General features: G+C 52.6%; 1 protein-coding gene across 1 annotated transcript; it reads left to right on the top strand.

The window, feature by feature from the left end:
- Positions 1-49,253: 49,253 nt before the first annotated feature.
- LOC119970777 (C-C motif chemokine 19-like) lies at positions 49,254-54,982 on the top strand. Its single transcript, XM_038805937.1, has 4 exons — positions 49,254-49,444; positions 51,152-51,278; positions 52,342-52,437; positions 53,645-54,982. Exons 1-4 carry the CDS (start codon positions 49,384-49,386, stop codon positions 53,649-53,651), a joined length of 291 nt encoding a protein of 96 aa, XP_038661865.1. The 5' UTR covers positions 49,254-49,383; the 3' UTR covers positions 53,652-54,982.
- Positions 54,983-71,579: the final 16,597 nt, after the last annotated feature.

A 71,579-nucleotide genomic window follows, 5' to 3' on the forward strand; every position in this document is an offset into this window, starting at 1 on the left:
TCCCGCGGATGGAGATGGCTAGCACGAGGGGACATAGCCTTAAATTGAGGGGTAATAGATATAGGACAGAGGTCAGAGGTGGGTTTTTTACGCAAAGAGTGGTGAGGCCGTGGAATGCCCTACCTGCAACAGTAGTGAACATGCCAACATTGAGGGCATTTAAAAATTTATTGGATAAGCATATGGATGATAAGGGCATAGTGTAGGTTAGATGGCCTTTAGATTTTTTCCATGTCGGTGCAACATCGAGGGCCGAAGGGCCTGTACTGCGCTGTATCGTTCTATGTTCTATGTTCTATAATCTCTCTGCTCTTAAACTCTATGCCTCGGCCAATAAAGACAAGTAAACCATCTGCCTTCTTAACCACTGTATCCACCTGCTCTGCTACTTTAAGGGACGGGTGTACATGCACACCAAGGTCCCTCTGATTCCCAGTGCTTCCCAGGGTCCTGCCGTTTATCATGTATTCCCTTGCCTTGTTTGTCCTGCCCAAGTGCATCACCTCACACTTATCCGGATTGAAGTCCATTTGCCACTGATCAGCCCATCTGACCAGCCCGACGATACCCTCCTGTAATCGAAGGCCATCCTCCTCACTGTTTACCACACCACCAATTTCCGTATAATCCGCGCACACAGTGGTTAGCACTGCTGCCTCACCGTGCCAGGGACCCGGGTTCAATTCCTGCCTTGGGTGGCTGTCTATGTGGAGTTTTCAAATTCTCCCCGTGTGTGCGTGGGTTTCCTCCGGGTGCTCCGGTTTCCTCCCACAGTCCAAAGAAGAGCAGGTTAGGTGGATTGGCCATGATAAATTGCCCTTCGTGTCCAAAAGGTTAGGTGGGGTTACTGGGTTACGGGGATAGGGTGGGGGCGTGGGCCTAGGTAAGGTGTTCTTTCAGGGGGTCGGTGCAGACTCAATGGGCCGAATGGCCTCCTTCTGCACTGTAGGATTCTGTGATTCTATGAACTTACTGATCAATCCTCCGACATTTATATTTAAAACATTGATATAAACCACAAACAGCAAGGGTCCCAACACTGACCCCTGTGGGACCCCACTGGACACAGGGCAGGGCAGTGGGATGGGGAGATGAGGAGGGGGCAGAGCGTCGATCAACTATGAGAGGCATCATAACAGAGTTTGATTGTTGCCTCACCCCCACCCTCTTCCACCAAACAGCTGGATTCAGAACCAGGTCTGGGAACCTCAGCGCTGATCTCAAATCCTTCGCTAACCCTCCCCCCCCCCCCCCCCCCCCCCCCCTCCCACCACCACCACCCCGGGATGTGGAGGCTGTCATGCCCCTCCCCCTACCCCTACTCCCCTCCACCCAGGCTGAAATCAGCCCACTTGGCACACTGTGTTCCTCCTTCAGCCACCTGGGCAAGCGGTCAATGTTGTTTGCGGAATCTTTCCATGCACAAAATGGCTACCGCGTCCAACTGCATGAAGCTAAAAACTGTTACAATGAACCAAGGACAGCATAGCACAGGAACAGGCCCTTCTGTCCTCCAAGCCAGCGCCGATCATGCTGCCTGTCTAAACTAATACTTTCTGCACTTCCAGGGTCCATATCTCTCTATTCCCATCCTATTCCTGTATCTTTCAAGATGCCTCATAAAGATTGCTTTCGTGCCACTGCTTCCACCACCTTCTCCGGCAGCGAGTTCCAGTCACCCACTACCCTCTGTGTAAAAACCTTCCCTCGCACATTTCGAAACGTTGCCCCTCGCACCTTAAACCTATGTCCCCAAATAACTTGCGGCACGGTAGCACAGTGGTTAGCACTGTTGCTTTACAGCGCCAGGGTTCGATTCCCGGTTTGGGTCACTATCTGTGCGGAGTCTGCACGTTCTCCCCGTGTCTGCGTGGGTTTCCTCCGGGTGCTCCGGTTTCCTCCCACAAGTCCCAAAAGACGTGCTGTTAGGTGAATTGGACATTCTGAATTCTCCCTCTGTGTACCCGAACAGGCGCCGGAGTGTGGTGACTAGGGGCTTTTCACAGTAACCTCATTGCAGTGTTAATGTCAGCCTACTTGTGACAATAAAAGATTATTATTGTCTGTCTCGTCTCACGGTGAAAGGTTAAACAGGGCACGGAGTTCAATCACTATTTGCTACGGGGATTGACTTTCTAAATGCCTACTTCATGCAGGTGAATAATGATCTGCTTGCGGACAGGTTGGCATGTCGCCATGACTGGCTCATCATCACCCATGTAAATGTCAGACATAAAACAACTCCACTGTCACCTCAATCATCGTACAAAGCACAGGAGGAATCGGGTGGCGGCAGCGATATACACGAGTGACATAATCTACCTTTTAGACATCTTTACCAATGTTTAAGAGATAGAGAAATACAGCACTAAACAGGCCCTTCGGCCCACGATGTTGTGCCGAACTTTTGTCCTAGGTTAATCATAGAATTTTGGATTCTAAGGGCAATTTATCATGGCCAATCCACCCAACCTGCACATCTTTGGACTGTGGGAGGAAACCGGAGCACCCGGAGGAAACCCACGCACACACGGGGAGGATGTGCAGACGCCACACAGAAAGTGACCCAAGTCGAAATCGAACTTGGGACCCTGGAGCTGTGAAGCAATTGTGCTATCCACAATGCTACTGTGCTGCTCTTAAGAAGAAATTAATCTACACTCCATTATTCTACCCTAATCCATGTACCTATCCAATAGCCGCTTGAAGGTCCCTAATGTTTCCGACTCAACTACTTCCACAGGCAGTGCATTCCATGCCCCCACTACTCTCTGGGTAAAGAACCTACCTCTGACATCCCCCCCATATCTTCCACCATTTATCTTAAATTTATGTCCCCTTGTAATGGTTTGTTCCACCAGGGGAAAAAGTATCTGACTGTCTACTCTATCTATTCCCCTAATCATCTTATAAACCTCTATCAAGTCACCCCTCATCCTTCTCCGTTCTAATGAGAAAAGGCCTAGCACCCTCAACCTTTCCTCGTAAGACCTACTCTCCATTCCAGGCAACATCCTGGTAACCCAGCTGCCAATTCCCCACCACAACAGCTGAATGAATCACACCACCCTGTCCGGCAAGTCCTCCTTACCCCCCACCCCCCACCCCGGGAAAGGGGCAAAGTCCAGCCCAGCCCCCCAGAATGCGGGAAAATAGTCAGAAACGAGACCACAAGATTCGGGCACCTCGGCGAATACTTACATTTGCGTAGCGCCTGAAATGCTTTGCCGGCAATGAATTACCTTTGAAAGGTCATCACTGCTGTAAACGCAGAGAGGGCAGCAGCCGCTGTGCGCACAGCCGGACCCCACTGGACCTAGTGTTATAATAACCAGGTGAATCTGTTTTAACAAAGTGGGTTGAGGGGTAAAGATTGCTCCAGGACACAGGGGAGGACTCTTCATGAAGATAATGCCACGGGATCCTTCACATCCACCCGGGGGCTGAGCGGGAGCCTCACCCAAAATACAGCATGGCACCTCTGACAACGCGGCACTCTCACAGCACTGCGCTGGTGTTTGCGTTTAACTCGCTGGAGCGGGTCTTCAACTCATATTGATTCAGACGGGTGGAGTGGGGAACAGGGTGACCAATCTTTCCCCCAACCCCTTTTCAGGGCAACCCCACCCTGACAGTGCCCAATGGCACCCTGGAATGCAAGATATGCATAGGCAATCATGTATATAATGATATACAAGACCTCCAACCAGCAGGTGACAGTAGAGATCAACTACCTGGCACTGTTACCTCGGGGAGTTGGTAGAGAGTCTTCTCAATGGATAGTCACAATTTGTAGTGGCTCTTAGATGGTTTATAACAATAGTTTTGTATAATATTCTTATGATCATCTAACCCCAGGGATGTGCTTCTGAGGCTGAATAAGGCTCTGGTCAGACCCCATTTGGAGTATTGTGAGCAGTTTTGGGCTCCGTATCTAAGGAAGGATGTGTTGGCCTTGGAAAGGGTCCAGAGGAGGTTCACAAGATTTATCCCTGGAGGAACATTTGAGGACTCTGGGTCTGTACTCGTTGGAGTTTAGAAGGATGAGGGGGGGGATCTTATTGAAACTTACAGGGTACTGCGAGGCCTGGATAGAGTGGACGTGGAGAGGATGTTTCCACTTGTAGGAAAAACTAGAACCAGAGGGCACAATCTCAGACTAAAGGGACGATCCTTTCAAACAGAGATGAGGAGGAATTTCTTCAGCCAGAGGGTGGTGAATCTGTGGAACTCTTTGCCGCAGAAGGCTGTGGAGGCCAATTCACTGAGTGTCTTTAAGACAGAGGTAGATAGGTTCTTGATTAATAAGGGGATCAGGGGTTATGGGGAAAAGGCAGGAGAATAGGGATGAGAAAAATATCAGCCATGATTGAATGGCGGAGCAGACTCGATGGGCCAAGTGGCCTAATTCTGCTCCTATGTCTTATGGATTTATGGTCCAACCCACGTAATTGTTCAACAATAAAACTTTACCTGGTCAAGAACTAGATGTTCTCAGTACACTTATTCCGACTGGCCAAGCACCAGGTGTGTTTGGGTGCCATCCGGGCACAGTGCCAGTTCCAGGTGACACTGCCAGAAACGTGGGTGCATACTGGTGCCAGTGACAGTACCGACACACCCGTAACAAAACCAGGCACCCAGACAGACAAAACCCCCACGCAATTTCCAGTTCACCTCAAAAATGGCTGGACCTTTAAACTTACCGATTTATGGCAGCCACTGCTGTAAAGAGGGGGCGTGGCTTCACTTCCCCCGACGCTACTCTCCTGCACAGGAAGGACCCCAGGAGCAGCTACCCTCGCCATGCCTGTGTCGGATCGCTGTCTGAGGCTTTTCAACCACAGGGCACTGAGGGAAGGAGAATGGTACAGAACCATTCGGGCCGTATGACTCACATTGAACGTACGCGGTGAATATTACTCCGATCACATGGGTGTTGAAGCACCTCAGAGTGAAACCTGATGGATGTTGAAACTTATTGCCCTCTCTGTGGTGGCCATTTTGAAATGTTTGGAATGTTCTTTCAGATCTTTTATGAATAAAGTGCATTTTTGCAATAAAATAGCCTGGTTCAGAAGTCCAGGCGGGAAACGTGTAGCCCGGCCTGGTTATGTAAAGTGAATTGGAGTAAAGTGAATTGGAGTGTTAATATAGCGCCCACTGAGATGGGGAACAGAGGATGGTAGCTGGCATGGAGGCTGGGGACTGGCAAGGGTGGATGGTAGCATTCCGTAGATGGCATGGATGAATGGGAGGGAAGACAAAGGGTTAGGTTTCTCAGGCTTGACCTCGATGCGCCTGGGTCACTCAGCTTGAATCCTCCTGGACTGCCGGAACTGGCTCCACTGTGGGGGCCTCTGGAGAGGCCTGGGTGAACGAGATTCACACGGTATTATAATCTGTATATATCTGTATCAATATTGTAAGTGCAGTTGCACTACCTGACCACCAGGGGGAGTAGCTCTGGGAGTACTCGAGAGTTTGTACTGGGCTCCTCCCTTGGCTCCGCCCAGGACTCCTCCCCCTGGAGCTGCTGTATAAAGATCCGTGCTACAGGGTCAGCCAGCCAGTTCACCGAAAGTTCAACGGCTAACAGGTTGGCTCTGTTGTAAGTATATTAAAACCGCTATTCTAATCCTACAAGCACGTGTCCGTAGAATTGTTGGTTCCAACAAGGCCATGCTTGAAGTCAGTCTCAGGCTACTGTTTACACGTTCCTGTCTCTTGGGGTGTGATCCGCACACAGGCTGCTGTCACGGCCATTTAAAAAAACATTTTTTTCCCCATTCTGTAACTGTTCCACAGTGCAAACTCATAAACCATGACATGGGGGGGGACTTTTGAACATTCTACAACAGGTTAGGCCATTTAGGACAGAGATGAGGAGAAATATCTTCACCCCGAGAGTGGTCGGCCTGTGGAATCCGTCGCCACGGGAAGTAGTTGAGTCCAAAACATTGTATGTTTCCAAGAAGCAGATAGATATCCCACTGAGGGCGAAGGGGATCAAAGGATATGAGGGAAAGTGGGATTGGGCTATTGAGTTGGATGACCAGCCATGATCATAATGAATGGCGGAGCGGGCTAGAAGGGCCGAATGGTCTCCTCCTGCTCCTATTTTTCTACGTTTTTTAATGGGGTTCGAGGAAAATCGCACTGCTCAGCTGCTGAATGGACAAAAGGGTTCTCATCCGACTGTCTGCCTTCTTCACACAGCTCACCTGGTGGAATGGCTGTGGGTTCTCACACGCACAGCCTTCCTATAACCTCGGGAACAGGGGGAAAGGGTAAAACTAAGGCGGGCTCTTGGCAGTGAACAGCTGAGAGGCAAGGCCGGCAGCAGGCAGCACCAGAGGGAGTGGGTGGGTGGTCCAGGAGGCTTCCCCCTGGAGAAGGCATGGGGGAAGGTCACTGACGTGGCAGTGGGGCTTCAGACTGTGGTAAAACCATCTCCAGAGCCGGTGACAATCTGCAGGATTGCACAGCGATGCCGGCAGGAACATAGATCTGGGCATGCCAGAGGCTCTCAGTGACTGTACTGGTCACCGTTTCCCTCTTCAGCTATCCATCCAACAAGCCCTCACACACGAATCCATCACCAAGGGGACCGATTCTAGTTATAGTGTTCAATTCTGGTCGCCACACTACCAGAAGGATGCGGAGGCTTTGGAGAGGGCGCAGAAGAGATTTACCAGGATGTTGCCTGGTATGGAGGGCACTAGCTATGAGGAGCGGTTGAATAAACTCGGTTTGTTCTCACTGGAACGACGGAGGTTGAGGGGCGACCTGATAGAGTTCTACAAAATTATAAGGGGCATAGACAGAGTGGATAGTCAGAGGCTTTTCCCCAGGGTAGAGGGGGCAATTACTAGGGGGCATAGGTTTAAGGTGCGAGGGGCAAGGTTTAGAGTAGATGTTCGAGGCAAGTTTTTTACACAGAGGGTAGTGGGTGCCTGGAACTCGCTGCCGGAGGAGGTGGTGGAAGCAGGGGCGATAGTGACATTTAAGGGGCACCTTGACAAATACATGAATAGGATGGGAATAGAGGGATACGGACCCCGGAAGTGTTGAAGATTTTAGTTTAGGTGGGCAGCATGGTCGGCGCAGGCTTGGAGGGCCGAAGGGCCTGTTCCTGTGCTGGACTTTTCTTTGTTCTTTGTTCTTTGGATGCTGGGACAGTGATTCCTTCTTCCCTCATCCCAGTCAGTTTACCCGGGTCGCCACAGATGGCGACAGAGGGGCAGTTTGTTCAAATGAAATATCGAATGAGGCTCCACCTGAATTGAAAGATTGTTGAGCAGCATTCTGCGATCCCGACCAATGTTTATCCCCTTGATTAGCATCACAAAACAAAATGATTATCTTGGCCTTTATCGGGCTGTTGTTGTTCGGGGAAGTTTGTTCCTGAATTTCCTTCATTCCTTCGGTGACAACGCTCAGAGTGGACTTCATTGACTGCAAAGCACTGTGGGATAGGGTGGAAATAATAATAATTACAGTAATCTTTTTATTGTCACAAGTATGAAGTTACTGTGAAAAGCCACATTCCAGCGCCTGTTCGGGGAGGCTGGTACGGGAATTGAACCCACGCTGCTAGTCTTGTTCTGCATCACAAACCAGCTGTCGAGCCCACTGAGCTGAAAGGCTCCACGTAAATGCAAGTCTTCCTTTTCCTTTTCGTCTTCCAGATAAAAAGGTCAATATTCCATCTGGGAAAAGGAAAAGGCCATTCAGCTTCTCAAATCTGTTCAGCAATTAACAGAGAAACATAGCAAACAGGAGTCGGCCCTTCGAGCCTGCTCCTCCATTCAAGATGGTCATGGCTGCTCCTCTATCCCAACATCACACTCCCGCGCTCCCCCCCCCCCCCCCCCCCCCCCCCCCCAATACATCTCGACACCTTTAGGGTCCAGAAATCAATCGATTTCCTTTGTAAATATATTAAGTGACGTGACTTCCACAGCTTTCCTTAGTTGAGGCTTCCACAGGTTCTCCATGTCTGAGTGAAGACATTACTCCTCATCTCAGTCCTGAATGGCCTCCCCCGTATCCTGATGCGATGACCGCCTGTCATAGACACACACACACACCACCAACACCCCTCCCACCCCCACCCCCCTCAGTCAGAATTACCAAACACAAATTGGTTATCACGTTGCTGTTGCAGGATCTTGCTGTGCCCAGTGCTTTGTCCTGTTTCCTAGGTTACAACAGCGATTGCAAAGCTGGACTCGTGTGATCGTGAAACACACAACATTCGTGCAATATGCTTCCTTCAGTAAAAAAGGCTAAAGAGTTTCAAAACTGCTTGCTCCTCAGCACTGATTACTGCTCGAGACACAATGTTTATTGGCATTGTCAGGCTCAAGGGCAACTTGTATTCCAGCTTTCCGCAGGAAAGGCCGCTTTGTGTTCAGTGACCTCACTAATGTCTGGCTCCACACAGTAAAGCAGCAGATTGTGGCATGAAATGGGACCTACTGTGTGTGAGTATGTGAGTGATTGTGAGTGTAAGTGTGTGTAGGTATGTGAGTGTGTGTGTGTGTAAGTGTGTGTGTGGGTATGAGTGTGTGTGTGTGTGAGTGCATGCGTGTGTGATTGTGTGAGCGTGTGTGTGAGTGTGTGTGTATGTGTGCACGGTTGTGTGTGCGTATGAGTTTGTGTGAGTTGCTTGTGTGAATGTGAGTGATTAGATGAGATTTTGTGTGTGCTTGAATGTGTGAATGCGTATGTGAGTGTGGGCATGGATGTGCGCGTGGGTGTGCGTGCATGTGAGTGTGTGTGAGCGTGTGTTTGAGTGTGTTAATGCGTGTGTGAGTATGTGTGCATGTGTGTATGTGAGTATGATGATATGATCTGCATACTCGTCTGCCATTGGGCCAGAACGTCGGCTTACCATTGGCCCTGGTCGGTCATGTGCCTCTCGACCAATTGGCCGAAAGGCTGAGTTAACCACGCCTCTATTAACGAGGTATAAATGCTCAAACGCCTGACGATCGTCCCTTTCCACTGTAGACAATCGCAGAGCTGTGTTCTAGTTAATTAAAGCCAGACTTTGGTAAATCACTCGCCTCGCGTGCAATTGATGGTACATCAGTGAGTGTGTGAAGTATGTGTGTGTGTGTGTGCACCTGTGTGTGTGTGTGAGAGATCTGATGTGTGTGTGTGAGTGAATGCATGAGAGTATGAGAGTGTGTATGTGTGTGTGAATATGTTTGTGGGTGTGTGTGAGTGTGGATGTGAATGTGTGCATGCATGAGAGTGTGTGTCTGAGTGTGTACCTTGTGAGTGAGGGTGTGTATGTGGGTGTGCGTGCATGTGAGCGGGTATGTGTTTGAGTGTACGAATGCATGTGTGTGTGTGAATGACACAGTCCCCAGTGTTCCTTCCAGAAGAGACTGATGCAGACTAACCACTCTCTGAAAGAAAACATTCTCTTGATCTCTGTCATCCCCCTTATTTCTAAACTCTGCCCCTGGCTCTAGATTTCCCCCTTCTTGAAGGTTAAGAAGAGATTTAATTGAGGTTTTCAAAATCGCAAAGAGTTTAGGTGATGTAAACAAAGTGACATTTTTACCAATAGCTGAAGCACTGATAAAAAGACGACAAGGACTGAAGGTGATTGACAGAATAAAGGAACATTCCATTGGTCAGATTTGGAATGCGTCACCTGATTGGGTGGGGATGCAAATTCAATAGTATCCTTCAAAGAGGAACTGGATAAGTATTTGAAAAGGAACAATTTACAGGGCTATGGGGAGGGAGCAGGGAGGTTGGGACAAATATTGGATCGTGCTTTCAAAGGGCTAACACAGACCTGATGGGCTGAATAGGCTCCAGTTTTGCCGTCTCATTCAATAATTGACTTTAAATCCCAATTGAACCATGACATTTGGGTGAGGAACACGAGATTACAGATTTAGGACCACATATTCTTCACAAAGAGTGCTCGATGGAATGGAGTCTGAGGAGCTCAGGGAGATGAAAACCGTGGACTCCTTCGCGACGCCATTTATTCTGTCCATCGCGTTGGGCAGCACAGTAGCACAGTGGTTAGCACTGTGGCTTCATAGCACCAGGGTCCCAGCTGGGTCACTGTCTGTGCGGAGTCTGCACGTTCTCCCCATGTCTGCGTGGGTTTCCTCCTGGTGCTCCGGTTTCCTCCCACAGTCCAAAGACATGCTGTTAGGTGGATTACCCTTAGTGAGCAAAAAGGTTAGGACGGGTTATTGGGTTACGGGGATAGGGTGGAAGTGAGGGCTTAAGTGGGTCGGTGCAGACTCGGGCCGAATGGCCTCCTTCTACACTGTATGGTCTATGTTCTACGAAGCAGTCAACCGCTGTCACGATGGTGCTGTGGAGTCTTCAGACGATGGAGAAGCTAAGATGGGATAATTGACATTGGTTCTCCCAACTTACTTTTTAAGCTGAAAGAAAGATTTGTATTTATACCCGGACTTGAGGTTTGCAGCCAAGTAAGCATTTTTGAAGTGTTTGCTTCGTGGCGATCGTTCGCTAACGAGTTTGATTGTCCACCATAGAAACTCCATGTCAATGCTCACGGCTTCTGTGGGTCTTTGGGTGTCTGATGAGGCCAATCCTGGAGCCACACCTTCGCCCGCACGCTCGGCAGGTAATTTCCGGGTGGTGGGATCGGTCCTTGGACTCGAGATTGCTGGTACTCCTTTCTCAGGCTCCTTTTCCGGGCCACCTCTCGCCCGTGGGGTGTCCTCGAAGAATTGTGTCCCTTCAGTCATGAGGTTCCTCCAAGTAGGTCTCCTCTGAGCAAAGGTCTCCCAGGCGTTGGCGTCCATGTTGAGTTTCCTGGAGTGAGCCTTCAGGGTGTCTTTGAAGAGCTTCCTTTGGCCTCCCTCTTGAGCTGGCCAAGGAAGATTTACTTTTGCAGTCGTGACTCTGACACCCTAAGCACGTGGCCGGCCCAGCGGACTTGGATTTGGATGATTACCGCCCTGCTGCCGGTTAAACAGCACCAGCAAGGGTCACGCAGGCAGAGTGGGGGCTGGGGGGGGGGGGGGGGGGGGGGGGGGGGGGGGTCAGCGGCCGTGGGGGGGGGGGGTAGTGCTACACACCCCAGCAAAGCCGGGGTTCTGAAATCAGGGTGCCCTTTGATCTCAAAGTTACATTTAGCATCCCTCCCCATAGAGATGAAAACTGCCCCCGGCATTAGGGACCACCCCCCACCCCCCCCCCCCCCCCTCCCCCCCTCAACGACAACGCCAACATCGGGGCACCCACTCCCTTCACAGACATCTGGGCTCTCCCCCCCCCCACTCCCCCAATCCCCTCACCACACATAAGGAGACCCCCTCCAATAGAGGGAGAGCTAGTACTGACACGATAGGCTGAATGGCTTGCTTCTGTGCTGTAATTGTTCAATAATTGTATGAGGTTGGCTTGGGGAGTGACGATAAAAATACAGATCACCTGGTTATTATCTCACAGCTGTTTGTCTGAATATTGTCGTCTGCCTTTCGCGTTTTCCACTTTTAATGTAGCTTTGTAACTGTGAAGAGTCCCTGTGCTGCCTCAGGCTGGAAAATGCAAAGAATCCCCCCCCCACCCACCCCCTCACTACACCTGAATCTCACCCCCCGAGTCACCGAGATTTTACAGCACCCAACCTGTTGGTGAAAAAGACAATACCCACTTTAAGGCACAGAGTTCCTTCCTGATGTTATTTTATCTGCTTTGGAAGGGGATTTCCTTCTTAAAGAGGCAGTGCTGATCATTGCTGCATCTGAACAGCCTAGTCTCGACTGACAGAGTGCATTACTGAGGGTATGCTGCTCTGTCAGAGGGTCAGTACTGAGGGAGTGCCCCACTGTCAGAGCGTCAGTACTGAGGGAGTGCCGCACTGTCAGAGGGTCAGTACTGAGGGAGTGCTGCTCTGTCAGAGGGTCAGTACTGAGGGAGTGCCGCACTGTCAGAGGGTCAGTACTGAGGGTATGCTGCTCTGTCAGAGGGTCAGTACTGAGGGAGTGCCCAACTGTCAGAGGGTCAGTACTGAGGGAGTGCTGCACTGTCAGAGGGTCAGTACTGATGGAGTGCCGCACTGTCAGAGGGTCAGTACTGAGGGAGTGCCGCACTGTCAGAGGGTCAGTACTGAGGGAGTGCTGCACTGTCAGAGGGTCAGCACTGAGCGAGTGCCGCACTGTCAGAGGGTCAGTACTGAGGGAGTGCTGCACTGTCAGAGGGTCGGTACTGAGGGAGTGCCGCACTGTCAGAGGGTCAGTACTGAGGGAGTGCCGCACTGTCAGAGGGTCAGTACAGAGGGAGTGCCGCACTGTCAGAGGGTCAGTACTGAGGGAGTGCTGCACTGTCAGAGGGTCAGTACTGAGGGAGTACTGCACTGTCAGAGGGTCAGTACTGGGGGAGTGCTGCACTGTCAGAGGGTCAGTACAGAGGGTGTGCTGCACTGTCAGAGGGTCAGTACTGGGGGAGTGCTGCACTGTCAGAGGGTCAGTACAGAGGGTGTGCGCACGGTCAGAGGGTCAGTACTGAGGGAGTGCTGCACTGTCAGAGGGTCTGTACAGAGGGAGTGCTGCACTGTCAGAGGGTCAGTACTGAGGGAGTGCTGCACTGTCAGAGGGGCAGTACTGAGGGAGTGCCTCCATGTCAGAGGATCAGTGCTGAGGGAGTGCTGCTCTGTTCGAGGGTCAGTACTGAGAGTGCTGCACTGTCAGAGGGTCAGTACTGTGGGAGTGCGGCACTGTTAGAGGGTCAGTACTGAAGGAGTGCTACACTGTCAGAGGGTCAGTACTGAGTGAGTGCTGCACTGTCAGAGGGTTAGTACTGAGGGAGTGCTGCACTGTCAGAGGGTCAGTACTGAGGGAGTGCTGCACTGTCAGAGGGTCAGTACTGAGGGAGTGCTGCACTGTCAGAGGGCCTGCACTGAGGGAGTGCTACACTGTCAGAGGGTCAGTACTGAGTGAGTGCTGCACTGTCAGAGGGTCAGTACTGAGAGAGTGCTGCACTGTCAGAGGGTCAGTACTGAGGGAGTGCTGCACTACCAGAGGGTCAGAACTGAGGGAGTGCTGCACTGTCAGAGGGTCAGTACTGAGGGAGTGCCGCACTGTCAGAGGGTCAGTACTGAGGGAGTGCTGCACTGTCAGGGGGTAAGTACTGAGGGAGTGCTGCACTGTCAGAGGGTCAGTACTGAGGGAGCGCCGCACTGTCAGAGGGTCAGTACTGAGGGAGTACTGTACTGTCAGAGGGTCAGTACTGAGGGAGTGCGGCACTGTCCGCTGGTCAGTACTGAGGGAGTGCCGCATTGTCAGAGGGTCAGTACTGAGGGAGTGCTGCACTGTCAGAGGGTCAGTACTGAGGGAGTGCTGCCCTGTCAGAAGGTCAGTACTGAGGGAATGCCGCACTTTCAGAGGGTCAATACTGAGGGAGTGCCGCACTGTCAGATGGTCAGTACTGAGGGAGTGCTGCACTGTCAGGGGCTCAGTACTGAGGGAGTGCTGCACTGTCAGAGGGTCAGTACTGAGGGAGTGCCGCACTGTCAGAGGGTCAGTACTGAGGGAGTGCCCACTGTCAGAGGGTCAGTACTGAGGGAGTGCCGCACTGTCAGAGGGTCAGTACTGAGGGAATGCTGCACTGTCAGAGGGTCAGTACAGAGGGTGTGCTGCACTGTCAGAGGGTCAGTACTGAGGGACTGCTGCACTGTCAGAGGGTCAGTACTGAGGGACTGCTGCACTGTCAGAGGGTCAGTACTGAGGGAGTGCTGCACTGTCAGAGGGTCAGTACTGGGGGAGTGCTGCACTGTCAGAGGGTCAGTACAGAGGGTGTGCTGCACTGTCAGAGGGTCAGTACTGGGGGAGTGCTGCACTGTCAGAGGGTCAGTACAGAGGGTGTGCGCACGGTCAGAGGGTCAGTACTGAGGGAGTGCTGCACTGTCAGAGGGTCAGTACAGAGGGAGTGCTGCACTGTCAGAGGGTCAGTACTGAGGGAGTGCCGCACTGTCAGAGGGTCAGTACTGAGGGGGTGCTGCACTGTCAGCGGGGCAGTACTGAGGGAGTGCCTCACTGTCAGAGGATCAGTGCTGAGGGAGTGCTGCTCTGTTCGAGGGTCAGTACTGAGAGTGCTGCACTGTCAGAGGGTCAGTACTGTGGGAGTGCGGCACTGTTAGAGGGTCAGTACTGAGGGAGTGCTACACTGTCAGAGGGTCAGTACTGAGTGAGTGCTGCACTGTCAGAGGGTCAGTACTGAGGGAGTGCTGCACTGTCAGAGGGTCAGTACTGAGAGAGTGCTGCACTGTCAGTGGGTCAGTACTGAGGGAGTGCTGCACTACCAGAGGCTCAGAACTGAGGGAGTGCTGCACTGTCAGAGGGTCAGTACTGAGGGAGTGCCGCACTGTCAGAGGGTCAGTACTGAGGGACTGCTGCACTGTCAGAGGGTCAGTACTGAGGGAGTGCTGCACTGGCAGAGGGTCAGTACTGAGGGACTGCTGCACTGTCAGAGGGTCAGTACTGAGGGAGTGCCGCACTGTCAGAGGGTCAGTACTGAGGGAATGCCGCACTGTCAGAGGGTCAGTACAGAGGGTGTGCGCACGGTCAGAGGGTCAGTACTGAGTGAGTGTCGCACTGTCAGAGGGTCAGTACTGAGGGAGCGCCGCACTGTCAGAGGGTCAGTACTGAGGGAGTGCTGCACTGTCAAAGGGTCAGTACTGAGGGAGTGCTGCACTGTCAGAGGTGCTGCCTTTTGGATGGGATGTTACCCTAGGCCCAGTCTTTCCTCCCATGTGGACATTAACCATCCCACTGCCACTATTTGAGGAAAGGCTGTAACGTCCTGCTCTTCATTGACTCAAAGACCTTCTCTGCTCATTGTCACATTGCTGTCTGTGGGATTGTGCTATGCAGAATAGTTACGACAATTCCTACAATAGTCGTTACAAAAATACGTCTTTGGATGTGAAACCTCTTTAGGTTGTTCCATCGAAAAACCCGACCTATCCCAGAGACTCATCCCCAACCCCACATCCACACCCCCACCCTTACCCCAACACCCACAATCCTAATCCCTCCCATACCATCCCACCCCCACCACCTCCCAACCCACCCCAACATCCACACCCCCACCCTTACCCCAACACCCACAATCCTAATCCCTCCCATACTCATCCCACCCCCACCACCTCCCAACCCAACCCCTCATCCACACTCCACCCTTACCCCAACACCCACAATCCTAATCCCTCCCATACTCATCCCACCCCCACCACCTCCCAACCCAACCCCTCATCCACACCCCCACCCTTACCCCAACACCCACAATCCTAATACCTCCCAAGCCCATCCCACCCCCACCACCTCCCAACCCAACCCCTCATCCACACCCCCACCCCTACCCCAACACCCACAATCCTAATCCCTCCCATACCCATCCCACCCCACCACCTCCCAACCCAACCCCATCCACACCCCCACCCTTACCCCAACACCCACAATCCTAATCCCTCCCAAACCCATCCCACCCCCACCACCTCCCATGCCAACCCCAACATCCACACCCCCACCCTTACCCCAACACCCACAATCCTAATCCCTCCCATACCCATCCCACCCCCACCACCTCCCAACCCAACCCCACCCGCACCCCCACCCTTACCCCAACACCCACAATCCTAATCCCTCCCATACCCATCCCACCCCTACCACCTCCCAACCCACCCCCACATCCTCACCCCCACCCCTACCCCAACACCCACAATCCTAATCCCTCCCATACCCATCCCACCCCTACCACCTCCCAACCCACCCCCACATCCTCACCCCCACCCCTACCCCAACACACACAATCCTAATCCCTCCCATACCCATCCCACCCCCACCATCTCCCAACCCACCCCCACATCCTCACCCCCACCCCTACCCCAACACCCACAATCCTAATCCCTCCCATACCCATCCCACCCCACCACCTCCCAACCCAACCCCACCCGCACCCCTCTCAATTCTCAGCCCCACCCCCCCCCAAAACCCCCAACAGCCAACCCAACCTCCCCACCTGCAATCCCTCCCACCCACACCCCCCCAATCCCCCCACACACCCGCAACACCCCTCCCGAACCCACCCGCCCCTCACCACGCACCCACCTACCTCCACCACACCCCTTTCCTCACCCCCACCCCACATCCTCCCCCCCCCCCCACCCTACCCCCACTCAAACCCCAGCACCACCCCCACACCACCTCAATCCACAACCTCCTACACCCCACCCCACACCCTCCCCCCTGCCTACCAGGACATGACCTTTGATTGTGTGAATTCTGTGTTGGTACCTTTATCTGCTGAATAAAACATCTCACTTTGCAGGGAGACAGTGAGCAAGGTTTCGCCAAGGTAACAGCCCAGTTAAGTTTCAATAATCTAACGCAAAGCCATCAATCATTGACAAGGAAAGGGGCCCCTTTCAGGAATATGTGTCGATTGTTTTTTTGGATAGGCTGGATCTACTGGATGCATTCAGATTTGTTTTAACTTGTTTGCTTTCCTTTATTTTGGGATTAATAAACTGCAGTGAGGCCTGTGAAATGAAATGAAATGAAAATCGTTTATTGTCACAAGTAGGCTTCAAATGAAGTTACTGTGAAAAGCCCCGAGTCGCCACATTCCGGCGCCTGTTCGGGGAGGCTGGTACGGGAATTGAACCCATGCTGCTGGCCTGCCTTGGTCTGCGGAAGGTGTCAAACCTGAACAGGTGGGGGGGGGGGGGGGGGTGAGGCCTGTAGAACCAATCTCCCTGTGCCTCAAGACCTCCGTTTTAAAATTCTCACTCAAACCCCTCCATGGCCTCATTCCTCCCCATCTCTGTCATCTCCTCCACCCCCCGCCCTGCTGTGCTCTGGAACCTCTGTGGTGAATCACTGTGGCTAATGGTATGTTGGCCTTCATAACGCGAGGATCCGAGTACAGGGATGTGTTGCTGCAATAGTACAGGGCCTTGGTGAGGCCACACCTGGAGTATTGTGCGCAGTTTTGGTCTCCAATACTGGCCAGGATATGCTGGAGATTCCCCCCACCCCTCTCCCTCAGCTCTTCCAAGTCATGGATGTAGAGGCTTCCGCATTCAGCCGATAAAATATTAATCTGATTAATCTGATCTGGCAGGGCAGCTCTCCCTCACTACCGCACTGGGAGTGCCAGGATGTGTGCCAAAGTCCATGCACGGGGAGCTTAACCTTTGACTCGAAGGTAGAATAGGTGCGACCAGCTAGCACGTCAGAGCGAGTTATTGAATAATGGCACAGAGCAGATCACTGACAGCACATGCAACCCGACCATGTGCAGGCAGCACAAGGCCCCGGCAGAAAATAGGAGCTGGGTTAGGATAGACTGGGAGATGGCATGCAAAGTGGGGCAAATATCTTGAATGTAAATGAATTTACAGAAATGCACCACAGTGTGTTGAAGGGGGGCACAGCGTGTAACACAGTGGGTGTAGAGGGCAGAGAGTGCCACCTTTCACTGGCCCCTGCACGAAAAGTGAATTTCAAATTGCTCCACGGCCTCATCACCCTCACAGAATGATAGATTAGTGCAGCACATGCTGAATGTGGAATGTTTTATATATGTTGCATTGTGTGGGCGTTGCAGTAATGTTAGTAAAATAACTTTGGTTAAAGTATCCAGATTATGGGCTGGATTCTCCTGTCCCCAGTCCGCCTGTTTCTCGGCAGTGCCGCTCCCTGGCAGCGGGATGATCCACTCCCGCCGTTTGGCAATGGGATTTCCCACTGAAGCCAGCCCCTGCCGCTGGTAAACCTGCCCCTGCCAGGGGGGGGGTCTGAGCCTCGGTGTCTGCTAAAGCTGTGATCAAAGGGTTAACAGCGAGGCAGGCTGTGGTGTCGCTGATGGGAGGGGCTGGGTATGTCTATAGTTTCGTTTTCAGCCCTGCCCCCTGCCTGCTGTTTTTCGTTTCATTTTTAGGGTTCTGCCTTGCATTCTGAGGAGAGGAGCTGGTTTCTCACACTGACCTCTGAAAGCTTCTCTCCCGAGGACGTTAATAAATCTGTCAGACACTGAGCGTTAACATTATTAATAAGTAACATTTAACCTGTGTGTGGGTTTTGTTTAATTTAAAGTTTAAAAGTAGATGGGAATCATAGACTTTACAGTGCAGAAGGAGGCCATTCGGCCCATCGAGTCTGCACTGGCTCTTGGAAAGAGCATCCTACCCAAGGTCAACACCTCCACCCTATCCCCATAACCCAGTAACCCCACCCAACACTAAGGGCAATTTTGGACACTAAGGGGCAATTTATCATGGCCAATCTACTTAACCTGCACATCTTTGGACTGTGGGAGGAAACCGGAGCACCCGGAGGAAACCCACGCAGACACGGGGAGAACGTGCAGACTCCGCACAGACAGTGACCCAAGCTGGAATCGAACCTGGGACCCTGGAGCTGTGAAGCAATTATGCTATCCACAATGCTACCGAGCTCAAAGACCTTTTTTTGTAAAACCTATTTAACTGTTGTGGTAGTATGCCTAGGGAGATTACAGTACCCTAGAACCAAGCTGCCATTGGTGCAGAAGACTCGCTGCCCATTGGCCCAGGCAAGTCATGTGCCTCTCTGCCCATTGGCTGAGGCTAGTCATGTGACTCCCCGCCGATTGGCTGAGAGGTTGGTAGCTCCGCCTACGGGACGGGGTATAAGAACCCGTACCGGCTGGCAGTCGGCCTTTCTCTGTACGTCTACTGTCGAGCACACATCTAGTGTATTAAAGCCTGTTGTTTGGAACTACTTCACGACTCGAGTCCAATTGATGGTGCATCAACTGTTCATTGAAGAGCTGCTCTTGTCTGGATGTTAATGGGATTAATCCTTTATAATAATAAACTTTGTTTTAAAGTAAAGATTTCTAGTTGTCAGTGGAATCTCTCCTGGAGTGACAAATTCTTTCCTCACAGTTTACAAATCGGAAATTATAGGGGTCTGGTTGAGGTAGCATAACACACAGAATGAGGCCATTCAGCCCATGGAGTCTGTGCCGGCTCTTTTGAAGAGTAATTTTGTTAGTCCCACTTGTAAGGATCCCCCTGTTAATCCCCGTTTGTCCTTTGTGTTTGCCCTTTTAATTTCTGTTATTTTGCGAAATGGACAATTCATGTGCCTATGCCTTTAAGATGGACTTCACCGTTAATTCGGGTCAACCGAGGGTTGACCTATGACCCCAAGGGTTGCATGTCAGCAGATTCCAGGGAGATCAGTGCTGACACACCTTGATTGGCTTGGCTGTCAGCCAATGGACTGTTTCCAATTGCTGGACCTTGTCAATGGATCGTGCTGATTGGTCGGGTTTTTCCCTGGAATGTTCCTTCCTCTGTGAGACTGCGGTTTTTCTCTTTAAGTTTTGTCTCCATCTCCGAGCTGAGAGCTGTTTCTCTGAGTCTCTCGCTCTGATGTTTTAAATCTTTCTGTAACACCCGGCTGGAGACTCTGTTTTCTCCTCAGTAAAGCTGGAGGACATTCTAGTGAGACTGGAAACCATGTAGGATTAAAACTCAGGTAAGAACTGGGTTTGAGGTTGGACAAAGTACATCTTAAGGTAAACAGGCCTGAGGCTGATCCTTTGATGAAGACCCAGGTTAATAAAAGTTAACGTGACTCCCCAGAGCAAATCCTATTGTCTGGGAGCACTGACTGAATGCTACCGGCAGAAGATCATCACTAACAATACACCAATAGCATCAACATTGGAAGCAAGGGCACTCATCTTTCTTTTTGCCTGTAAACTGTTATGATATTCCCCCATTTTTCCCTGTGTGTATCCCTCCCTTGTTTGTGTTTGTTAGAGGGAGGGATGGTAAAAGGGGGTGTAGTAGATTAGCTGGCCTTTATTCTGTTATAATTACTGCATAATTCAACTTTGCTTCTGTTATAAATAAACAGTTATTGTGTTCAACTTACAAACCTGGTGGCTATGACTTATTGAGCAGTCATGGGGGACAAAGGTTCTACAAATTTTATTGGTTAATTCACTTGTATTGGGACTCTGGGATCTGTGGGGCTGGAACTGCTCACACGCTAGCCCAGGGTGTCACATTCCTTACACCCAGCATATTTTTTCTCCACCCGGTACTTAACCAATTCACGTTTGAAAGCCATAGTTAAATCTGTTTCTGCTACCTATAACAGGTGCATTCCAAATCCCATCTCTTACATAAAAATTGGTTTTCCTCATGTTACCTGTATTGTTAGTGATGATCCGCTGGCAGCAGCATTTAGTCAGTACTCCCAGACAATAGAATCATAGAATTTACAGTGCAGAAGGAGGCCATTCGGCCCATCGAGTCTGCACCATCTCTTACAAAGAACACCCTACTGAACCCCACGTATCTACCCTATCCCCGTAGCCCAGTAACCCCCACTTAACATTTTTTGGACACTAAGAGCAATTTAGCATTGCCAGTCCACCTAACCTGCACATCTTTGGACTGTGTGAGGAAATTGGAGCACCAGGGGGAAACCCACACAGACACAGGGAGAGCATGCAGACTCCGCACAGACAGTGACCCAACCGGGAATCGAACCTGAGACCCTGGAGCTGTGAAGCAACTGTGCTAACCACTGTGATACCGTGCTGCCCAAATAGGATTTCCTCTGGTTCTTTTGATGATCACCGTAAATTGGTGTCCTCAACAAACCCTCAGACAATGGAAACTTCTTTACTTTGTCTAAATACTTCATGATTTTAAACGCCATTATTCTATCTCTCTGTGAGCTCCTCCAGCACAGCGGTGCTGAGAGATCCACGACTCTGGCCTCCACAGTGCTGTCCTTGCAATAGCTGCTTCCTTCTCTCTCTCGCTCGCCCAGTGGAAATCAACAAGACATATACACAGATGGTCTAACTCAGGGGTGGGCAAACTTTTCTGTGCAAGGGCCACATTCAGAAATTCACAATTCACAAAGGGCCGCATAGTATATTAAGTAAAATAATTACTTCACCCGGTTATGATTCTGGGCGCCTCATATAGAACATAGAACAGTACAGCACAGAACAGGCCCTTCGGCCCTCGACGTTGTGCCGAGCAATGATCACCCTACTCAAGTCAACGTATCCACCCTATACCAGTAAGTAACCCAACAGCCCCGCCCCCCCCCCCCCCCCCCCCCCCCCCCCCCCCATTAACCTTTAAAAAAAAAATTTTTTTTTTTTTAAATGTTTTTTTTTAATGACTTGGTGGGCTGCAGAAATACCATTGGCGGACCGCATGCGGCCTGCGGGCCGTAGTTTGCCCACCCCTGGTCTAACTACTTTGCAGCTCTTCCACGTGCCTATTGAACATTATGACCCTGTAAGGAGGATGGGAAACAACCCTTGTCACTATTTTCAAAGAAGAGCGCGGGGGGGGGGGGGGGGGGGGGGGGGTCCTCCCCTGACCAATAGTTATCCCTCAAACAATTTCACAAAATCAGAGTGCTCAGATCATAGACATAGACGTAGAATTTATAGTGCAGTAGGATGCCATTTGGCCCATCGAGTCCGCACAGACCTCCGGAAAGAACACCCCACACCTCCACCCTATCCCTGTTACGTCACTGCTGTTTGTGGGAGCTTTCTGTGCACAAATTGTATTTCTTACTGTGTCGCAGCAACTAAACATCCAAAGTGCCTCATTGGCACAGTTGGCACAATCCCTTTTGGGGATTATGAAAGATGTTAGGTAAATACACGTTCTTTCTTTGCCCAATTTGCATTTCCATTTGGGATGAAGCAGATCTGTGTTCCTCTGGAGTTCTCACTCAATCTGTTTGGAAACTCTTCAAAGAATGCTCCTATAATGTCAGTACTGTCCCCCCCTCCCCACTCTTACTCTCCGTCTCCCACTCTCCCGGCATCTCCCTCTCTTTCTTTCACATGCCACTCTTCCTCCCTCATATTCTCTCCCACCCTCCCCCTCTTTCACCAAACCTTCCACTCTCCCACCCTCCAAACCCCCCCCCACTCTCCATTTCTCCCACCACCCCACCCTCCCACTCTCTCTTTCCCACTCTCCCACTTTCTCCCACGCTCTCTCTTTCCCTCTGCCCATCGAGTCTGTACCCACTCACTGAAGGAACACCCTACCCAGGGCCGCTCCCACGCCCTATTCCTGCAACCCCACCCTAAGTGGCAATTGATCATGGCCAATCTACCGAACCGGCACATCTTTGGACTGTGGGAGGAAATTTATTACAGGCACGGGGAGAAAGTGTAAATCCACACGCACATTCACCCAAGGCCGGAATTGAACCCGGATCCCAGGAGCTGTGAGGCAGCAGTGCTAACCACCGTGCCATCACTGATATTCTGAACAAAACTCAGGAACTAAATCCCACAGAGGAAATGATCCCAGGATCTACAGCCACTAACAGACCATTCGGCCCACATGCTTCTCGCTGGTGTCTCCACCCGCTTACATCGTCTAATTCGAATCAGATCGGCTGGAATTTATATATCCTGCCCGTGGCGGGAATCATCATGGACGGGATGGAAAATTTGACGGAGCAGTTGAATGTCCGGTAAGTTTGGGCAGGAATTCCAAGCGGCAGCGAGAGCTGAGAAATATCCCCACCGTGACCTTCCCTTCTATTCTCACTCACGGCTTCATTGAAATTATTCTTCAGTGGAGGAATGGCCACAAAATCCCAAACAATCACATCCAGTGGAGAATATTGTACATTTAACTCAAATTAGATTTTATGGTATTATAAACAACAGGTGATAGTGTTCACATTAAGGGCTGTAAGTTCATAAAGAGCTTTAGTTTATCAATCATAAATCAATCCTGTCGTTCTACCTGGATTAGGGCCTGCTTTAATTATATTACAGCCTCAGCTCCCAGGACAGGTACAGCACGGAGTTAGATACAGAGTAAAGCTCCCTCTACACTGTCCCCATCAAACACTCCCAGGACAGGTACAGCACGGGGTTAGATACAGAGTAAAGCTCCCTCTACACTGTCCCCATCAAACACTCTCAGGACAGGTACAGCACGGGGTTAGATACAGAGTAAAGCTCCCTATACACTGTCCCCATCAAACACTCCCAGGGCAGGTACAGCACGGGGTTAGATACAGAGTAAAGCTCCCTCTACACTGTCCCCATCAAACACTCTCAGGACAGGTACAGCACGGAGTTAGATACAGAGTAAAGCTCCCTATACACTGTCCCCATCAAACACTCCCAGGACAGGTACAGCATGGGGTTAGATACAGAGTAAAGCTCCTCTACACTGTCCCCATCAAACACTCCCAGGACAGGTACAGCACGGGGTTAGATACAGAGTAAAGCTCCCTCTGCACTGTCCCCATCAACACTCCCAGGACAGTTACAGTACGGGGTTAGATACAGAGTAAAGCTCCTCTACACTGTCCCCATCAAACACTCCCAGGACAGGTACAGCACGGGGTTAGATACAGAGTAAAGCTCCCTCTGCACTGTCCCCATCAAACACTCCCAGGACAGTTACAGTACGGGGTTAGATACAGAGTAAAGCTCCCTCTACACTGTCCCCATCAAACACTCCCAGGACAGGTACAGCACGGGGTTAGATACAGAGTAAAGCTCCCTCTGCACTGTCCCCATCAAACACTCCCAGGACAGTTACAGTACGGGGTTAGATACAGAGTAAAGCTCCCTCTACACTGTTCCCATCAAACACTCCCAGACAGGTTACAGCACAGGGTTAGATACAGAGTAAAGCTCCCTCTACACTGTCCCCATCAAACACTCCCAGGACAGGTACAGCACGGGGTTAGATACAGAGTAAAGCTCCCTCTACACTGTCCCCATCAAACACTCCCAGGACAGGTACAGCACGGGGTTAGATACAGAGTAAAGCTCCCTCTACACTGTCCCCATCAAACACTCCCAGGGCAGGTACAGCACGGGGTTAGATACAGAGTAAATCTCCCTCTACACTGTCCCCATCAAACACCCCCAGGACAGGTACAGCACAGGGTTAGATACAGAGTAAAGCTCCCTCTACACTGTCCCCATCAAACACTCCCAGGACAGGTACAGCACAGCGTTAGATACAGAGTAAAGCTCCCTCTACACCAGGGGTGGGCAAACTATGGCCCGCGGGCCGCATGCGGCCCGCCAAAGGTTTTTATGCGGCCCACCAAGTCATTAAAAAAAAAAAAAAAAAAAAAATTTTATTTTTTTTTAAATTTTAAATTATTTTTTTTAAGGTTAATGGGGGGGCTGTTGGGTTACTTACTGGTATAGGGTGTATACGTTGACTTGAGTAGGGTGATCATTGCTCCGCACAACGTCGAGGGCCGAAGGGCCTGTTCTGTGCTGTACTGTTCTATGTTCTATATGAGGCGCCCAGAATCATAACCGGGTGAAGTAATTATTTTACTTCATATACTATGCGGCCCTTTAAAATTGTGAATTTCTGAATGTGGCCCTTGCACGGAAAAGTTTGCCCACCCCTGCTCTACACTGTCCCCATCAAACACTCCCAGGACAGGTACAGCACAGGGTTAGATACAGAGTAAAGCTCCCTCTACACTGTCCCCATCAAACACTCCCAGGACAGGTACAGCAGGGGGTTAGATACAGAGTAAAGCTCCCTCTGCACTGTTCCCATCAAACACTCCCAGGACAGGTACAGCACGGGGTTAGATACAGAGTAAAGCTCCCTCTGCACTGTCCCCATCAAACACTCCCAGGACAGGTACAGCACGGGGTTAGATACAGAGTAAAGCTCCCTCTACACTGTCCCCATCAAACACTCCCAGGACAGGTACAGCACGGGGTTAGATACAGAGTAAAGCTGCTCTGCTGCCTCATCGCTGCACGGGCCCAGGTTCAATTCTGGCCTCAGGTGACTGTGCGGAGTCTGCACGTTCTCCCCGTGTCTGTGTGGGTTTTCTCCGGGTGCTCCGGTTTCCTCCTACAGTCCAAAGATGTGCAGATTGGGTTGATTGGCCATGCTAAATTGCCCCTTAGCATCCAAAATGGTTCGGTGGGGTGGGTTATGGGAAAAGGGCGAAGGAGTGAGTTTAAGTAAGATGCTCTTTCCAAGGGCCGGTGCAGACCTGATGGGCCGAATGGCCTCCTCCTGTACTGTAAACTCTGATTTTATGAGTGTTGGGGTTCTGCCGGAAATGTTATTGCCAACAGGAGGGTCATAATGGGTCTCTTTCTCAGTTTGTTAGTCTGCATGTGTTGCTCGTGTTGCATGTGATCTGGATCAGCACCGGGGTGAGTTTCGTTTCTGCAGCATTGCCTGGGAGGGGCCAAGAGAGGATTTTGAATTCCACACTTGCAGGAAAGTCCCTGTTTCACAATCATTGCCTTGGGCGGCGCTGAAATCGGGAAACATTGAGCAACAAGTTGTCCACATCTGGAATGCACTGCCTGATGGAGTGCCTGATTCAAATTAACTGGCAGCCTTCAATGGGAACTTGGGGAGGAGATAGTGTAGTGATATCGTCGCTGGACTGCTGACCCAGGGTAATCCCCCAGACACTGGGTTTGATTCCCACCGTGGCAGATGGTGAAATTTAATTTTAATAAAATATTAGGAAGTAAAAGTCAAATAATGACCTTGAAATCATTGCTGATTGTTGTAAAAATCCTATTGGTTCAATTATGTCCTTCAGGGAAGGGAATCTGCCGTCTTTATCCGTTCCGGCCGACATGTTTCGCCAGATCCTTAAATCCTTTTTGAAATGGCCTCGCGATCCACTCAGTGTTATCAGCCCCATAAAGCGTTTCCAGGCATCGGAAACGGCAACGGCAAACCCAGCCCTGCCGACCCTGCAAAGCCCTCCTTACTAACATCTGGGGCCTTGTGCCAAAGTTGGGAGAGCTGTCTCACGGACTGGTCAAGTAGCAGGCTGGCATAGATAGGGGTGGCACGGTGGCACAGTGGTTAGCACTGCTGCCTCACAGCTCCAGGGACCCGGGTTCAATTCCGGCCTCGGGTGACTGCCTGTGTGGAGTTTGCACTTTCTCCCCGTGTCTGCGTGGGTTTCCTCCGGGTGCTCCGGTTCCCTCCAACAGTCTAAAGATGTGCTGGCTGGGTGGATTGGCCGTGCTAACTTGCCCCTCAGGGTGGAGTTGCAGGAGTAGGACGGGGGATTGAGCCTAGGCTGGGTGGCCTTTCAAAGGGTTGGTGCCGGGACGATGGGCCAAACGGTATCCTTCTGCACTGTGGAGATTCTATGGTTGCTTGAGGCAATACCAGGTAGATGGTAGGAATAAATGTAAGGATCCTCTTATAAATCCTTCTCTGGCCATTGTTTCCCTTTTAATTTCTGTACTTTTGGCTGTTCTAATTTTGGTACCTGGGTATTCCTGGTCTTCCTGGTGGCTGGTATTCCTGGTGCCTGGTCTTCCTGGTGCCTGGTCTTCCTGGTGCCTGGTATTCCTGGTGCGTTATATTCCTGGTGCATAGTATTCCTGGTGCCTGGTATTCCTGGTGCCTGGTGTTCCTGGTGCATAGTATTCCTGGTGCCTGGTATTCCTGGTGCATAGTATTCCTGGTGCATAGTATTCCTGGTGCCTGGTATTCCTGGTGCCTGGTCTTCCTGGTGCCTGGTATTCCTGGTGCCTGGTATTCCTGGTGCATAGTATTCCTGGTGCATAGTATTCCTGGTGCCTGGTATTCCTGGTGCCTGGTATTCCTGGTGCATAGTATTCCTGGTGCCTGGTATTCCTGGTGCCTGGTATTCCTGGTGCATAGTATTCCTGGTGCCTGGTATTCCTGGCACCTGCACCATTAATTAACAAATACACAATCCTGCAGGATTTGCTCTGACATCAGCAACGACCCATTTTGACAGACTCGGCTGGCAGCCAAGATTCATCCGTCTTGACTGACGTTCAACGCCGATTGGTGTGTGCTGTTCCAGAAAGTTCCGGAAAAGGCAGGTTCCAGTTTGGATTTTGGTTTCTGCTAAGTTCCAGACAGCAGCAGGAGTTGATTTAAACTCTCTCCCTCGCAGCTCAGGTTGCCGATTTTAAAACCTTCCCCGGCCCAGGCCTGGGAAGGCAACTTCTGATTGAAAGGCTGCAAGCAGTAGGCCGGCCTGTGAAAGTTTAATCCTCTGTTTGAAATTCCAGTCTGATATCGTTCCTGAGAAACCGGAAACATTCTGAAGACCAGGCCCTTCTCGCTCTCTCCACACCACAGCCAGCAACCCTGCGCAAAGACCAGACAAGCTGCCGTCTCCCTTTTCATGGAAGTTCGTTGTGTCCACTGGGATGCCAACCTTGCCCACACCCTCCCCGTCGAATTTGGGATGGCCAAGTCTAACCGGGTTCTCAACCCACAGCCCATCGATAGTTCTGCTGGTGTGATGCATGTAGTAGCATGGGTGGGGGGTGGCGGTGGGCGGTGGTGAGATAGTATTGTGGGACAAAGGAAAGTTGGCCAACCTAAGGCACAGTGGTTGGCTGGACTGTTTTTTCATAGCTGCCTTGAAAGTTTGTATAGTATTTTCCATTAATCCGTTTGAGGTGGGGTAATGGGGGCCGTCCTGGTAAAGCAAATGCCACTCGTTTTAACAAAATGCCGAAAGTTATCTCCGGTGAAGGCAGTGCTATTGACAGAAACAATCATAAATCAAAGATTTGTATCAACTCAGACTGAACTTCCACGTTTTTAGCGCAAGGCGTCTTGCACCAAAAAAAGTGGAAGTCGAAATTAAATGAAAAATGAAATGAAAATCGCTAATTGTCACGAGTAGGCTTCAATGAAGTTACTGTGAAAAGCCCCTAGTCGCCACATTCCGGCGTCTGTTCGGGGAGGCTGGTACAGGAATTGACCTGTGCTGCTGGCCTGCCTTGGTCTGCTTTAAAAGCCAGCGATTTAGCCCAGTGTGCTCAACCAGCCCCTGCCTGGAAGAACTGAAAATCATCGTGCCAATCTGGTTTTCAGAAAGGGCAGCCCCCATCGTTCCTGTTTTAAAGCCGGACATTCCGTTACAATATGGGAACTTCAAACTTATAACCAAACAGGCAGTTAATGTACATGACGACCCAATCCCATGAGTTGAATACCTTTATGTGAAGTTGACAAGGGGCCTCACACACAACAAACGCGATCTCAGTCATGCGTACTTGCAACTGGAGTTGGGTGAAGATTCCAGAAAGTTTCCAACAATGAACACACACAAAGACCTGTTCACACTCAGCAGCTTACCTTTTGGAACCTCCTTGGCCTGTGCGATATTCCAGCCCACACTGGAGAGTCCCTTTCAAGGCATCCCAAAGGTTGTGATCTACCTGAATGATGTCCTAGTAACAGGAACGTCTCATGATGGATGTAGAAGAGGTGCTGGGAAGAGCCCGGGATGTGGGAATCTGGGGTGGAATTCTCCAACCCTCAGCCAGGTTGGAAAATCGCTGGGGGGGGGGGGGGGGGGGGGGGAATTCTGCGACGGGACACTATGGGCCCCGGAGCTGCTCCGATTCTTCGGGCCGGAGAGGCCAAAGTCCCGCCGACGTGACCACGGGTTACGCCAGCGTAAATCAAACCACCTATTTAACGGTGCCAACCAGTTGTGCTGGTTAATGCCAGCCAGCGCGGAGGTAAGGGTCGGCATGGGGTGGCCCCGGGGGTGGGAGGGGGGAGTGTCGGGGAGGGGTGGGGTGTGCGTGCCGGGGAGGGGGGGGGGGCGTGAGTGGCGGGGAGGGGGGGAGCGTGAGTGGCGGGGAGCGGGGGTGCCAAGCCTCCCCGAACAGGCGCCAGAATGTGGCGACTAGGGGCTTTTCACAGTAACTTCATTTGAAACCTACTTGTGACAATAAGCGATTTTCATTTTTCACTGTCAGCCCCTTCTTAGCCTTAATCACCCCCATTTACATCTCCTTTGTCTTTCTGTCCACGACACCTTTGTCAATCTCCACCTATCACCGGCCCCTATCCAACCAGCACCCCCCCCCCCCCCCCCCCCCCCCTCTCATCACAAGAATATAAATCTGACCCTATTTCCAGCTCTCTCCAGCTGTGATAAAGAGTCACCCAGACTCGAAACATTAGCTCCCTTCTCTCTCCACAGATTCTGTCAGACCTGCTGAGGTTGTCCATGTTTCTGTTTTTGTTTCTTCTTGTTGATTTTGATGTCCTTTGCAAGTTTCCTTTCATCATCCCCTTTACTGGCTCTGATGAGCTGCTGTGTGGTCCTTTAATGATCTTTGTATTTTTCACATTCGGTGGATCTGTGCGGTGTTTTGTATTTTTGTCAGCCCTTTCTTTTAGTTTTATGCTGTCCCTTATCTCTTGTCAATGGTTGTTTTCTCGATGGAACGGAGCTTTTCCCTCTCTGGGCCTGTATTGCATTAGATGTTTCCTGAAACTTTTTCCACTGTCCGTCAGCTGTTTTACCCGTTAGCAGATTTCCCAGTTTACTCTGGACCTGTGGACAGTCTCCATCTCATCTCATTAAAGTCAGCCTTACCTAAATCTAAAATTACTATTTCTAAAATGTTTTTATTCAAATGTTTTCAATTTTATACATTACAGCAAAACAAAACAACGCCACCCCCCCCTCCCTCCCCCACCCCACCCGCAACTAACGGTGACCAGTTCTTTGAAGTACAATGCAGAAGGAGGCCATTTGGCTCATCTAGTCTGTACTGCCCCTTTGAATGAGCACTGTACCCACGTCTACTCTGCCGTCCATCCCGTTCTATCCTTGTAATCCCATAACCTAACCTAACCTGCACATCCCTGGACACTTCGGGGCAATTTATTACGGCCAATCCACCTAACCTGCATATCTTTGGACTGTGGGAGGAAACCGGAGCACCCGGAGGAAACCCACGCACACACGGGGAGAAGGTGCAGACTCCGCACAGACAGTGACCCAAGCCGGGAATCGAACCCGGGACCCTGGAGCTGGGAGGCAGCAGTGCTAACCACTGTGCGACCGTGCCGCCCCAGGACGGGGGTACAAGATAAACTGCTCCCGTTTTCGGTAGAACCCTCAACTGCTCCACTCACTGTGCACTTGACTTTCTCAAGGTATAGAAACTCCATGAGATCCCCAGCCACACTGAGGCACTGGGCGGAGAAGCTGACTTCCAACCCATCAGCATTCGCCTCTGGGCAATCAACGACGTGAAGGCCAGAACATTGGCTCCGGCAAGTCTGACTTCCCAGATAGGGCCACCAAAAGTCAGGGCTCCGGCTCAATTTTCAGAATCGCCGACCTGGTGCCAAAGGAGGATACCCACAACCCCACAAACTTAGAACAGGCCCAGAACATGTGCACATGATCAGCCCGACCACTCCCATGACGCTCACACTTGTCCTCCACATCCGCCAACAACCTACTCATCCTAGGCCTGGTTAATTGGGTCCTGTGCACTACGTCAAGCTGTATTAAACCAAGCCTCACACACGAGGTCGTGGGGTTCACCCTCCATAAGGCATCACTCCACACACCATCCTCCAACGCCAGCCCCAACTCCTCCTCCTTCCAAACTAAGGAAATTCGGCATGTCCACATTAACCCCTACCAACTTTTACAGATGCACCATAGAAAGCATCCTGTCGGGCTGCATCACAGCCTGGTATGGCAACTGCTCAGCCCAAGACCCGCAAGAAACTTCAGAGAGTCGTGAATACCGCCCAGTCCATCACACAAACCTGCCTCCCATCCATGGACTCCATCTACACCTCCCGCTGCCGGGGGAAAGCGGGCAGCATAATCAAAGATCCCTCCCACCCGGCTTACTCACTTTTCCAACTTCTTCCATCGGGCAGGAGATACAGATGTCTGAGTACACGCACGAACAGACTCAAAAACAGCTTCTTCCCCGCTGTTACCAGACTCCTAAATGACCCTCTTATTGACTGACCTCATTAACACTACACCCTGTATGCTTCAACCGATGCCAATGCTTATGTAGTTACATTGTATATCTTGTGTTGCCTCTTATGTATTTTCTTTTATTCCTTTTTTTTCCCATGTACTGAATGATCTGTTGAGCTGTTCACAGAAAAATACTTTTCACTGTACCTCGGTACATGTGACAATAAACAAATCCAATCCAATCCACTTGGCCTTTACCCCCTCTACTGACACTGCGTCCTCTTCCATGATTATTCCATAGATATCTGAGGTGCCCCCCCCCCCCCCCCCCTGACTCCGAGTGAGAGAACCCTCGCTATCAACGAGTTTGGCGGTGACTCAGGAAGTGTCGGAAAGTTCAATTTCACAAAGTTGTGAACTTGCAAGTGTACGAACGAGTCAGATCGTGAGAGCCCAACTTTCTCCGACAACTCCTCCAAGCTCGCAAACGGCCCCTCCGAGAAGAGATCCTGTATTCCTTCAAACTCCTCCTCTTCCTGCCCCCCCCCCCCCCCCCCGCCTGGTGGGGGCTTGTGGTCCGTTATTATTGTAAAACATCGGCCGTAAACCTCCTGCAGAACTTTCTTGATGCCGTAGATTTCAGCAAGGCCTTCCTTCTCAATTTGCGTGGTACGGGAGCACAGTGGTTAGCACTGATGCTTCACAGCGCCAGGGTCCCGGGTTCGATTCCCGGCTTGGGTCACTGTCTGTGCGGAGTCTGCACGTTCTCCCCATGTCTGCGTGGGTTTCCTCCGGGTGCTCCGGTTTCCTCCCACAAGCCCTGAAAGACGTGCTTGTTAGGTGAATTGGACATTCTGAATTCTCCCTCTGTGTACCCGAACAGGCGCCGGAATGTGGCAACTAGGGGCTTTTCACAGTAACTTCATTGCAGTGTTAATGTAAGCCTACTAATAAAGATTATTATTATTGTTTTTAATGGTTTTCACTGTAGACTCAAGAAATAGCAGGCAGCTCACATTCAAGAGAGTGAGAGAGAAAGAAAGAGAGAGAGAGGAAGGGAGAGAGCTTTTTCTTTCAGGGTCTAGAAGCTTCTGTCTTCAGACAGTGGGCAGCAGAGCAGAGAAAGAGAACTGATTCCACCCTGAGGGTCCAGTGGCTTCTTCTGGGTTTTCTCTGTAAACCCCCACCTGTCAGGAACCAATCGCTGTCAGTTGCCAGACACAATACTGCCCCTGGCCAATCCATTGGCCACCAGCCAACCAATCGAAACAAATCCCTCTTGGGTGCCATAAAGTCTGGGTTCTTCTGTGTGAAATACAAAACTTTATAACACAGTGTACTATTTTATTATTTTAACACTTTGAGTTCCTTACTTCCTCTGCCCGACTTAAAGGTTTTTCTCCCTCAGCGATCCACAGACTACAAACAATAACGACAAAATAAAATAAATAGGATCTAAGGGAATCAAATTGAAGGGCCCTGCCAAATGACGTTACTGTGAAAAGCCCCTAGTCGCCACATTCCGGCGCCTGTTCGGGGAGTCTGGAACGGGAATTGAACCCGCGCTGCTGGCCTGCCTTGGTCTGCTTTAAAAGCCAGCTATTTAGCCCTGTGCTAAACCAGCCCCTTTTAACAATATAACTGGGAGCAGGATTGGGACATTCAGCCCCTCGATCCCCCTCTGCCATTCAATACGATCATGGCTGATCCCATCCTGGCCTCAACTCCACTTTCCTTCCCATTCTCCTTCACCCTTCAACCTATTACTAATTAAAAATCTGTCTAACTCCTCCTTAAATTTACTCACTGTCCCAGCATCCAAAGAACAAAGAACAAAGAAAAGTACAGCACAGGAACAGGCCCTTCGGCCCTCCAAGCCTGCGCCGACCATGCTGCCCACCTAAACTAAAATCTTCAACACTTCCGGGGTCCGTATCCCTCTATTCCCATCCTATTCATGTATTTGTCAACATGCCCCTTGAATGCCACGATTGTCCCTGCTTCCACCACCTCCTCCGGCAGCGAGTTCCAGGCACCCACTACCCTCTGTGTAAAAAACTTACCTCATACATCTCCTCTAAACCTTGCCCCTCGCACCTTAAACCTATGCCCCCTAGTAATTGACCCCTCTACCCTGGGAAAAAGTCTCTGACTATCCACTCTGTCTATACCCCTGATAATTTTGTAGACCTCTATCAGGTCGCCCCTCAACCTTCTTCGTTCCAGTGAGAACAAACTGAGTTTATTCAACCTCTCCTCATAGCTAATGCCCTCCATACCAGGCAACATCCTGGTAAATCTCTTCTGCACCCTCTCTAAAGCCTCCACATCCTTCTGGTAGTGTGGCGACCAGAATTGAACACTGCACTCCAAGTGTGGCCTAAGGTTCTATACAGCTGCAACATGACTTGCCAATTCTTATGCCTTCTTGACTACCTTCTCCACCTGTGTTGCCCCTTTCAGTGACCTGTGGACCTGTACACCTAGATCTCTCTGACTGTCAAGACTCTTGAGGGTTCTACCATTCACTGTATAATGGGGGAGGGGGAGGGGGGTGGGGGGTAGGCACTGGGTGGGGGGGGGGGTTGAGGGTTGGAGGGGGCAGCATCACCGGGAGTAGGGTATTGTACACCACATTAAACATTGCACAACCATTAATGATGCCTCTGTCACTTTCTTTCACAATGCGGACCGACCTCCAAACCCTTTGCCCATCTCTCCAGGTATCCGTCCTACCCCATGGCACCCATGGACTTGTCCCTGGAGCTGTGATCCCATCCAATGGGTGTTTGGATGTTGTGTGTGTGGTGTTGCCTCCCGCAGTGTCCAGGCACAGTGTCCAGGCATCAAGGTGTGATTGGGATGCTAGTCAATGACTCCCACATGCTACACGGCCCGCCGTGGATCCACTTGGGTTGTGTGGTGCTCCCTTAACCACGATTGCCAATTCCTTATCAGCGATAGCCTTCAGCCGCACGGCCAGAGGCTTCGGCAGTCGGTGGGGGTTATGGGTGATCGGTGGGGCAGACGGGCAGGGACAAGGGTTGTCCCTAGAATGGGTATGCTAGATCCAGGGTTGGCACGGTGGTGCCGCAAGCAGTTGCCCCCCCCCCCGGGTGCCCCACCTTGTGCCTCTCCTCCCCATGGCGGCCCACCCCAGCTGAGGTCCGCCACCCCCCCCCCGGGGCTCTTTGCCTGTGAGCAAAGACGGCCACTCCCTCCCCGGCTCCCTACAGAAGCCCTTCCGCCAGGTTCCCGTTTATCAAAAGGAGTACTAATCGGTGGCGGCATGACCACTTGCTGAATGACGGGAGGCCGTTGGATATGTGGTGGCTCCAGTTAATTGGATGGAAATGGGGCTTAAGTGGTGATAATTGGGTTCTCGCCTCGCTACAGCGAGATCCCGATTTCTCCCACTGGAACGGGCCGGTTGCATTGAAAATTGCGCGGATCTCGTTTTTAGCCTCTCCCGCTATTTACCGGCCTTGCTACACTTGAGCGAGAGCGCGACGTGGTCGGTGAATCGCAACCATTACGGTTTGCTTCCTTATCTAAATCATTAATATATATTGTGAATAGCCGGGGTCCCAGCACCGATCCCTGCCAATTTGAAAAGGACCCTTTAATCCCTACCCTTTGTTTCCCGTCTGCCAACCAGTTTTCTACCCACCTCAATACATTTCCCCCCAATCCCAGGCACTATAATTTTGCACAATAACCTCTTATGCGGGACTTTGTCAAAAACCTTCTGAAAGGCCAAATATACCACATCCATTGGTTCCCCCTCATCAACTCTACCAGTTACATCCTCAAAGAATTCCAGTAGATTTGTCAAGCATGATTTCCTCTTCATAAATCCATGCTGACTCTGTCCCATCCTGCCACTGTTTTCTAAATACTCTGCTCTAAAAACTTTGATAACGGATTCTAGAATTTTCCCCACTACCAACATCAGGCTGACTGGTCTAGAATTTCCTGTTTTCTTTCTACCGTTCTTTTCAAATAGTGGAGTGACATTAGCTACCCTCCAATCTGTAGGAACTGTCCCAGAGTCTATAGAATCCCGGAAGATGACCACCAATGCATCCACTATTTCCAGAGCCACTTCCTTATGGACTCTGGAATGTAGATTCTCAGGCCCTGGGGATTTATCCACCTTCAATCCCGTCAATTTCCCCAACTCCATTTCTCTACTAATACTGATTTCTTTCAGTACCCAATCTAGGATGGCCTGCTCTCTAGTTGGTTCCTCAACGTATTGGTCCAGTAAACCATCCCGTATAAACTCCAGGAATTTCTCCTCTACGGTATCGTGGCTAATCTGACTTACCCAATCCATATGCAGAATAAAATCACCCATAATTACAGATGTTCCTTTATCGCCTGCATCTCTACATGGCAACAAGTGGAGAATTTGGCCCAATGCAGGATTAGATAGAGAGAATTTGTCCGTGGCCTATTCTCCGTCAAGCAGTGAAAAGGCCAAGAAGAAGAAGATGTCACATATGGGAAGCCGCACTCCAGGATATCAATTGACATTTTATTCGACCCTGTCTCAATGTGTTCCTGTCCTGGAATCCTGGATAATCCTCAAGTAACTGGAAACAAACAATTGCCGCTGACGAAAATCAAAAACAAGGAGAGAAACTGATGGGAACATTGGGAGGTCAGCCAGCATCTGTTTATGTGTAATGCCTGCTCCTGAAAAGAACAGCAATAAAATTAACTTCTGATCTTCCAATTCAGGGTAAAATTTTAGAAACAGAGATCGGAAGAGGAGGAACCAGAGGTCACAGGTTTACGCTGATTGGCAAAACAACCAAATGTAGCATTGGGAATCTTTTCATTGCGCAAGGAGTTGTAATCTGGAAGACACTGGGCGTGATCTCCTGCGAGAAAAGCAGCACGATGCCGGGATATCCCACTTCCGCGATCTACCAGGCCAAGCACGCCATGCTAACTTAATCTCGCAGTGAAAATCCCGCCTGTTGTGGGCGGGATCGCATTTTGGCAAATCTGCATATTAGAGCGAGGCAGCCAGTCTCACTCTAGGATGGCTGCTGGGAACACGGGTTCTTATACCCCGCCTCATTGGGCGGAGTTACCGTACATCTCGACCAATGAAAAGGCAAACACTTGGGCCAATGAGCAGCGAGCCTTCTCCACCAATGGTAGCTCACGTTCCCTGGTACCGTAGTGCCTCTAGTCATACTACCACACCCCTCTGTGTCTATCCCTGGCCTAGTGGGAGGCCGGGACCTCAGGGTGTGGAGTGCGGCCCTGCACTTGGGTTGCTGCCTCGAGCCTCCGTCAGCGCAGCCTTGTCTGCCGTCTGGCTGCCTGGCTTGCACACACCACCGTGAGGGAAGCTTCTGCGAGGTCCACAATATCATCCATACTGCGATACCTGTAAGGAATTGGAAGCTGTGGCTCCCACCCCAGGACCCTCAAACCCCCCCCCCCGAGCATCCATCACCCTTATCCTGCCCATTTCCTCTCAGGGTGCTATCCAACAGGCTGGGGGGATCCTGCCCTGCAACACGCACCTTCGGTCTCAGACTTGCAGGTTCCCATCGCAACATTACTTGGACCTGGCGCAGATACCTCCTCGATCCACCCTCTGGCCGTGGGAATATCCCCAAGGCCCAACTCCTGGCGTGTTTGCTGCCTCTGTGGTGTTGATGCCTACGGTGTCCAGGCCTCACAGCCTGAATGGGCCGCTGGGTATTGGCGCTCGCCCACCCACGGGAATCCACTTGGGAGCTGCAAAGAGCTCACATTGCAAATATTCCCCATCAGCCATCGGCTGTGCAGCCGCAGGCCGCCACGGGCACAGGGATATAAAGTGACCTTCACCATGTTACCACGGACATGGCGCTGTCCTGGGGGGTCTCGGTGGGTCTGCCATCGGCTGGAGCTGCCCCTGTCATGGGTATACACGATCTACCCCACCCCGGCCATGCTCATCCCCCCCCATGGGGTTCCCCCACCCATCCGGAGCACTGGGCCAGCAGCCCCGGTTCCCCCGTGATTACTGCCCGATTTCCAAGATGGCTACCCACCTCCTCCGATCCCCACAGCAGCCATTGCGTCAGCTTCACGTTTTTAAATAGGTGTACGGAACGGTGCCGTTCGATAGGTGGTCCGTCCCATTAATGGGATGGAGATTGGCCTTAATCGGTGATTATTGGTTTCTTGCCAGGTCACGGCGGGATCGGCATCTTGCCGACAAGAGCGAGCTGGTTAGATCAGAAACGGATCGGTGCCAGGCGCGGGTCGGTATTCGGCCTATCCCGCGATCTAACCAGCTCGCGCGGATTCTCGCCCATCGCGATGTGGACATAATAATCGCTTATTGTCACGAGTAGGCTTCAATGAAGTTACTGTGAAAATCCCCTAGTCACCACATTCCGGCGCCTCTTCGGGGAGGCTGGTACGGGAATTGAACCCACACTGCTGGCATTGTTCCAGCTTTACAAGCCAGCTATTTAGCTAAACCAGCCTGTTATATATTCAATCTCTGTGTTTCAGTCCACAGATGCTGGCAGGGTTGCTGAATTCATCCAGCCTTTTCTGGTTTTATTTCAGATTTCCGGCATCTGCACTATTTTGCTTTCATCGAATTGGCGCCTCATCAGAAGCTGGGCACGGTCACACGGCAGTGAGTTTATCACGGATCTGCACACCACATCAGACTGAGCCGGTAACAAAGTGTTTACCTGCTGTCCACATTATTTGCAATGGGCGATTGCTAATCTCCCACCGTGATCCCCGCGCCTGGTAATGGGCCTTATCTGGTTTTTTTGTCTAGCCCGCATTATTGTTAAATGGTTGGGCAATCAAAGAGGTTATTTGGCCTCTGGAGTTGGTGGCGGTACTTTTGAAGTTGATCTTCTCCGTTTCGGTGCACACATTTGCGAACCTGCATTGTTGATGGTTCCCATCTCAGCCTGAATGTTTGTGTTTGAAAGGCAGTGATTGTCAGGCAGGGACTTTCCTGCTAACAAGGAATTCTAAATCCTTCGTTCCCCGCTCTCTTTCCAAAGCTGCAGAAACGAAACTCCACCCCAGTGACGATCCCAATCACAGCAACACAGCAACACATGCAGAACAACGCGGGTGAGAAAGAGACCCACTCGGGCCCTCCTCTGAGCAATAAGGTCCCCACCACAACCACAACGCTCATTTCAACAACAGCTGTTTACATGGAGTGTTTTTTTTAAATTAAAAAGTTGGAGTGCCCAATTCATTTTTCCAATTCAGGGGCAATTTAGCGCGGCCAATCCACCCCGAGTGGCTGCAGCTGCTCTCTGTCTCTGTCGCTGAGTTACCTGCAGGAAGTTACCAGAACTTGCCTGACTTGGTCAGCACGGTAGCACAGTGGTTAGCACAATTGCTTCACAGCGCCAGGGTCCCAGGTTCGATTCCCGGCTGGGTCACTGTCTGTGCGGAGTCTGCACGTTCTCCCTGTGTCTGCGTGGGTTTCCTCCGGGTGCTCCGGTTTCCTCCCACAGTCCAAAGATGTGTAGGTTGGGTGGATTGGCCGTGCTAAATTGCCCTTAGTGCCCCAAAGTTGCCCTTAGTGTTGGGTGGGGTAACTGGGCTATGGGGATAGGATACGGTTGGGAGGGGTGCTCTTTCCAAGAGCCGGTGCGGACTTGATGGGCCGAATGGCCTCCTTCTGCACTGTAATTTCTATGCAGGAGAGAGAGATTGAGGATAGCGGAAGGAGAGAGAGAGAGGAGAGAAGGAAGGAACAACAATAACAACAACAACAGGAAGGTGGTGGTAAAACAAGGTGGGAGTAAGGCCCCTTTGTACTGTTTGTTTGCTGGGCCCCTCCTGGGCTGAGGGCCCGGCCCTGCCCAGCTGGGCCTCTATCGGGCTGAGGGCCCGACCCTGCCCAGCTGGGCCCCTCCCGGGCTAAGGGCCCGGCCCTGCCCAGCTGGGCCCATCCCAGGCTGAGGGCCCGGCCCTGCCCAGCTGGGCCCCTCCTGAGCTGAAGGCCCGACCCTGCCCAGCTGGGCCCGTCCCGGGTTGAGGGCCCGGCCCTGCCCAGCTGGGCCTCTGTCGGGCTGAGGGCCCGGCCCTGCCCAGCTGGGCCTCTGTCGGGCTGAGGGCCCGGCCCTGCCCAGCTGGGTCTCTGTCGGGCTGAGGGCCCGGCCCTGCCCAGCTGGGCCCATCCCGGGCTGAGGGTCCCGGCCCTGCCCAGCTGGCCCCCTCCCGGGCTGAGGGCCCGACCCTGCCCAGCTGGGCCCCTCCCGGGCTGAGGGCCCGGCCCTGCCCAGCTGGGCCCCTCCTGGGCTGAGGGCCCGGCCCTGCCCAGCTGGGCCCCTCCCGGGCTGAGGGCCCGGCCCTGCCCAGCTGGGCCCCTCCTGGGCTGAGGGCCCGGCCCTGCCCAGCTGGGCCCCTCCCGGGCTGAGGGCCCGACCCTGCTCAGCTGGGCCCGTCCCGGGTTGAGGCCCCGGCCCTGCCCAGCTGGGCCTCTGTCGGGCTGAGGGCCCGACCCTGCCCAGCTGGGCCCATCCCGGGCTGAGGGCCCGGCCCTGCCCAGCTGGGCCCCTCCCGGGCTGAGGGCCCGGCCCTGCTCAGCTGGGCCCCTCCTGGGCTGAAGGCCCGGCCCTTCCCAGCTGGGCCCCTGCCGGGCTGAGGGCCCGGCCCTGCCCAGCTGGGACCCTCCCGGGCTGAGGGCCCGGCCCTGCCCAGCTGGGCCTCTGTCGGGCTGAGGGCCCGGCCCTGCCTAGCTGGGCCTCTGTCGGGCTGAGGGCCCGGCCCTGCCCAGCTGGGTCTCTGTCGGGCTGAGGGCCCGGCCCTGTCCAGCTGGGCCCGTCCCGGGCTGAGGGCCCGGCCCTGCCCAGCTGGGCCTCTGTCGGGCTGAGGGCCCGGCCCTGCCCAGCTGGGCCCATCCCGGGCTGAGGGCCCGGCCCTGCCCAGCTGGGCCCCTCCCGGGCTGAGGGCCCGGCCCTGCTCAGCTGGGCCCGTCCCGGGTTGAGGCCCCGGCCCTGCCCAGCTGGGCCTCTGTCGGGCTGAGGGCCCGGCCCTGCCCAGCTGGGCCCCTCCCGGGCTGAGGGCCCGGCCCTGCCCAGCTGGGCCCCTCCCGGGCTGAGAGCCCAGCCCTGCCCAGCTGGGCCCCTCCTGGGCTGAAGGCCCGGCCCTGCCCAGCTTGGCCTCTGTCGGGCTGAGGGCCCGGCCCTGCCCAGCTGGGCCCATCCCGGGCTGAGGGCCCGGCCCTGCCCAGCTGGGCCCCTCCCAGGCTGAGGGCCCGGCCCTGCCCAGCTGGGCCCATCCCGAGCTGAGGGCCCGACCCTGCCCAGCTGGGCCCCTCCCGGGCTGAGGGCCCGGCCCTGCCCAGCTGGGCCCATCCCGAGCTGAGGGCCCGACCCTGCCCAAATGGGCCCCTCCCAGGCTGAAGTGTAATGTGGGCGTAAAGTGCTACGCTCACCCCACCGTTACCATAGAGGCGGCGTTCGCACAATGGCCGGGGTCGCCTACCCCTCGGCCATTGTTGCCGCCTCTCGAATGTCCGGGAAAGTCGTGTTCTTCCTGAGGGCCGAGAGGGTGGTTCACCTCATCCTTGAAAAGGGGCTGGCGGTGGGCGGGACCTACGTGGCAGGGGACCCTCTCAAGGCCACTGCAGAGTGGGTCATATTGTCCACTGTCCCCCCCTTCTTACCTCCCTACCGAGCTCCTCCTCCCCAACCTCCTACTACTGGAGGTTCGTTCTGAGGTGGCGCCGCTCCCTCTGGGCCTGAAGGACGCCCCCCCTCAGGCACATCTACTCCTTCCCGCGACAGGCTTTCACCTGCTTGGCCCGGGAGGATGTATTCGAGGGGGGGATTCGAGGTCTCCCATCGAGGGGAGATCTTCCGCATCATCTGGTCTGCAGATGGCGTGCGATGCCACGCCCGCTTCCAAAGCTACCACTGACACCAAGGTGGCTGCGAGTACATGAGTCCCCTAACCTCGCGATTGGGCGGGGTGGCTATCTTGTTGGCCCTGGATTTTCAGCCGGAGATCTTGGGGGTCAGGGAGCCAGTGCCCCGGCCGGTTGCTGCACCTGATGGTCCGCGAGGGGGTCGAGGGACTTTGTGAATGTCTACGCTCCCCAGGCTGGTCAGCAGCAGACGACTTTCTTCGAACAAGTGTCCACTCATCTTGGCACCATCGCCGGGCGAGTGCATCGTCCTGGGGGCGGGGGGGGGGATTATGATTGCACCCTTGGGGCAAAGGACCACCTCGGTACCCAGTGCAGCTCTCCCGTGGGGGTGAACGCAAGGAACCTGGTCGGGGTCTTTGACTTGGTGGGTGTCTGGTAGACTCTCCATCCTGACTCCAGCGTCTTCACCTTTGTGAGGCCTGGGGTCGGCATGTCCAGAATCGGCCGCCTCGCCATTTCAAAGGCCCACCTGCCCCGTGTCCCGACGGCCTCTGTGCGGCAGGTGCTGTGCTCGGGCCACCGTCTGGTGTGGGCGGGGCTCGCCCTGTCTCGCGCTCAGTCACGATCCGCGTGCTGGCATTTTACCAACCTGCTGCTGGAGGACGAGCGGTTCCTGGGCTCCTTTCGTCACTTCTGGACCGGCTGGAGAAGGAAGCGGGGAGGCTTCCCCTCCTTGAGGCTAAGGTGGGACGTGGGCCAGACTCACGTGCCTACCTTCTGTCTGGAGTAAGCGAGGGGGTCGACAAAGAGGCGGAAATCCAGGGGCGAGGAGTTGGAAAAGGAGGTGCTCGACCTGGAGTCATGTCTCGGTCAGCCCGATGAAGACCCGGCCCTGCGGCTGGTGTACAGAGAGAAGGTCGCGCTGTGGGACTTGCAACTTGTCGGGTCCCGGGGCGCGTATGTGAGGTCGCAGATCCAGATCCTTACGGACATGGGCCGCGGTTCCCCCTTCTTCTACACGCTGGAAAAAAAGGCGCAGGTTCTGTCAGCAGCTCCTAACGCTGCTGGCCGATGACGGGTGTCTCGTCTCGGATCCGGAGGAGGTTCGGGCCCAAATCCGAAACTTCTACAGCGCTCTCTTCTCTCCGGATCCATCCAGCGAGGATGCAGAGGATTGTGGGAGGACCTGCCGCAGGTCAGTCCGGAGGGCGCGGGCGGCTTGATACCCCTATAAACGTGGGGGAGCTGACCGGCGCCCTCGACAGCCTGTCCAGGGGCGAAACCCCAGGCCTGGATGGGCTGACCGTGGAGTTCCTCAGGGTGTTCTGGGACGTCCTGGGCAGCGACTATGCGGGGGTCCTGGGGGAAAGTATCGCAACCAAGGAGATGCCCCTCTCAGGGCGTAGAGCCACCGTTACCTTGCTGCCAAAGGAGGGGGGGGTGGGGGGGGGGGGTTCTCCGCCACCTTAAAAACTGGCGTCCGGTCTCCCTCAGCACGGATTACAAGATTTCCGCCAAGGCAATGTGTTTGCGCCTTGGCACCACGTTGGACCACATGACCCACCCTGACCAGTCCTACACAGTCCCGGGCCGCACAATCCACAACAACATCCATCTGGTCCGGGACCTGGTCCATCATTCCCAGAGAGCTGGTGTGTCGATCGCCTTCCTGTCCCTTGATCAGGAGAACGTGTTCGACAGGGTGAATCGTGAATATTTATTCGGGTAATTGGACGCAATTTGTCGCCCGGATCCGACTTCTGTACCCTGCCGCAGAGGGTCTTGTTAAGTTTAACGGGTCTCTGACGGCGCCCCTTCGCTTTGAGAGAGGAGTGCGTCAGGGCTGCCCTTGTCTGGCCAACTTTAGTCTATTTGCGTGGAGCCTTTCCTGCGCCTCATGCGGAGGAGGCTGTCGGGACTTGCTTCTGCAGCGTCCGGGCATTGGGGTGGTCCTCTCGGCTTACGCTGATGACGTGCTCCTAATGTTCACTGACCCTGCTGACCTCCGGAGGATGCGAGAGTGCCAGGCTGTGTACTCCGACGCGTCCTCTGCCAGGATCAACTGGGCCAAGTGTCCGGACTCCTGGTCGGTCCGTGGCAGACGGACCACCTCCCAGAGGAGCTCAGGCCTTTCACCTGGAGCAGGATCAGCCTCCGCTATTTGGGAGTCCATCTTTGCCTGGATGAGGAATCCTGGCCGGAGAACTGGCAGGAGCTGGAGACCAAGGTCGCCGCTCGCTTGATACGCCGGACAGGGCTGCTCCGAGTGCTGTCTTACAGAGGCCGAGTTCTCATCATAAACCGGCTGAGAGCCTCCATGTTGTGGTACCGGCTGGTCACTTTGACCCCTCCCCCTGACTTTGTCACAGAGATCCAGAGAATGCCTGTGAAGTTCTTCTGGGACAAGACACTGCACTGGGTCGCTGCTGAGGTCTGAGTCTCCGGCTTAGGGAGGGTGGCCAGGCACTGGTCTGCCTTCTCACCCAGGTGGCGACCTTCCACCTTCAGACCCTGCAGCGATACCTTTACGTTGAGCCCCCTCCACGATGGTGTGCCCTGGTGATGCATTTCTTCCGCCCGGTGCACGGCCTGAATTATGACGTGCAGCTCCTGGACATAGATCTGCAGGGTCTTCGTTACTCTCTGCAGGCGCTGCCCTTCTTTTGCCAGGATCAGCTCGAAGTCTGAATGTGGTCGCCTCGTGCTGCAGCCAACTGCGAGGTGTGGTTACCGGGGTGCCCGGGATCGGGGACATGCCGGGTGGCGGAGGAGCTGTGGCTGCCGGGGTGACCAGGATCGGGGACGTGCCGGGAGGTGGAGGAGCTGTGGTTACCGGGGTGACCAGGATCGGGGACGTGCCGGGTGGCGGAGGAGCTGTGGTTACTGGGGTGACCGGGATCGGGGACGTGACGGGTGGCGGAGGAGCGAGCTGTGGCTATCGGGGTGACCAGGATCGGGGACGTGCCGGGTGGCGGAGGAGCTGTGGCTATCGGGGTGAGCAGGATCGGGGACGTGCCGGGAGGCGGAGGAGCGAGCTGTGGCTGCCGGGGTGACCAGGATCGGGGACGTGCCGGGTGGCGGAGGAGCGAGCTGTGGCTATCGGGGTGACCAGGATCGGGGACGTGACGGGTGGCGGAGGAGCGAGCTGTGGCTATCGGGGTGACCAGGATCGGGGACGTGCCGGGTGGCGGAGGAGCGAGCTGTGGCTGCCGGGGTGACCAGGATCGGGGACGCGCTGGGTGGTGAAGGACCTGTGGTTACCGGGGTGACCAGGATGGGGGACGTGCCGGGTGGCGGAGGAGCGAGTTGTGGTTACCGGTGTGACCAGGATCGGGGATGTGCCGGGTGGCGGAGGAGCGAGCTGTGGTTACCGGGGTGACCGGGATCGGGGACGTGCCGGGTGGCGGAGGAGCGAGCTGTGGCTGCCGGGGTGACCAGGATCGGGGACGCGCTGGGTGGTGAAGGACCTGTGGTTACCGGGGTGACCAGGATGGGGGACGTGCCGGGTGGCGGAGGAGCGAGTTGTGGTTACCGGGGTGACCGGGATCGGGGACGTGCGGGTGGCGGAGGAGCGAGCTGTGGTTACCGGGGTGACCAGGATCGGGGACGTGCCGGGTGGCGGAGGAGCTGTGGCTACCGGGGTGACCGGGATCGGGGATGTGCCGGGTGGCAGAGGAGCTGTGGCTGCCGGGGTGACCAGGATCGGGGACGTGCCGGGTGGCGGAGGAGCGAGCTGTGGCTGCCGGGGTGACCAGGATGGGGGACGTGCCGGGTGGCGGAGGAGCGAGCTGTGGCTGCCGGGGTGACCAGGATCGGGGACGTGCCGGGTGGCGGAGGAGCGAGCTGTGGCTATCGGTGTGTCCAGGATCGGGGACGTGCCGGGTGGCGGAGGAGCGAGCTGTGGTTACCGGGGTGACCGGGATTGGGGACGTGCTGGGTGGCAGAGGAGCTGTGGCTGCCGGGGTGACCAGGATCGGGGACGTGCCGGGTGGCGGAGGAGCTGTGGTTACCGGGGTGACCGGGATCGGGGACGTGCCGGGTGGCGGAGGAGCTGTGGCTGCCGGGGTGACCAGGATCGGAAACGTGCCGGGTGGCGGAGGAGCGAGCTGCGGTTACCGGGGTGACCAGGATCGGGGACGTGCCGAGTGGCGGAGGAGGAGCTGTGGTTACCGGGGTGACCAGGATCGGGGACGTGCCGGGTGGCGGAGGAGCGAGCTGTGGCTATCGCAGTGACCAGGATCGGGGACGTGCCGGGTGGCGGAGGAGCGAGCTGTGGTTACCGGGGTGACCAGGATCGGGGATGTGCCGGGTGGCGGAGGAGCGAGCTGTGGTTACCGGGGTGACCAGGATGGGGGACATGCCGGGTGGCGGAGGAGCGAGCTGTGGCTGCCGGGGTGACCAGGATGGGGGACGTGCCGGGTGGCGGAGGAGCAAGCTGTGGTTACCGGGGTGACCAGGATCGGGGTTGTGCCGGGTGGAGGAGGAGCTGTGGCTATCGGGGTGACCAGGATCGGGGATGTGCCGGGTGGCGGAGGAGCGAGCAGTGGCTGCCAGGGTGACCAGGATCGGGGACGTGCCGGGTGGCGGAGGAGCGAGCTGTGGTTACCGGGGTGACCAGGATCGGGGTTGTGCCGGGTGGAGGAGGAGCGAGCTGTGGCTGCCGGGGTGACCAGGATCGGGGACGTGCTGGGTGGAGGAGGAGCTGTGGTTACCGGGGTGACCGGGATCGGGGACGTGCCGGGTGGCGGAGGAGCTGTGGCTGCCGGTGTGACCAGGATCGGGGACGTGCCGGGTGGCGGAGGAGCGAGCTGTGGCTATCGGTGTGTCCAGGATCGGGGACGTGCCGGGTGGCGGAGGAGCGAGCTGTGGTTACCGGGGTGACCGGGATCGGGGACGTGCCGGGTGGCGGAGGAGCGAGCTGTGGCTATTGGTGTGTCCAGGATCGGGGACGTGCCGGGTGGCGGAGGAGCGAGCTGTGGTTATCGGGGTGACCGGGATCGGGGACGTGCCGGGTGGCGGAGGAGCTGTGGCTGCGGGTGGCCAGGATCGGGGATGTACCGGTTGGTGGAGGAGCGAGCTGTGGCTGCCGGGGGTGACCAGGATCGGGGACGTGCTGGGTGGAGGAGGAGCTGTGGTTACCGGGGTGACCGGGATCGGGGACGTGCCGGGTGGCGGAGGAGCTGTGGCTGTCGGGGTGACCAGGATCGGGGACGTGCCGGGTGGCGGAGGAGCGAGCTGTGGCTATCGGGGTGACCAGGATCGGGGATGTGCCGGGTGGCGGAGGAGCGAGCTGTGGCTATCGGGGTGAGCAGTATCGGGGATGTGCCGGGTGGCGGAGGAGCGAGCTGCGGTTACCGGGGTGACCAGGATCGGGGACGTGCCGGGTGGCGGAGGAGCGAGCTGGGGCTGCCGGGGTGACCAGGATCGGGGACGTGCCGGGTGGCGGAGGAGCTGTGGCTATTGGGGTGACCAGGATCAGGGACATGCTGGGTGGCGGAGGAGCGAGCTGTGGTTGCCGGGGTGACCAGGATCGGGGACGTGCCGGGTGGCGGAGGAGCTGTGGCTGCCGGGGTGACCAGGATCGGGGATGTGCCGGGTGGCGGAGGAGCGAGCTGTGGCTGCGGGTGTCCAGGATCGGGGACGTGCCGGGTGGCGGAGGAGCGAGCTGTGGCTGCCGGGGTGAGCAGGATCGGGGACGTGCCGGGTGGCGGAGGAGCGAGCTGTGGCTGCCGGGGTGACCAGGATCGGGGATGTGCCGGGTGGCGGAGGAGCTGTGGCTGCCGGGGTGAGCAGGATCGGGGACGTGCCGGGTGGCGGAGGAGCGAGCTGTGGCTGCCGGGGTGACCAGGATCGGGGATTTGCCGGGTGTCGGAGGGGCGAGCTGTGGCTGCCGGGGTGACCAGGATCGGGGACGTGCTGGGTGGCGGAGGAGTGGGCTGGTGGGGTGAGCAGTATCGGGGACGTGCCGGGTGGCGGAGGAGCTGTGGTTACCGGGGTGACCAGGTTCGGGGATGTGCCGGGTGGAGGAGGAGCTGTGGCTGCCGGGGTGACCAGGATCGGGGACGTGCCGGGTGGCAGAGGAGTGGGCTGGTGGCACCCTATGAGTTAGCACAACGTGCAGCAGTGGACGTCCGGCTGGCAGCCAATGCCATCCGAGACCTTAAAACGGTTGAGCTCGGACCCGATGGGGTCGTGGTTTGGAGGACGTGCAGGTGTGTGTTGGTATCCCGTCTGGGCGAACCCCTGCCCGGACGGAATTCCACATTGATCCCGAAACCTCCCTCGGGGGCTGGAGCCGCACAATCCTAGCCGCCTCGCGGAAATACCCTCCGTCCCATTTCGCACTGCGCGGAGGGGCTTCCCGTACGGGCTGCTGCTGCACACCCTTCACCTCCTTACCCTCGCCCGTCGTCCGCACACACCATGGCGTGCCTTGGCCGTCGGCTGGCGGAGGTCCCTCAATCTTGGGAACCTGGGGTGGAGGGTGTTGCAAGCAGCAATGCCGTACAATCTCCGATTGCACCGGTTCACGGACTCCCAAGTATCCTGCCGTTTGTGCGGCCTTGTGGAGTCCGTGGACCATGTCTATGTCGCATATTTTAGGCTGCACTCCCTTTTTAGTTTTCTGACCAATCTTTTGCTGGGGTTTTGTTTGCACTTTAGCCCCAAGCTCCTAATCTACAGGCACCCCGTGCAGAGATGGGCGAGGATGGCGGAGGACCTCCTTGTGAACCTGCTCCTGGGCCTGGCGAAGCGCGCCATTTATAGATCCAGGCAGCAGGCAACCGAGGGGGTCGTCCGGCCGCAGTGTCTGCCCCTCTTCCGCGGCTACATTCGCGGCTGGGTGTCCCTGGAAAGGGAGCGTGCGGTGTCCACGGGCACCATCAAGGCCTTCCTTGCCCAGTGGGCACCACAGGGATTGGGGCGCTTTATTGACCCCCTTGAACAGCATTCTAATTTGGTGGTTTTTTTAAGTTTCCGTTGATCTTTGTTATGTTCGGGCCGTACCCCTAACAGGAGTGGCCCTGTTTTACATTGTCCATTAATTTGTTTTCCTTTCTTCTGTTTTGTTGGTGGACCTCGAAAGAGTGGCCAAGCCACCTACCCTGAACATCTTTGGGTTGTGGGGGCGAAACCCACACAGACACGGGGAGAATGTGCAAACTCCACACGGACAGTGACCCAGAGCCGGGATCGAACCTGGGACCTCAGCACCGTGAAGCAGCAGTGCTAACACACTGTGCCACCTTGCTGCCCCCATTGTGTGTTTTTTTGTACAAACATCTGGGGGTTTGGAACACTCCAATTGTGCATATTGTGGGATATCACGAGGAAAGGTTGGCTTTTGTACATTTCCAGTCGATGAGCATTTATCCATTTATCCTTCGGAGAGTTTAACCAGCGCTGGCTCACAGGCCTGGGCTCTGCTATGTTAGCTGCTGCCAGCCAGGGTCTGTGCGAGATTGCCCCAGCATCTTGCTGGATGCAGAATCGGACACTTTAAATTAAAGCCCCAGTCAGAACCACAGACAGGCCTGATGGGGAAGTCAAACAGCCAAACTCGAATCCACTGGACAGGGACAGAGAGCTGGGCAGACAGTCTACCTGAGGAGTGGGTGGACCCTGGCAGACTGAAGCGAGCCCCACCCTGGCAGACAGAGAAGACCGAGGCTCAGAGTATTGGACCCATAGCTTGATCCAGTTCATCTGCATGGGTCGTATTGGAATCTTGGACATATTCAGCGGGATTCTCCGCTGGCGGGATCTTCCGCTTCGCCAGCAGCATTCCCGCGGCCAGGAGATTCCCGACGGCATGGGGGCGGCCACAATGGGAAACCCCATTGGCCGGCTGCGGGAACGTCTGCTACCTGCAGGGCCCAAAAACGCCCTGGCGGGCCGGAGAATCTCTCCCACTATATCTGGGATAAGAACTGTTTTATTGTGTTTGTGAATAAATCCGGGTTGAATCGTGAACCCTGTGTTTGTCCTTTGTCCACCTGGCAAATGAGGACACCTGGGTAAGTAAAGAGGGCAGAAAGATCCCACAGCCAACTCTTGTTTCTGATTGCTCGCTGCTGCCCACTGGTGGAAGGCGGGTGAATAGCGAGCAAGGACTGGCACTGCTGGGGGAAACATTGATGCAGAGGAAATGTCACTGGACTAGTAATCCAGGGACCCTGACTCACGTTCGGGGAACGCGGGTTCAAATCCCACCCTGGCAGCTGGTACGCTTTCAGAGGATTGGTGCAGACCCGATGGGCCAAATGGCCTCCTTCTGCACTGTGGGGATTCTGTGGATAGATTTTGAGTTCAAATTGAGCCATGAGAGCCCTGCTTCTATGTCCTATATTCCTGTGCAATGCGACTCTTAACTGCCCAGAGCAAGCCACTGAGCTCGAGGGCAATTCGGGATGGACAACAGATGCTGGCTTAATAAACAAGGCTCACATGCCAGGAAATAATTTTTTTTTTAATTCAGAGCAACATGATGAGATCTAATTGTTCAAAAACAGAAAGAAAAATCTTTCCCAGTCAATCAACAGTTAAAGTCATAGTGAAACTTCAGCGAGTTGCATATATATTGGGACACCGTCCTGTGTAACACTCAGAGTTGCTTACCCTGTGATCATCGTGCCAGACGTTGGCTCCTCTCCATCCGGCACTCGCTGGCTCGTTCTCTCGTGATTCCTGAAGTCCACCATCATGAGTCTTCACCTCAAAGTTGCTCTCCTGCTCTGCGCCATCGCATGTCACTCCTGCCAAGGTAAGGCTGAATGGCGAAAGCGGGAAACGTGAAGGGTGCTGGACGAATCTGTTTGGCACCTGGCTGAGGGGGTTGGTGGGGTCGGGGAGGGGGGAGGGGATCAGGGGGGTGGAGGGGTCCAACGCAAGACGGAAGGCAACATGTTGCTCTTTTTTCCAGAATATTCTGCCCTCCAATCAGCTCTGGGGAGATTACCAGTCTCCAAGGGCGCCACGGGAGTTTGAGCCGCGGATTCCAATCACAGGAAGCCCCAGGGTGACCACGTTCCTTCAAAGAAGGTCTTGCCTTTCGATAGCGCCTGTCCCAAACCTCCAGAATCACAAAGCACCCTGCAGCCGTTTGGAGTGTGGTCACTGTTGTAATGCGGGAAACGCGACAGCCAATTTATGCACAGGGAGATCCAAAAACAGCACTGTAATAATGATCAGATTGTCTGTTGTTGCATGGACGTTCTGTAGAAAGGCCGTTTAGATCCGAAACGTTAACTCTGTTATTCTCCACTGACGCTGCCAGACCTGCTGAGTTTATCCAGCATTTTCTGCCTTCATTTCAGCATCTGTGGTAGTTTATTTTGATCTGTTGTTGCGATGCTGATTTAACAAGTATTGAGCAGGGCATCAGGGAGGGCTCCCCTGCTCTTCTTCGATTAGTGGCCGTCAGATCTTTTATGTCCACCTGACAGGGCTTCACTGCAGAAAGACAGCACCTCCAACAGTGCTGCGCTCCCTCGGTACTGCAGTGGGGCTGAACTCTGCATTCTGCGCTTTAGTGTCTGCACTGGGGGATCGAACTCACAACTTTCCAGCTCAGAGATGAGAGTGGCCTCTGGCGGAGAGGGTAGAATATTGGGCAGCCCGCACACCTCTCCAGCAGCCTCCCATTCACCGTGTTCAGGAGATCCTGTTGGCACGGTGACAGGAAGATACCCCACACCTTGGAGGAGTGAAGGTTAGAAATCCAACAGGCACCCGGGTGGCAATCTACTGCCCATTATTGAGACGGTATGTGTTTATCGCGAGGCTTTCTAAAACCATCCAGCCAGTCCGCGCCCAGGAAATAAATGAAAAACCGGACCCCCCTTCCCCTTTACGTGACCATCCCTGTTCAGTATCCAAGCCCCTTCTGGCAACATTGAGTCTTTACTGGGGCACGATTCGCCAGCACGGCCCACTCACTATCCAACCCAGCGATCGCCATTCACACACTCGGTGACTGTGTGGCTATTCGACTGTGATGGCGTTGTACGCGAGCTCCACCCTGTCCTCAGCCACAGTCTACCCACACCCAGACGTCTCACCCTCTCACTCGACCAGCAGCGCAAAGCCCGGCCGATTCTAGATTTTGGAACAATCCTCCTGCCCCAAGCCTCTAAACTCTGAGGTACTCACCCCTCCTGCCCCCCCCCCCCCCCCCCCACCACCTCACAACTGCCAGTCCAGCCGCAATTGGCTTAAACTGGCAATGGAGGTGCTTAAAAGATGAGCAGATTTAGCATGGTGAGTGTAAGAGTCAACCAATTTGCTGTGGGATTGGAGTCACATACAGGCCAGAACTCGACCTGGTCACACCTCCAAACTACATTGGTCAACTCTTCACTACCACATGACATGGAGTCGATGGGCCGAAGGGCTTCTCTCTCTCTCTCTCTGGTCCTATGTGTAACAGTAACAGTCCTGCCAATGATGTCTTTTCTCTCCTTCTCTTCAGGGAACCGTGGCGATGATGGTGCCCTGGACTGTTGTCTGTCTGTCAGCCACAGAGTGATACCCAAACGCCTTGTGGCAGACTGCAAAGTGCAGGACGCTGCCTCGGGTTGTCGCATTCGAGCAGTGGTGTAAGTAGGAGGAATTCTGTGTTACACCCAACCTGCCCCCCCCCAGCACCCTGCAACCCACAGAGCCCCCACCTCACCCCGCTCCCTCAGCACCCCCCCTCCCCCCTCTCCCCAGGGCCGGTGCTAGGAATTGCAGGCCCAATTAGAAAAGTGATGGCGGGGCCCCTACTCTACAAAAGTAAAAATTTATGTATGTTTATATTTCGTGTAGTATGCTCGTCTTTAACCAAAAAAAAACATTAAATGCTTGATATACTAAAATTTTGAAACTTACTTACCCGGGCGGAAGGATTTGGCGACGCAGGGCTGAAGGATTTGTCGATGATAATGCGGTGCGTTCCCCAAAAGTAAAAACCACCCTATAGTTCCTCTTAGAATACAGAAAAGGCTTCAAACGGTAACTCTGTCGCCGCTGGCGCGGGGCCCCCTTAAGGTGCGGGGCCCAATTTGATGAAATTGGTCAAATAGGCTTAAAACCGGCCCTGCCTCTCCCCCCCCCTCGCCTCCCCGCAGATATAACAATGAGCCACCTCGATCCCAGAATAATCCTCCTCGACCACTTCCCTCCCCAACTAGAAGCCACTTTGACCTGTTGCCCGGCACAGAAACTAACAGCAAACCCATCGATCAGACATGTTCCCCAGGCTCAGGGGCAGCAGAAGAATCAGTGCCCGCATCCCAATCCCAACCTCCCATCACCCACAGTGCCCAGCTGGGGCCACACTGTTTGGCATGAACGCCAGGTGAACAGATGGCGTCCGGGAATGAAAATCCTGCCCAGCTTTTGCTCATCCCCATCTCTCCATTTGAATTTGGTACTGAGGTCGATTGTGACCCTCTCCCCAGCCAACAGCACCCCCCCCCCCCCCCCCCCCCCCCACCTCGCCCGACCCCGGAACCAAAACCACAGCCTGCGTTATGAAATGGGCAGCATTGGATAGGAGGTGGAAATTTCCCGCGTCCTCTGTAGACAGTCACACACTGCACGGTGAGGCCAGCCGATGCTGCAGTGCCGGCTCTCGCTGGTTTGATTTCTAATCTCACCTTGGACCTGCTTTTACAGATTCACGACGGTGAAGAACAGGAATCTGTGCGCTCCACCGGAGGCCAGATGGGTGAAGAGATTATTGAAGAGATGTGCCATGCTCAAGCAGCTCCAGTAAGCAGAACATTCATTGTTTTCAGCCTCTAATCACACCAATGGGTATATTCAGATATATTGGATTCCTGTTCAAGAGGCATACATGGGTTTTCCATTATGTCTCAAAGATTAGCAAGTGATTGCACGCAATCCTTTTAGTCTGTATCGATTCCCATGCTGTCCCTGTCCTGGGAGTGTTTGATGGGGACAGTGTAGAGGGAGCTTTACTCTGTATCTAACCCCGTGCTGTACCTGTCCTGGGAGTGTTTGATGGGGACAGTGTAGAGGGAGCTTTACTCTGTATCTAACCCCGTGCTGTACCTGTCCTGGGAGTGTTTGATGGGGACAGCGTAGAGGGAGCTTTACTCTGTATCTAACCCCGTGCTGTACCTGTCCTGGGAGTGTTTGATGGAGACAGTGTAGAGGGAGCTTTACTCTGTATCTAACCCCGTGCTGTCCCTGTCCTGGGAGTGTTTGATGGGGACAGTGTGGAGGGAGCTTTACTCTGTATTTAACCCCGTGCTGTACCTGTCCTGGGAGTGTTTGATGGGGACAGTGTAGAGGGAGCTTTACTCTGTATCTAACCCCATGTTGTACTTGTCCTGGGAGTGTTTGATGGGGACGGTGTAGAGGGAGCTTTGCTCTGTATCTAACCCCGCACTGTACCTGTCCAGGGAGTGTTTGATGGGGACAGTGTGGAGGGAGATTTATTCTGTCTTTAACCCTGTGTGTACCTGTCCTGGGAGTGTTTGATGGGGACAGTGTAGAGGGAGCTTTACTCTGTATCTTACCCCGTGCTGTACCTGTCCTGGGAGTGTTTGATAGGGACAGTGTAGAGGGAGCTTTACTCTGTATCTAACCCCGTGCTGTACCTGTCCTGGGAGTGTTTGATGGGGACAGTGTAGGGGGAGCTTTACTCTGTATCTAAACCCGTGCTGTACCTGTCCTGGGAGTGTTAGATGGGGACAGTGTAGAGGGAGATTTACTCTGTATCTAACCCCGTGCTGTACCAGTCCTGGGAGTGTTTGATGGGGACAGTGTAGGGGGAGCTTTACTCTGTATCTAACCCCGTGCTGTACCTGTCCTGGGAGTGTTTGATGGGGACAGTGTAGAGGGAGATTTACTATGTATCTAACCCCGTACTGTACCTTCCTGTGTGATGTTTAGATGAAGTCGAAGGAAAATATTCTTGTTTCTAAGCATTTCTCTTTACATCTTTCTCCAGTGACTAATAACCTCATCCAAGTACGATCAAGGAAGAAGTGAGAGACTGTGGAAGTATCACAACTCCCCCTCCCGGATCACGTGTAGTCCGCAGCATCTATCAGCTCAACTTCCTTTATTTTACAGCTAACTCTATCAGACGATCCCTAACTAATGTGAACCTGTTTCTGGGTGATAAATGTAGCTTCGATTTGCTTGTAACTGTAAATTCAGCCCCATTGTCGGAGGATGTGCACCACTTCATCATTATTGCATTCTGCATTACTGCTTTGCAGCCCTGCGAGGTCACAAAGGTTGACGGACGTGTAGAATGGGAGATCTAACCCTGCTGGAGTGAAATTATGCAATGCGGAGACAGGATCTTTACTCTTGTTGTACCTGTGATGACATTTTGTTGATTTTCACAATTTCCATTTGTGACCATGATCGGTGGGTCAAAAGCTATTGAGTTGGGATTAAGTGGCCCCCAGTTTAGGTGCTGGAGGCGTTGCCATTGAATATTTTAAAGATGGATGTAGACAGGCTCTAGTTAGGCAAGGGAATGAAGGGTTATCGGGGGTCGATGGGAATGTAGAACCTGGGATACCAACAGATCAGTCATGGTCTTACCGGATAGCGGAGCAGGCTTGAGGGGCTGAATGGCCACTTCTGCTGCTATTTCAGACGTTTGTGCGTGGCACTGTCTCGCTGAATTGGTGAAGCTCCTTCCAAAAGGAATTGAAATGATCTCCGGTTGGGAATGGGATTGAGGTTCATGGAGACACTGATTGGGGGCCCGCCATGTGCAATGGGGGAGAGGATTCTCGACTGAGGTTTGAGCAGATCCTGCTTGCTGCCAGCCCTTTGGCAGTCAGCAAGGAGTTGTCGAGGCGAGGCGAGTTGCCCGGAGGCGAGCGAGGCAGGATCTGCAGTTGGGTAGAGTTCAGGGCTGGATCTGTAGCTCAGTTGGGCGAGGACGGTACTGGAGGGTCCAGGCCCCAGGTCAGCTGTTTGGGGGTCTGTCACAATGAGCATCTTGGGCTGTTTATTGAGCAGCTGTATCAGCTCCTTCCCAGGGCAACAGGGACTGGATAACAAACAGAGCCTTGTTGGCAATATCAACAGTCTCGGAGTTAAGTTCAAAAGAGTGAGAGCCAATGGTAGGGTGGATGGTAAATTGCTTGAGAGTGAGGTGGCCACCATAGCTCAAATAGAATTTACAGTGCAGAAGGAGGCCATTCGGCCCATATACAAACCTTTTTCATTTATTAAGATGCAATATTTATTAAGTGATGTACATTGTCCCACTCAACTATCTGTAAACATTGTGCTGATTGAATAAAACCTTCTCAATGTCCAATGGTTGCAATTTAATCTCTTTTCTTTACATGTTAATGCAGTCTTGTTGAGAGCTGTTTCTGATTGAGAAGCCCATCAGGCCATAAGATGTGGGAACAGGTGTAGGCTGTTCAGCCTACATGGTGAAGAGATCAGAGGGAGATTAGCGAAAGAAAGCCTTACTTTTACACGGCGGCGTTACCACATCCCTCAGACCCGAGCTCCAGGTGTCCAGGGTGAGTCAGAAGACTCCCTCCGAAAACTTGAGCTCAAAATGCAGGCTGAAGCTCGCAGTGAGGCACTGAGCGAGTGCTGCACTGTTCAGAGGTGCTGTCAGACCTGAAGCCAAGGCCCCATTTATCTTCTCAAATACACATAAATGGTTCAATACCTCTACTGGGAGAACAGGGGACTTCTCCCCAGTGTCCTGGTCAGTGTTTATCCCTCAATCTAAAGCAGATTATCGGGCCATTGCCACAGTGCCGTTTGTGGGATCTTGCTGTGTATAATTTGACCGACAGAATTCCTCCATTACAATCGTGACTGTGCCTCAAAAACTATCATCATTTGTTGCAAGGTATAGGTAAGTATAAGGCCTCCCCTTTTTCAGCGCTTCTCATCTCATCAATTCCCCGGGACTGCGGCATCGCTGTTATATAGGCCGGTGCGGCACAGCCAGTTCCCACAGGCTGCAATGTGAAAGTCAGGGTTGGTTAGGCTTTTAGGGGCTATGGATTGCCCGAGGGAGGGAAGACAGAGGCTCCTACATTTACAGGTGGCAGGAAGGTGAGGTATTGTCGATGGATTAGTAATCCAGGAGATCCAGGGTAATGCTTTGCGGACCAGGGTTCAATTCCCTGGTTGGGGCTGGTTTAGCTCACTCAGCTAAATCACTGGCTTTTAAAGCAGACCATGCAGGCCAGCAGCACGGTTCGATTCCCGTACCAGCCTCCCCGGACAGGCGCCGGAATGTGGCGACTAGGGGCTTTTCACAGTAACTTCATTGAAGCCTACTCGTGACAATAAGCGATTTTCATTTCAATTCCCACCACGGCAGATGGTGAAATTTGAATTCAGCAAAAATCTGCAATTAAAAGTCTAACGATGACCATGAAACCACGGGCGATTGTCGTAAAAAGAACCCTCATTCATGATGGAAAGAAATCTGCCGTCCTTACCTGGCCTGGCTTACATTTACAAGGGGCTGGTTTAGCTCACTGGGCTAAATCACTGGCTTTTAAAGCAGAACGAGGCAGGCCAGCAGCACGGTCCAATTCCCGTACCAGCCTCCCCGAACAGGCGCTGGAATGTGGCGACTAGGGGCTTTTCACAGTAACTTCATTGAAGCCTACTCGTGACAATAAGCGATGTTCACTTCATTTTTCATTAACAGAAATGTGGTTGACTCTTAAAAGCACCTATGAATATCCTTGCAAAACACGCAGATTATAGATGGGAAATAAACGCCCAATGAACGAAAAAAGAAACTGCTGGTTTGAGGAGCGATGAACCATGGTTTCAATGTGGCCACAGGGCTCAAGAGTGAGGGAGATTGTGGCAGAGGGATTCCAGCTTGTTGAGGAGGTTTTAGCTGCTGGGTTTAAGGTGCTCGGGTTATTTTGCTAACTGCTGTTGGCTTGGTCAATATGGGTCTCCGTTGGAAAAGCCCGTACACTGGCAAAGGACAAGGGGACCTTGTATTCTCACCCAATGTCAGCTACGGGGCACCTTACACATCGACGGGGGAATCCCAAACAATGACCTTGATTTCCAGGCACTGCTCCCACATTAGCAAATGGGGCAGTCAATGTTTACACAGGAAGACTCCACAAACAGCTAGGAGGCTGAGGACTAACCAATCACCCACCGATTTAACTCAAGCTCGTGAATAGTTTTCTTTTATTTTATTTGCACTATTTCATAGAATCGTATGATTTACAGTGCGGAAGCAGGCCATTCGGCCCATTGAGTCTGCACCGGCCCTTGGAAAGGGCACCCTAATTAAGCCCACACCTCCACCCTATCCCCGTAACCCAGTAACCCCACCTCACCTTTTTTTGGACACTAAGGGCAATTTAACATGGCCAATCCACGTAACAGCACTTCTTTCGGGACTTGTGGGAGGAAGCCGGAGCACCCGGAGGAAACCCACGCAGACACGGGGAGAACGTGCAGACTCCGCACAGACAGTGACCCAAGCCGGGAATCGAACTGGGCCCCTGGAGCTGCGAAGCAACTGTGCTGACCGCTGTGCTACCTGGGCTGAAATCTGTCCCTCAAAGAACGTCATTATAGAACATAGAACAGTACAGCACAGAACAGGCCCTTCGGCCCTCGATGTTGTGCCGAGCAATGATCACCCTACTCAAACCCACGTATCCACCCTATACCCGTAACCCAACAACCCCCCCCCAACCTTACTTTTTAGGACACTACGGGCAATTTAGCATGGCCAATCCACCTAACCCGCACATCTTTGGACTGTGGGAGGAAACCGGAGCACCCGGAGGAAACCCACGCACACACGGGGAGGACGTGCAGACTCCGCACAGACAGTGACCCAGCCGGGAATCGAACCTGGGACCCTGGAGCTGTGAAGCATTTATGCTAACCACCAAGCTACCGTGCTGCCCGAAGGAGACATTCTCCGAACATGGCCTCACAGCTCCCATGGGAGCTTGCTGTGCACTGATTGGCAACTGTGTTTCTCACATTATCACAGTGGCTACACTTCAAAAGTGGCTGTAAAGTGCTCTGGGGCATCTGAGGTTGTGGTAGGCGCTATGGAAATGCAAGTTCTCCCTTTGCCGCTTTGGAGAAACAGGACAATAAATTTCAAAGGATTGAGACTATTGGAGAGAGATAAGGAGTGTTGTAATGAAAAGGGAGACATTGTAAGAGGTGAGGGAGTTGCTGTTTTGCTATCCTATCGGGAGATAAATTAAGAGGATATTGCCCTTGGTGGCAAGAATTATCTCGTGAGATAATGGACTTCAGTGTAAGCTGCAATAACCCGGCACCCAGTAATGACAGCACTAGAGAGTGCACAAGGGTTTCCTTGTCCCCCAAATTGCCTGCCCTCTTCGTGTTCCTTTGCTGCCGGCTTGGCTGAGCGCTCATACCTGGATAGTGAGACGACAATCACCATCCGATACTCACAGGCACGCTGTGGGAAAACTAGTGTCAGAGGCGACGGTAACACTGAAAACACCCCTCCCCCTGTTCAAGAGGATCCTGAAGAAACTCTGGACAGAACAAGGAATGGTTGGACCTCGTTATCACAGAACTCTTGGTGCACAGAATGACTGCCCTTATTAAACCTGGCACTTCAAACCCAGTTGATTGTGAGGCAGGGCGCTGAGGTATTCTGGTGTCACAAAGCATTCCATAAATACAAGGCCCATTAATGTTTCGTGGATCAATTATCTTCACGATCTGCCGGGGTGGGCTGCCAATGCAAACACGGGATATCCAGGGCATTTTCCTTCTTGCAACCTTCCCCGAAAATGGCATTTCCCCATTTCTTCATTCCACTCTGTCCCCGTCAAACACTCTGAGGGCAGCTACAGAAATATAGAAACATAGAAAATAGGTGCAGGAGTAGGCCATTCAGCCCTTCGAGGCTGCAACCACCATTCAATATGATCATGGCTGGTCATGCAAATTCAGTATTCCACTCCCCATTTCTCTCCATACCCCTTGCTCCCTTCAGCCGCAAGGGCCGCGTCCAGCTCCCTCTTGAATAGATCCAACGAACTGGCCCCAACAGCTTTGTGTGGTAGAACATAGAACATAGAACATAGAACAGTACAGCACAGAACAGGCCCTTCGGCCCTCGATGTTGTGCCGAGCAATGATCACCCTACTCAAACCCACGTATCCACCCTATACCCGTAACTCAACAACCCCCCCCCTTAACCTTACTTTTATTAGGACACTACGGGCAATTTAGCATGGCCAATCTACCTAACCCGCACATCTTTGGACTGTGGGAGGAAACCGGAGCACCCGGAGGAAACCCACGCACACAGGGGGAGGACGTGCAGACTCCACACAGACAGTGACCCAGCCGGGAATCGAACCTGGGACCCTGGAGCTGTGAAGCATTTATGCTAACCACCATGCTACCCTGCTGCCCCAAAGAGAATGCCACAAGTTCACAACTCTCTGAGAGCCGTTCTTCCTCGTCTCAATCCTGAATGGCTTACCCCTTATTCTCAGTAAGAAGTCTTACAACATCAGGTTAAAGTCCAATAGGTTTGTTTCGAATCACTAGCTTTCGGAGCACTGCTCCTTCCTCAGGTGAATGGAGAGGTGGGTTCCAGAAACATATATATGGACAAAGTCAAAGATGCCAGACAATGCTTGGCATCTTTGACTTTGTCTATATATATGTTTCTGGAACCCACCTCTCCATTCACCTGAGGAAGGAGCAGTGCTCCTAAAGCTCGTGTTTGAATCAAACCTGCTGGACTTTAACCTGGTGTTGTAAGACTTCTTACTGTCCTCACCCCAGTCCAACGCCGGCATCTCCACATCATGGCCACCCTTATTCTTAGGCTGTGACCCCTACTTCTGCACGTCTCCAACATCAGGAACATTCTTCCCGCATTCAGCCTGTCCAGTCCCATCAGGATTTTATATGTTTCTATGGGATCCCCTCTCATTCTTCTAAACTCCAGTCAGTACAAGCCCAGTCGATCCAGTCTTCTTCATATGTCAGTCCTGCCATCCCAGGAATTAGTCTGGGGAACCTTCACTGGACAATCTCAATGGCAAGAATGTCCTTCCTCAAACTAGGAGACCAAAACTGCACAATACAAGGTATGGACACACTAAGGCCCTGTATAACTGCAGCAAGACATCCCTACTCCTATCCTCAATTCCTCTCACTATAAAGGCCACCATGCCATTAGTTTCCTCACCGCTTGCTGTACCTGCATGCCAACCCTCACCGCCTGCTGTACCTGCATGCCAACCCTCACCGCCTGCTGTACCTGCATGCCAACCCTCACCACCTGCTGTACATGCATGCCAACCCTCACCGCCTGCTGTACCTGCATGCCAACCCTCACCGCCTGCTGTACCTGCATGCCAACCCTCACCACCTGATGTACCTGCATGCCAGCCTTCAGCCACTGTTCCACCATCACACCCAGGTCTCTCCGCCTGCTGTACCTGAATGCCAACCCTCACTGCCTGCTGTACCTGCATGCCAATCTTCAGCGACTGTTCCACCATCACACCCAGGCCTCACCGCCTGCTGTACCTGCATGCCAACCCTCACCGCCTGCTGTACCTGCATGCCAACCCTCACGGCCTGCTGTACCTGCATGCCAACCCTCACTGCCTGCTGTACCTGCATGCCAACCCTCACCGCCTGCTGTACCTGCATGCCAACCCTCACCGCCTGCTGTACCTGCATGCCAACCCTCACCGCCTGCTGTACCTGCATGCCAACCCTCACCGCCTGCTGTACCTGCATGCCAACCCTCACCGCCTGCTGTACCTGCATGCCAACCCTCACCGCCTGTTGTACCTGCATGCCAACCCTCACCGCCTGCTGTACCTGCATGCCAATCTTCAGCCACTGTTCCACCATGACACCCAGGTCTCGTTACACTTCCCCTTTTCCTGAACTGTCACCATTTTGATAATAATCTGCCTTCCTGTTTTTGCCACCAAAGTGGATAACCTCACATTTACCCACATTATATTGCATTTGCCAAGTATTTGCCCACTCAGCCAGCCTGTCCAAGTCACCCTGCAGCCTCTTTGCATCCTCCTCACAGCACACACTGCCACCTAGCTTAGTGTCATCTGCAAATTTGGAGATATTGCAATTCCTTCATCCAAATCATTAATATATATTATGAACTACTGTGGTCCCAGCACTAAACCCTGCGGTACCCCAGTAGTCCCTGCCTGCCACTCTGAAAAGGACCTGTTTATTCCCACTTTCTGCTTCCTGTCTGCCAACCAGTTCTCTATGCACTTCAATACATTACCCCCAATACCATGAGCTTTAATTTTGCTCACTACTCTGCATCTAACCCCATGCCGTACCTGTCCTGGGAGTGTTTGATTGGGAAAGTGTAGAGGGAGCTTTACTCTGTATCTAACCCCGTGCTGTACCTGTCCTGGGAGTGTTTAATGGGGACAGTGTAGAGGGAGCTTTACTCTGTATCTAACCCCGTGCCGTACCTGCCCTGGGAGTGTTTAATGGGGAAAGTGTAGAGGGAGCTTTACTCTGTATCTAACCCCATGCCGTACCTGTCCTGGGAGTGGGGAAAGTGTAGAGGGAGCTTTACTCTGTATCTAACCCCATTAAACCTCTTCACTGGCCATCCACCCGTTGCTCCTCGGAGACACCCCTTAAAGCTGACCCCTTTGACCAGCCTTTCTGACCAGCATCCGGTTTTGTCCTCAAACACTCCTGTGAAGTACCTCAGGGTGTTTTACTGTTGTAAAGGTCGACATTCAATTTGGTGTTATTGTAGAAACTTCAATGCTAAACCACCTAATTGTGTTTTCCTAAGCTTTGCCAGGAACATGTTAAATATCGTTTACTTTATCAAGTTCCCTGATAATTGCCTGCGGTTGCAGTTTGCACAATGGAGCTAATTGTTTAATGTGAAGGCGTGGCTGTGCTGTAATACAGCTGACTTGTCAAATTCCCCTTTCCCTGCTACACTCCCCATTCGATTCAAAAGGTAACATTCCTTCACCCACCCTTTACCAATAGAATGATAGAATTTTCATTTTATTCATTACATTTTCATTTCATTTACCGTGCAGAAGGAGGCCATTCGGCCCATTGATTCTGAACCGGCCCTTACTGAAGCCCACGTATCTACCCTATCCCCGTAACCCAGTAACCCCCACTTAACATTTTTTGGACACTAAGGGAAATTTATCTTGGCCAATCCACCTAACCCACACATCTTTGGGCTGTGGGAGGAAACCGGAGCACCCGGAGGAACAGGTGCACGCAGACACGGGGAGGATGTTCAGACTCCGCACAGACAGTGACCCAAGCCGGGAATCGAACCTGAGACCCCGAAGCAACTGTGCTAACCACTATGCTACCGTGCTGCCCGTGCATCTCCCTGATTGGACGCTCAGCGGCCTATGACCTTCCGCCAGCGCCTGGGTCTCAGCAAAATTTCACCCTCACCCTGAACAGATGACCAGCTGCAAAAACAAAACTTAGTGAGCTGCAGTTGCCATTTCCCCGTTTGGATGTTTGAATGATCAGTTAAAAGCCGTAATTTTTCAAAAGAGAGAATGCACAGGCCAGCCAAACTCCTCCAGGGTGAGACAGCGTGCCAGGAAACGCAAAGACAACTTTTATTCACTTCAGTCAAAATCTCCAAACATTTCCTCAACTTTTTCCAATTTTCAGTCTGTCTCTTACCCCACATCTTCTGGCAGTTTAGAAGGTGAAAGAGGACATCATCAATACTGAGACAACAGACAGAGAGCTCCACCTGCATCTAACCCCGTGCTGTACCTGTCCTGGGAGTGTTTGATGGGGACAGTATAGAGGGAGCTTTACTCTGTATCTAACCCCGTGCTGTACCTGCCCTGGGAGTGTTTGATGGGGACAGTGTAGAGGGAGCTTTACTCTGTATCTAACCCCGTGCTGTACCTGTCCTGGGAGTGTTTGATGGGGACAGTGTAGAGGGAGCTTTACTCTGTATCTAACCCCGTGCTGTACCTGTCCTGGGAGTGTTTGATGGGGACAGTGTAGAGGGAGCTTTACTCTGTATCTAACCCCGTGCTGTACCTGTCCTGGGAATGTTTGATGGGGACAGTGTAGAGGGAGCTTTACTCTGTATCTAACCCCGTGCTGTACCTATCCTGGGTGTGTTTGATGGGGATAGTGTAGAGGGAGCTTCACCTGTATCTAACCCCGTGCTGTACCTGTCCTGGGAATGTTTGATGGGGACAGTGTAGAGGGAGCTTTACTCTGTATCTAACCCCGTGCTGTACCTGTCCTGGGAGAGTTTGATGAGGACAGTGCAGAGGGAGCTTCACCTGTATCTAACCCCGTGCTGTACCTGTCCTGGGAGTGTTTCATGGGGACAGTGAGGAAGCTTTACTCTGTATCTAACCCCCTGCTGTACCTGCCCTGGGAGTGTTTGATGGGGACAGTATAGAGGGAGCTTTACTCTGTATCTAACCCCATGCTGTACCTGTCCTGGGAGTGTTTGATGGGGACAGTGTGGAGGGAGCTTTACTCTGTATCTAACCCTGTGCTGTACCTGCCCTGGGAGTGTTTGATGGGGACAGTGTAGAGGGAGCTTTACTCTGTATCTAACCCCGTGCTGTACCTTGATGGGGACAGTGTAGAGGGAGCTTTACTCTGTATCTAACCCTGTGCTGTACCTGTCCTGGGAGTGTTTGATGGGGACAGTGTAGAGGGAGCTTTACTCTGTATCTAACCCCGAGCTGTACCTGTCATGGGAGTGTTTGATGGGGACAGCGTAGAGGGAGCTTTACTCTGTATCTAACCCCGTGCTGTACCAGCCCTGGGAGTGTTTGATGGGGACAGTGTAGAGGGAGCTTTACTCTGTATCTAACCCTGTGCTGTACCTGCCCTGGGAGTGTTTAATGGGGACAGTGTAGAGGGAATTTCACTCTGTATCTAACCCCGTGCTGTACCTGCCCTGGGAGTGTTTGATGGGGACAGTGCAGAGTGAGCTTTATTCTGTATCTAACCCCATGCTGTACCTGTCCTGGGAGTGTTTGATGGGGACAGTGTAGAGGGAGCTTTACTCTGTATCTAACCCCATGCTGTACCTGTCCTGGGAGTGTTTGATGGAAACAGTGTAGAGGGAGCTTTACTCTGCATCTAACCCCGTGCTGTACCTGTCCTGGGAGTGTTTGATGGGGACAGTGTAGAGCAGGGGTGTCAAATTCAAATACACCGTGGGCCAAAATTTAAAAATCGGGACAAGTCGAGGGCCGGACTGGTTGAATGTTTTTTTGCAAAACTTATTGAAATGAACTTATTGAACCTGGTTATTAGATTATTGCCTATAAAAACAACATTAAATATTAAATAAATATAAAAATTAGTTGCATTTATTTCTTATTGCTTTATCTGGAGCTTTTCCAGAGTAATTTCTAATGAAAACATTTTTCCACAGGCCAACACTTTGTGATTCACACTATACCTGAATAAACTCGGCATCAGCCATATCATACGCCATAGGCGCTTCAATTGCTGGGGCCAGCTTTAACAGTAATTAGATATTATGAGGGCAGTACGGTGGCCTAGTGGTTAGCACAACCGCCTCACGGCGCTGAGGTCCCAGGTTCGATCCCGGCTCTGGGTCACTGTCCGTGTGGAGTTTGCACGTTCTCCCCGTGTCTGCGTGGGTTTTGCCCCCACAACCCAAAAATGTGCAGAGTAGGTGCATTGGCCACGCTAAATTGCCCCTTAATTGGAAAAAATAATTGGCTAATCTAAATTTAAAAAAAAAATTAAAATTAAAAAAAAGAAGTAATTAGATATTATCTCGCGGGCCAAAGATAATTCCACCGCGGGCCGGATTTGGCCTGCGGGCCTTGAGTTTGACATATATGATTTAGGAGGAGATGACTCAACGTTTGGGAAGACAAAGCTCAATCCATCTTTGTCAGCGTGGTTTTATGAAGGGTAGGTCGTGCTTGATAAACTTGCTTGAGGATGTTTTTTTTTTACATAGAATTTACAGTGCAGAAGGAGGCCATTCGGCCCATTGAGTCTGCACCGGCTCCTGGAAAGAGCACCGTACCCAAGGTTAACACCTCCACCCTATCCCCATAACCTAGTAACCCCACCCAACACTAAGGGCAATTTGGAACACTAAGGGCAATTTAGCATGGCCAATCCACCTAACCTGCACATCTTTTGGACTGTGGGAGGAAACCGGAGCACCCGGAGGAAACTCACGCAGACACGGGGAGAACGTGCAGACTCCGCACAGACAGTGACCCAAGCCAGGAATCGAACCTGGGACCCTGGAGCTGTGAAGTGATTGTGCTATCCACAATGCTACTGTGCAAGGCGGACAATGGGAAACCTGTGGATGTGGTTTATCTAGACTTCCAGAAGGTGTTTGATAAAGTGCAGCGTGAAAGACTGATCCAGAAGGTGATAATTGGGAAATGGATTCGGATTGTTGGTAATGTGTACTGCGGCAATAATGGAAAGGGATTTGATTCATTGGTACAATGTGAATCATTGGGAAAGGGATTGGGACTATTGGAAATGTGTACTGTGGGAGTGAATGGGAAGGGGTTTGATCCATTGGGATTCCATATCATGCAACTGTTTGTGAATTGGGATGTATTCAAAGAGATCGGGTTTCTATACAGTGAGGGGAGTTTGGCCCATTGAAATTATACAGAGGAAATCAATGTTGATCAATTATCCATTTGAACGAAAGGATCAAGAATGAAGGGGTGTCATTGAGTGAGCAATGATTTCCACATCTTTTCAGAAGACAGATCCTCATTTCCATCTGTACTTTGATTGTTGAATAGTTCAAATATGAGATTAAACTGGGATCCATCAAGCTTACCGTCAGTCCAATTGTATTAGGGTGTGATATCGGCCAGTGATTGGTAATTTGATTACAGCGAGTTTAATATCAGCAAGTTAGCAAACATGTGAAACACATAGCTCAGCGCCAGACAGCACCAATAGAGATGAAGCGGGATGCTAGCAGAGTGGTCATGTTATTGGGTTAGCAATCCAGAGACCTGGATTAATGATGTGGAGATATGGGGCTGGATTCTCCATTTCAGCGGCTAAGTACCGGCTCAAACGAAGAATTCGCTAGCGTTTTACGACCCAAAAATTGGCGCCAAACTCTCACCAATTCTGGGACCAGTGAGGGCTAGCAGCAGCACCAGGTGGAATTCCCGACTTCCGCGCCAAAAACAGCCGGAGAATGACTGGATCCCTAGCCGCGCATGCGCAGAGCGATGACCTGCAGCGGTTGCGCCGTACAACATCGGCGATCCGGCGGAGAATGGGCTCTGGCGCCCAAATCGGCTTCAATGCCGGTCAGCTATACCCCGAAATGCTGTCATCGCATTGCGCACTGTCATTTGTCCTGACCCGCCATCTATGACCCCACATGCCACCCTCTGGCCACCCCCTGGCCACCCCCTGGTCACCCTTCACCAGTGCCCCCAGCACTTGCAGAAGCCCCCCCCCCCCCTCGGCCAATGGCACAGTCCGCAGTCGCCACGCCGGGTTCCCAACCACTGAGACCACACATGTCCCCCGCGTTTGGGATCTCAGCCCATCGGGTGAGGAGCATCGCGGGAGAGCCTGCAAATGACAGTGCGCAATGCGATGACAGCATTTCGGGGTATAGCTGACCGGCGTTGAAGCCGATTTGGGCGCCAGAGCCCATTCTCCGCCGGATCGCCGATTATGATATCAGCATCGGGCAACGGAGAATCCAGCCCATGGTTTCAACTCCCAGACCAGTGAAGGGGATTGAACATCAATTGGAATTGTAGCCATGCTGGCCACGCAAAATGGACACAGAGCCAAACTAAAATGGAAGACAGCAGGGAAAGCCTGTTTAGTGAGAACAGACAGCCTGCTCTCAACTAATTAGCATTTTGCAAGCAGCAAACCAGTTTTCTGGCCAGGTGCAGATCTCCAAGCCAAAGGTGTTAATGGCAAAGCGCTTAACATTCTGATGAGGCAGCCCAGATCCAGGCACACACAATGGCAACATTTCCATCTCAATGTAGCACTTAATTGGTTGTGCAAACAGGATGGCACCAGAGTAACGAATATCGAAACCACCCCCCAACATCGAGGGAAGCATTGGAGGATTTCGAAGGTAGCCGTTTGGAAACGTTCCAATCGGTACCGAAAGGTAGAGCCCGCCTAGAAGGGGGCAAGGACATTAGAGAGGGGTATAAAAGCAAATCCCCCACAGAGCCCGGTCTGTTAAACTCGTGCTCCGGCTCTGACTGACATCTTGCATCCTGACTCCAGCCGTTGAGCACCAGCCGCCGAAACCGTAAGTTCAACGCTCGCTACGCGATCCAAGCCCACTAGACCCCAAGTACCAGAACGCTTGCTGAAGGCTGCAGTACAAGACCAGGACGAAGGCCTCGTTCTCTGACCTTGCCTGTTCCTGTTAGATAAGTATTCTGTTCACTTAAGTTTAGTTATAGCTTAGTCTCTTAGTGTGCATGAGTATTTATTAATAACTGTATAATAAATATTGATCGTTTGAACTTTACTAATCGGTGTATCGTCTTTATTACTTTGAACTTGACCTTGGAATACTTGTGACGTTGTCTATACGGCAACTGGCGACTCCAGAGCTGAATAATTACATAGAACAGAGCCTAGTAGTGTTAAGCACACGTCGAACTCGGAGGCGTGTTAATACACTCCAATAAACGCGTTTTACGCCCATAGTAAAACGTGCAACAGAATAATCTGGAATTAAATGTTAGCTACAAAATTACTGGAATAGAAATTACTGGATCGTCATAAAACCCCACGTGGTTTACTTCAGGGAAGGAAATCTGCCGTCCTTACTCGCTCTGGCCTACAAGTGGCTCCAGACCAACACCAATATGGTTGGTTGATCCTTAAATAGTCCACCAAGGCGCTCAGTTGTGGGCAGCTCACCACCATCTCCTGATGGGTATTAGGGATGGGTAATAAATGCTGGCCTTACCAGCGATGCACCGTTATCAGGAATGAATAAGGAGAAACGCAGAAGTCCGGGGAACACAACTGTAGTCTGAATAAGTGCCCCTACTTTAATGCAGGCCAATATCTTGGGCCGATCAAATGAAATTATGGAAGTTGAACAACTTTTACAAGTTCCGTCAGAACTGAATCAAAACTTTGGAAATTAAATATCAAACAATACATAAAAGGGTCAAACTCATGGCAAAGAGCATAAAACGTAAAATCACTTTAAACACAGATATAGATGATTCAATAATTCAGGAGTGCAGGAATTCAGGAACAAAGACCTCGACCACGAGGTCCAACTTTTAAGGGAATTCTTATCACTGATTTAATCCCTAATTTACTCTCATTGGTTTTTAATTCTCAGTTGAGACCTCCTGGTTTATTCAAACGAATGTCTGTTACTGAGAGGATGATTTACTAATCAAAGATTGGACATTACTTAAGCCTATTTCATCAGCTTATTCACTGGTGTGCAAGGTGCTATTCACACAGGGTGGCACAGTGGTTAGCACTGCTGCCTCACAGCACCAGGGACCCAGGTTCGATTCCGGCTTGGGTCACTGTCTGTGTGTAGTCTGCACGTTCTCCCCGTGTCTGCGTGGGTTTCCTCCGGGTGCTCCGGTTTCCTCCCACAGTCCAAAGATGTGCAGGTTAGGTGGATTGGCCATGATAAATTGCCCTTAGTGTCCAAAAATGTTAGGTGGGAGTTACTGGGTTATGGGGATAGCGTGGAGGTGTGGGCTTAGGTAGGGTACTCTTTCCAAGGGCCAGTGCAGACTCAATGGGCCGAATGGCCCTCTTCTGCCTGTAAATTATATGATTCTATGATTCTAACCTAAATCTGAAGCGGATGGGGCATTCTGATTGGAGGATGGCACCTCTGACCATGCAACACTCCCTCCATACTGCACCGAAGTGCCAGAATGCACCGAGATAAGGCTACCGCAAGCCATTCAGTATCCGAACAAAACCAGTTTGATCGGAGTCCTAATGTGACCTACTTGCTTCGGGACCAACAACGTTTTTGCGAGGAAATCCACGTGAGGCGTCAGTCTGTTTTTTTTCCCCCTTTCAACGGCAGTGACTTGCGAATTTCTGGAATCTTCTACTTTCCCTCTGGAGGTGATGTGGGATTTTGCCGACCTGTTGTTTTTGGCACCAACTGGGCATCCTAACCTGAGATGCTGGCGTGGGAATACGCAGCATCGACAGCTCCCAGCCAGTTGCACAACTGCGGATAATGGGGTTGTCTTTTTGATCGGTACATTTCAGCATCAGCCAGTGAGAGGAGTCCTTTTGGCCCAATGGGCCGGGAGTAGCTTTGACCCCCGGCTGCGGAGATGAATGGACAACGCGCCCCGCGCTGTCCCGCATTCTGCATTCCGCATGGTGCTTGGGAATGTTTCTGTCTCTAACTCTCTGGGGTTGTGAACAAAATGCACCCAACATTTAGTCTGCAAACGATTGTAGGAAATTCCCCAAATCCTATTCAGCTGGCAGAAGATCAACAACAGCTGCAGTGAAGCGTCACGATTAATTCAGCAATAAATCCTGAGCAATGGTTGCTTTACAGGTTTATGAAGACAGCGTTAAACCTTCTGGGCATTTTAACTCAGTCCTCGTAGCCAAAGAACATCAAGAATTGTCGCCTTACTCCCTCATGACTCAAGGCCAAGCAAACTTAGAGTCGTAGAATCTTACTCAGAAGAGGGCCACTCGGTCCATTAAGTCTGTCAAACCCGAGGCAACTCATTGAACGAGTTGTCCGTTTCGTCCCACTCCGGCACTTTTCCCCATAGTTCTGTCACGTTCCCCTGTTCAAATGTTCCTTTGGGAAGTTTCCAACAAGTGTGCTTCCAGTACCCTTTCAAGGAGCACGGTCCAGATCACCAGAACTGAATTGTTGTTCAACCAGGAAAAGGATTAGAAGTTGTTGACAGGGGTGCCCCATCGTTAATTGGCTCCGCCACCAGGCCATGGGACCCATTCTGTCCATTTCTCCTTCCTGCTTTGCCCTCTGTGTACCTGGTGCTAGCCAGCGTGCTAACTTTACGCGCGTTCAATCGATGACACTGAGACAATGAACATACAAGCGAAGCTTTGCTCAATTAGAATGTCCAGGGTTCAAATGAGCTTATTGACAAAATCAAGATACCTGATTCTGGGAAATCAGGCCTTGCAACTATTCAAAGTTTTAAACTCGAATTCCCCGGCTACAATCTAAAGTCCTGGCGCAAGTTCTCACTTTTTATATCTCTCTGTGTGACGGATGAGGAATTTAAATGTCCTTATAAGGTCCGTAACTACCTCAATAAATTGGAAGATGTGTAAATGCAGCCAATGAGCAATGGGTACAATTCATTAACGTGGGTCATGATGCCTTCATTCCCATGATCTCAGCTTCTCCCCAGTGCCAGTCGGTGATCTTTCTCAGGGTAAACATACAGCTGCTTATCTCAATGAGGCCTGAAAGTTTGATTACCAATGAATGAACAAAAGGAGCGTGTCGTCGTGTCTGTGTTTTGAATTGGTGGCACTTTCTTATCTTATATCCTGAAGATCAGAGATTTGAAATGGGCTGCTTGGCCCTCACACTGTAATTAGTGGATATCTGGAAGGATACAGGAATCTCACTGGATATGGGAATCTTTAATTGGGATATACAGACATCAACCTAATGCTTCTGCACCAACAAGGGTGGGCGTAACTGAAAGAAATCGATTAAAAAGCGGAAGGAGGGGATTCTGCAACAGGGGCGCCCCCACCAGAGGGATGGACCTCAGGATTGGTCCTAATGCATCCCGGGTCCTCCCACCAACTTCTACATGACCACCCAATAGGTGGTCTGGCCCTGGATCGGGGTCCCCGCCGCTGCCTGGAGAAGGTGGGGAGGAGGAGGAGGCCGGCAACAGTCCTGATGGGGAACGGGACGGGGGGGGAGCGTACCTTCCATAACATTCCTGAATTTGCTGCCGGCAGAGGGGAACACAACGGCGAGAGTTGAGCTCATGAAGGAACTGTACGATCACAGAAATGAACATAAAAGTGCATTTCATATCGTCAGGATGGCCCAGGGCACCAGATTGCCAATGAAGTGCGATGTTGTCACTGCTGTAATGTAGGAAACGCAGAAGCTAATTTATAAACAGCAAGATCCTCCAAGCATGAATTAACTTAATGACCAGACAATCTTTGTTAATGATGTTGGTTAATGGATAAATATCAGGCAGCTCATTGACTAAAGGTCCTTCCACCTTCTTTGAAATAGTAGCCACAGGTCTTTATGTTCACTTATGTGGGTAGACAAGGCCTGAGTTTCCCAATATAACAATGTTTTATCCTATAGAAATCCAGGTGGTGAAGGTTAGAACTGGGCCTTAATCTTTATACACTTTATATGCTCTTAATTATAGAGAGAAACACATTTGATTTGATTTGATTTATTGTCACGTGTACCGAGGTACAGTGAAAAGTATTGTTCTGCTTATAGTCCAGACAGATCATTCTATACATGAAAAAACATAGCATACAATGTAAATACATAGACACAGACATCGGGTGAAGCATACGGAGTGTAGTGCAACTCAGTAGAGAAGATGTGTGAAGAGATTAGTCCATAAGAGAGTTGTTTAGGAGTCTGGTGACAGTGGGGAAGTTAAGTCTGTTCGTGCATGGTCTCAGACTTTTGTACCTCCTGCCCGATGGAAGAAGTTGGAAGAGTGAGTAAGCCGGGCGGGAGGTGCCTTTGATTATGCTGCCCGCTTTCCCCAGGCAGCGGGAGGTGTAGATGGAGTCAATGGATGGGAGGCGGGTTCGCGTGATGGACTGGGCAGTGTTCACGACTCTCTGGAGTTTCTTACGGAGCATATTCCAGGTTTGATTC

The sequence above is a fragment of the Scyliorhinus canicula genome, chromosome 8 (genome assembly GCF_902713615.1).
Source record: "Scyliorhinus canicula chromosome 8, sScyCan1.1, whole genome shotgun sequence".
In the NCBI taxonomy this organism is placed as follows: domain Eukaryota; kingdom Metazoa; phylum Chordata; class Chondrichthyes; order Carcharhiniformes; family Scyliorhinidae; genus Scyliorhinus; species Scyliorhinus canicula.

Excerpts from the sequence above, each read along its gene's own strand:
- LOC119970777 (XM_038805937.1), top strand. The coding sequence starts at position 49,384 with ATGAGTCTTCACCTCAAAGTTGCTCTCCTGCTCTGCGCCATCGCATGT. Across the intron at positions 49,445-51,151 it reads CGCATGTCACTCCTGCCAAG|GGAACCGTGGCGATGATGGT; the intron begins GTAAGGCTGAAT and ends CCTTCTCTTCAG. Across the intron at positions 51,279-52,341 it reads TGTCGCATTCGAGCAGTGGT|ATTCACGACGGTGAAGAACA; the intron begins GTAAGTAGGAGG and ends CTGCTTTTACAG.